The sequence below is a fragment of the Populus trichocarpa genome, chromosome 1 (genome assembly GCF_000002775.5).
Source record: "Populus trichocarpa isolate Nisqually-1 chromosome 1, P.trichocarpa_v4.1, whole genome shotgun sequence".
In the NCBI taxonomy this organism is placed as follows: Eukaryota; Viridiplantae; Streptophyta; class Magnoliopsida; order Malpighiales; family Salicaceae; genus Populus; species Populus trichocarpa.
The window spans coordinates 14,557,779-14,622,164 of record NC_037285.2 but is presented as its reverse complement, the minus strand read 5'-3'; the positions used below and the strand labels follow the sequence as shown (position 1 = coordinate 14,622,164).

At 32.3% G+C, this 64,386-nt stretch overlaps 4 protein-coding genes across 11 annotated transcripts; 1 reads left to right on the top strand and 3 right to left on the bottom strand.

The window, feature by feature from the left end:
- Nucleotides 1-5,386: 5,386 nt before the first annotated feature.
- Nucleotides 5,387-7,312, top strand: LOC7478111 (vacuolar protein sorting-associated protein 2 homolog 1). Its single transcript, XM_002299559.4, has 5 exons — nucleotides 5,387-5,556; nucleotides 5,664-5,794; nucleotides 5,903-6,007; nucleotides 6,508-6,768; nucleotides 6,926-7,312. The coding sequence occupies exons 1-5, from the start codon at nucleotides 5,520-5,522 to the stop codon at nucleotides 7,070-7,072; spliced, it is 681 nt and encodes a 226-aa protein (XP_002299595.1). The 5' UTR covers nucleotides 5,387-5,519; the 3' UTR covers nucleotides 7,073-7,312.
- A 10,849-nt stretch (nucleotides 7,313-18,161) lies between these two features.
- Nucleotides 18,162-23,435, bottom strand: LOC7478110 (developmentally-regulated G-protein 2). Of its 4 annotated transcripts, none has more exons than XM_024596889.2 (12): nucleotides 23,279-23,435; nucleotides 22,978-23,083; nucleotides 22,830-22,897; nucleotides 22,474-22,550; nucleotides 22,040-22,220; nucleotides 21,746-21,802; nucleotides 21,548-21,622; nucleotides 21,079-21,198; nucleotides 19,579-19,749; nucleotides 19,084-19,197; nucleotides 18,800-18,970; nucleotides 18,162-18,490 (listed from the first exon to the last, which is right to left on the bottom strand). In XM_024596889.2, exons 2-12 carry the CDS (start codon nucleotides 23,045-23,047, stop codon nucleotides 18,395-18,397), a joined length of 1,200 nt encoding a protein of 399 aa, XP_024452657.1. In that variant the 5' UTR covers nucleotides 23,048-23,083; nucleotides 23,279-23,435; the 3' UTR covers nucleotides 18,162-18,394. The 4 variants fall into 4 exon arrangements, with proteins under 4 accessions (XP_024452657.1, XP_024452661.1, XP_024452667.1 ...); XM_024596893.2 differs by having other exon boundaries at nucleotides 22,978-23,112; nucleotides 23,279-23,418; XM_024596899.2 differs by having other exon boundaries at nucleotides 22,978-23,128; nucleotides 23,279-23,393.
- A 1,080-nt stretch (nucleotides 23,436-24,515) lies between these two features.
- Nucleotides 24,516-31,830, bottom strand: LOC7478109 (uncharacterized). 3 transcript variants are annotated; one of them, XM_002298064.4, is made up of 9 exons: nucleotides 31,664-31,830; nucleotides 31,014-31,176; nucleotides 29,614-29,788; nucleotides 28,627-28,685; nucleotides 26,825-27,796; nucleotides 26,149-26,286; nucleotides 25,335-25,622; nucleotides 25,142-25,198; nucleotides 24,516-24,958 (listed from the first exon to the last, which is right to left on the bottom strand). In XM_002298064.4, exons 2-9 carry the CDS (start codon nucleotides 31,140-31,142, stop codon nucleotides 24,791-24,793), a joined length of 1,986 nt encoding a protein of 661 aa, XP_002298100.2. In that variant the 5' UTR covers nucleotides 31,143-31,176; nucleotides 31,664-31,830; the 3' UTR covers nucleotides 24,516-24,790. The 3 variants fall into 3 exon arrangements, with proteins under 3 accessions (XP_002298100.2, XP_052312313.1, XP_052312314.1); XM_052456353.1 differs by having other exon boundaries at nucleotides 26,825-27,628; XM_052456354.1 differs by having other exon boundaries at nucleotides 31,014-31,132.
- A 14,461-nt stretch (nucleotides 31,831-46,291) lies between these two features.
- Nucleotides 46,292-49,071, bottom strand: LOC7490950 (protein ELF4-LIKE 4). 3 transcript variants are annotated; one of them, XM_024595587.2, is made up of 2 exons: nucleotides 48,286-49,071; nucleotides 46,292-46,932 (listed from the first exon to the last, which is right to left on the bottom strand). In XM_024595587.2, exon 2 carries the CDS (start codon nucleotides 46,891-46,893, stop codon nucleotides 46,549-46,551), a length of 345 nt encoding a protein of 114 aa, XP_024451355.1. In that variant the 5' UTR covers nucleotides 46,894-46,932; nucleotides 48,286-49,071; the 3' UTR covers nucleotides 46,292-46,548. The 3 variants fall into 3 exon arrangements, with proteins under 3 accessions (XP_024451355.1, XP_002298099.1, XP_052306020.1); XM_002298063.4 differs by lacking the exon at nucleotides 48,286-49,071 and adding an exon at nucleotides 47,927-48,266; XM_052450060.1 differs by lacking the exon at nucleotides 48,286-49,071 and adding an exon at nucleotides 47,199-47,218.
- Nucleotides 49,072-64,386: the final 15,315 nt, after the last annotated feature.

The window sequence follows — 64,386 nt, the reverse complement described above, 5'->3', positions numbered from 1 at the left end:
CTACGGGTAATCGGCTTCGCTTCCAAACTCTTGCCAATGCGTGCATGAAGTGGCAGTAGAAGAATCCGCCGCCTGTGTCTTTAAGTGGAGCTAGAGCGATTTCTCTCCTTTTAAACTATTATTATTGGGATCTTCTACGTTGTCTCTAAAAGTAATAAGAAAAAATAATTAATGAATGTTAATTCCAAGATTTAAAGTAAAAAAACTAAAATGAAAAAAAGAATTAACTACTAGATCATCGTTTTGAGATTTTATTTCTTCCATTATATTTTATTTTAACCGAAGAAACTAAAGTAATTGAGACACTTGATCTATTTCCAACCTATTCAAAATCGATTCAAAATCTGCCCAGTGCTCTTTTAGAAACTTTCGATCAACATCATCTATGTGAATTGGTCATGGCGAAATGAGAATAGTAAGTAGTACTAGACTAGGGCTGGCCTCCAGGTTTCTCTTCCTTGACCATCAAAGAAAACGTCATTTAGAAAATTGCATGTCCATATTGCTTCGCAAGCTTTTTAGAGAGGGGTGATTTTGGTGGGAATAAGTTTGAGATTATTTGCTTTCTTTTCAACGCCTCCAAGCACTTTTCACACCACGTTTCTCACGTATGGATCAAGATTGGCTGGCATATTGGCTACCATCAGATGATATATAATGATTGCATTCATGGATTAATTAATATAATGAAACACCAAAAGCCTTACGATTAGGTTCGTTAATCAATTCCAAACTCACTTGAGATATGCATCCCATCGGCCTATTTCTCTGGCTAGCGATCGTTTCCACATGCGCTTTATCTTTTCTGTTAAGAACAAGATAAAATAAAAGGTGAGAGACCATGCCATGCTTTGGAGAGTGCAAAAGGGTTCATTTCTAGAGGTAAATTAATTATAGGTGAGGGTTTCACATGGATATCCAGACAAGAAAACTCCTCATCACCACTATTTTGTTCAAAATATCTGTAGCACAACAATGTTGAATGAGGGCCGGAGTTTTCATGGGATGTTAAATCATGACCTATATTATTAAGAGTGGCAAAACTGTTTTACCTCCTGCTACAACCATAATGGAGAAAAGGACGTATCGCAGAATTTGACAATACGTCCCTTAGTTTTCAGTGAAAACCATCAGTCGTCTTATGGGGTGGCTAGTAATGATAGTGACTGAACTAGCTAGTTGTTGAACGCTCTAAGAAAATGCAACAACGGCATCTATGGATCCTCTCTCTCGCCCACCATATACATTGCATCAATCTCCTCCGGCCCTTTCAGACTCTCTTCTTTCTTTCTTTTTTATTGGGTCATAAAGTTACATTAATGTTGATGTGAGAAACTGTAGCCGGTGGAGAAAGGCAGATTTTTCTTATGAAAGGAAACGTGTTCGGTGGCCGAAGAAGTTGCTAGGATAATGACCTACGTACAGAGATCAATCTTAACAAATGCATCTTATAGCTGTATTGGCGTTATCTTAAGCCTAGCACCGATCTCTTGTCTTCATCGATAACTCGCAAAAACACCATCACACTAGCTGCCCGTGCTTAATTCACATGAACCTGAGAGAATGATAGCCACACTAAGTCATAATCGTTTCTGATTATTTTGGAATTACCCATGAAAATATTTGTGGGAGTGATATTTATTACTTTGCAGTGTATCAATAGGGTGGTGATACTGCTTCACGTACGTATTCGTTATTTAATTTAATTTATTTAGGGTAATACGAAAAGGTTTGTAAGTGGCAAAAAACTGTTGCCAACAAAATCACATTGCATGGGGCTAAATATTGGCATAATTTACCAACTTATTTGCTGCTTAATTAGGGCATATGGAAAAAAAACTAAAACTTACATTGAAAATTCGGCATGGGAATTTGTCGGCAAGAATTTTGACATTTATGGAGGAAAAAAAATAAATGGAAACGAACATGCTTGAAACTCTTTTACAAAATGAATATATATATATATATAAAGAAGCAAGAATGAGATTATTGGTTGAGCGTGGACGACAAGCACCTAAAAAATTTGTAGGTGAAATGTTCTTTGTACTGATGCAAGAAAAAGCAGAAGAGATTTGTTGTCGAAATTATTAACGACACTACCTCCACCTCCACCTCCCCTCCCCCGGCGAGGTCTTGATGGGGATAGACTAGAACTAGCATTGATTGAACGCCTGTGTGACTTGTATTTTTGACAAATTCTGAAAAGGACAAAATAAATATTATGCAAAAATGTGCTTCCAATAGTAACGGCGACGTTTAGTATATCAATTTCATTATCTTGGAGGGAATTAAATTAGGTACGAGTCCTTATCGCATGGAGTGCTTTATATATGTAATCAAATTTGGTTTCTTGCTTACTCATGGTGACATGGTCGGTGATTGCTTAAACTACAGTTAATAAATTAATACTGTAGTTTATAAAAAGAAAATGCTGTCCTGAGATTAAACTAAATCCCAAAAACTGAAATGGAGCCGGTGAGACAGAGATGTTTATTATTATTTTATCCAAATTAAATGCCAGAGGTATTTAACTGGTCAGATTTTGAGTTTGCTTTCCAATAATCACGAGTTCAAGTTCCCTCAAAACTATTGAAAGCTTACATGATCGTTAATTCCAGAACCCGTGAAATTAATTAAAGTACATACAAACTGATCCGGAGATATATATATAGTTCATTTACCCTAATTTAGTTATTAGTCCTTTAATTTTTTTTTTTTAGTTTAATATGGATGTCCGGGTCAGTTTGCGCGTACCTCGACTAATCTCACGGGCCCTGAAATTAACGACCATATAAGCCTCCAGTGGCCATCATATAAGTAACCACAAAGCTCAAACCTGAAAACACAAAAAAAATAAATATCTTAGTTTTAAATTTTTATCACTGGATGATGACCTAAATGGTTAATCTCGTGTAATTAGGCAGTGAAGATGAAAAGTGGCAACATTAATTAGCCATTGAATAGTAATCTTTATATCCTTTTCAATTGAGATATGAAGTGATTGAGACCACCGGAACTGGTGTTGATTGGACACCGTTCAACGTCTATAGGACTTGTATTTTTGGACCCAGTCCGAATATGACAAAAAAAAAAAATGTGCTTAAAATATGAATATTGCGGCAGCTAAAATAAACTATAAAGATTGCAATTTTCATATCAAAAGTTGATGGCATTAAATGAAATAAAATTAATATGGACGAAATTAGGTGACAAATGAATGGGAACACCATCTTAATGGTTGCAGACTTTGCTGCTTTGATCAACGTAGAAATTTAACATTACAATTAACAAAATGTATTTGTACTTGAAAAATTATTGTAGCTAGAAATCTATTGACATGTTAACAGTATAATAAGTATAATAGTATTTTTATCTCTTCATTAAAAAAGCTTTGAATTGGTTTTTAAAAGCAATGAAGTTTTTTTATATAATTTTTTAATTATTTTTAAATTTATTAGAGATAAATAAGTATTTTTTTTATATTGATTATACAATGAAACGACTATAACTTTTTTGAAAGTAAACAATTTAAATATGACGTCAAAGAGTATTTTTATATTTTCATAATGTTTTTTTTTTGTTACCATTTAAGCAAAGTGGCAATTTGATATTTGTCCAAATATAAAAAATAATAAATAGTTAAAATACATGGTAAAATGACAAAAACACCCTTAAAATAAAATAAAAAATCAAGCCTAAGGCTAAGAGGTGTTTTTGATTTTTCACAATGATTTTTTTTTTGTAATTAGAAAATCAACTTAGAAACACTTTTGTATTTATTAAAATATTAAAAAAAGGACGTGCACATGTAGCACACCCAGGGCACGTGCAACACGTCCTGGTGTCTAAGAATGCCCTTTTATCGTGTCATTGAAAGAACCTCTATATGCTCTTCGTGTTGGTGCTACGTGTTTCTCCGATGGTAGTCTAATTTGTTATCAATTGATCTTTTTTTTACTTTTTTTTCTTTCTTCTCCCTTGAAAATTACAACTTGACTCTTAGTTGCTATTTCAACTTCAATTCTTATTCTTTTTATTTTTTATTTTGGTCTTGACCTTTTTATAGAATTTTTATTTATTTCAATTTCATTCTTGAATCCTAATTTTTCAAATATTATATTTTTCAATTTAATTCTTATTTTTTGGATTTTTAATTTTTTTTCCTTAGCCCTTTATTAAAAGTTTTATTGGTTTTCAATTTAATCCTGCAATTCAAATTGATTGTATTATGTTTTTCAAGTTGGTCCTCATTTTTTTATTTTTAATTTTATTATTGGCTCTTTTGTAAAATTTATTATTCTTTTTAATTTCACCATTTAATTACAACATTATTTTTATTTTTTATGTCAATTTTGATCCTCATTTCTTTTTATTTTTTTCCCTTTAATAAATTGATTTTTTTTCAATTTCATCCTTAAATTAAATATAAAATTTATTTTGTATTTTAATTTTGTTCTCATTCTTTAATTTTTATTTATTAAAATTCTTTTATATAATTAAATTTCTTATTTCAATTTCATCCTTCAATATAAAATTGATTGAAATTGATCTTCATGATTTTTTTTCAGATTTAATGTTTTGAGTCTAATGACTCGTGTTAAGAGTTTGAAAAGTTAATATAAATTATTATTTTTATAGAAAAAAGGTAATGTTGATTGTTATACAACTAGCAAATTCGAGCAAGAGGTTCAGGATCTAAGAAACTTAGCCTCTGTTTATTTTTATTTTTTTTATACTTCAACTACAAATTTAGAGTATTTAATTAATCAATATACATATAGTTTTACATGAATTTCATTGAAAATTATTTCTTGAAACCTTAATTAAAAAAAACTACAATTTATAGTTTTTCTTAAATTTACTTTTTTAAACTACAATTGCAAAATTTATTTTTGTGGTTGGAAAGTATTTTTGCAAAAATTTAAAAATTTTTTGCTTTAAATTAATTTTCTTTTGTGTTTTTATATTATTTTCATATGCTAATGTTAAAAATTAAATTTTTTAAAAAATATTATTTTTACATATTTTTAAATAAAAATATTTTTAAAAATAATTATTACCGAAATATTAAACCAGCTCTTGTAGCCGGCCGAAATCTGTCTGTGTTCGCCAAGTCAGTCTAAGCGGGTCGTCCCTTGTTGGGCTGCTAAATACCAACTTCGCAGGCTTTGTAATTGGGCTAGATGCAGGGCCTGTTGGAGGCCTATTTCAGGTTTTGAGATGTCTCCACTTAATCCATTAACGACAAAACATGGTGGTCCTTTTGCTTTGTAGTAGGCTTTAACCAGTGCTTGGACTGCTCGGCCCAGCCCAAATGAACGGAGTGGATGATATAGGCTATGATGGTCCAGGAATATAGGCCCTGATCAGTTGACTTTTCCTTTCACCAATACATACAATTGGACAGACAACTGAACAACATCAATCCTCAATCTTCAATCTTAAGCAAAAGCTGAAGGAAGCAGAGAAAGAGAGCATCCGATATTTGCGCATTAGAACGATACAGACAGAGAGACACCATGAGTTTTCTTTTCGGCAAAAGAAAAACCCCATCTGGTAAGTACCTCTTCTTTCTTTACTCCCAATTTTCCCCTCAAGTAGTATTTACTTTGTTGAAATTCATGATCAATTGATTAATTAATCATGAATTGTGAATTGTGAAGAACTGTTGAGGGAAAACAAGAGGATGATGGATAAATCAATAAGAGAAATAGAGAGGGAAAGACAAGGACTGCAAACTCAAGAGAAGAAGCTCATTGTCGAGATCAAGAAAAATGCTAAACAAGGTCAAATGGTATTGTTCTTTTACTTGAGATATTGTGGGTTTGTCGGCAGAGAAAAAGATTTTCTTTTTCATTTATTCCATCTATTAATTGGGTTTTGTGGTCTACTTGTTTGAAAGGGGGCTGTGAGAGTAATGGCAAAAGATCTGATTCGAACGCGGCATCAGATTGAAAAATTCTATAAGCTTAAATCGCAACTCCAGGGTGTAGCCTTAAGAATTCAGGTAATGTTTTTCTCTATTATCTATCCATGTTGCTCATCATTGCAGATCCCAACTTTTGAACATCATACTATTTAGGTAGAGGATCATGTTTTACAATTCAAGTTGGGGCATTTCTAGTCTATGTTTGAAGCTGTTTTTGTCGGTATTACTTCTTTCAAAAGATACTGATATTTCGGTGATAACTCATAAGATACCAATAAAAGCGTGTTCTTTCGCGCTTTGTTAGTGAATTCAGGTTCATGGCTTGCGTTTTTGGAGGATACTGGAAATTTAAGATTTTTCTTTACTTGCAAAAGAATGAATGTGTTACGCGTTTTAAATTCCCGAGTTATGCTCTATCTGCTGTTTGGTATGCTCACTCGATTCCTTGAGGTATAATTTTTGCCAATGTACAAGATTGGTCTATATACAACCGATAAACAGAAGCATGTGCATACTTTTGTTAATTAATATCACTTTAGGAACCATTTGACATTCATAAGTGAATGTGTTTTTGTCAGACATTGAAATCAACTCAAGCAATGGGGGAAGCCATGAAAGGTGTCACGAAGGCCATGGGTCAAATGAATAGGCAAATGAACTTGCCGTCATTGCAGAAGATAATGCAAGAGTTTGAGAGACAGAATGAGAAGATGGAAATGACATCTGAGGTGATGGGAGATGCTATTGACGATGCTTTGGAAGGGGATGAAGAAGAGGAAGAAACAGAAGAGCTTGTGAATCAAGTGCTTGATGAAATTGGAATTGGCATCAATAATGAGGTATATCCATTTCATCGATGCTCTTTTTTATGTCCTTGTAATCGATGGAATTTGGCTATTAGAGGAAAAGGATTATCTTACGGTGCAATAATGCTGTGCCATCCATGGAGCAAAGTTGATGGCAAAAAGTAACAATTTTAATATTCTTGATATGCAGCTTGTGAATGCACCGTCAGCTGCTGTCTCTGTGCCAGCTGCGAAGAACAAGGTTGCCCAAGCCGAATCCACTGGGAATCATGAAGACGGTGGGGGTGGGATAGATGATGATTTACAAGCACGATTAGATAATTTAAGAAAGATGTGATGTTGGAGAGGAAGAGCAAGAGAATGTTGGGATATATGAATGACGTGTTGGTCAATTGCATTATAGAGAACTGATATGAGTTTTTTTTTTTTTTAACTATCATGTCTTATGCTTATATATATGTATATATTTGCATTTTGTGGTTTGTCCCTTAAAATGTGCTTAACTTTCATGTCTACCAACAAGCATTCAAGTATTGATTAGTTAATGATAATTTTGATGGAAAACCTTTGGAAGAAATCTTAAATGTAGAAGAGCTAATGATTTTGTGGTGTCGAGGCACCTTTTGTAACCATGGAAGAACTAAGAACTCCCTTTTATCCTTCATGAGGTAGGAAACATTGACAATTACATACTATTTCTTATGATTCAGAAAGGAAACTAGGCGGAGGGGAAAGCTGGAGATGAGATGTGTATATCTAGCAAGCCACACCTAGAGTTTTCCTCCTCTGTTGTCAATGAATCATTGGGACTGGAGAATCCAGCCGCTGTACTGGTGTGCGACAGAGCGGACACTCAGAATGGGAGCAGAGCCGCATGTCTATACTAGAAGCGTGAAAGGAGATCCTACACACTGCGCACGTCTATACATGGCGGACAATCAGATTATGGACAGTTCTTATTTTCTGACACTGAATTTGCTCTTATTGGTCCTGTACTGAGCCGAAAAGCATTTCTAAGCCATACAGCAAACAATTTTAAACAGTATAATCGGCACGACGGTTTCGCTTACGAGAGCTTACAAAAATCGATCCATAGGCGGTTCCTATACCCAGTCATTTACTTCATGATCATTACTTTAAAAACAATGAAAATGATTTTAATATCATCATCAATATTATATACTTTTGAAAAAAATGTTACATAATTTGTATGGTCAAGTCATTTCGGCTTACAAGATTTTAGAAATGGTCAATCCAGGTGAGGCATGCAGGGCCATGGCCCGCTAAGGAAAAAAAATCGTGCCCCTGTCCTTTCAAAATATAATAGATATCATTGACTTTCATTACCATATTAAATTAATTTTTTTATTAAAAAAAAACAAAAACAAAACTAAAGGGCTGATATTTCACCAGATTTGCACAGTGAAATGTTTTTTTTTTTGTCCTTGAGATTTTTTTTTCCGGTTGCTCCCTCAATTTGTTTTTCTTTTAATGTAATCTTTTAATTTTGCGTTGATTTGAGATTGGTCTTGGTAATTTGTTTTTAAACTTGTGTATGGGAACATTGCATTGTTTTGGGATTAGTCTGGATGATATGTTTTTATGCCTATGTATAGGGATCTTGCAGTATCAGAAGATTTTTTAGTTGCTTGGTTAATACTTGGTTTGGTAAAATAAAATTCAATTTTATTTATTTTTTAAAAAATAGAGCTTTGTGGACTGAATTTGAAGTTTTAATAAATGTTGAGTCCTTTTTGTTTGCTAGCATCAATAACTTATTTGTACGATCAAGTGAAGGTTTTTTTCAATTACTTAACTTTTTTTTTCTAATTTAATCATTTTATATTGACTTTATTGATATTTGACTTGATGGTTTGTTTTGGTTGCCTATATATGAGGTTCTCGCAATATCAAGGAACAATTTCAATGCTTGGTTGATGCCTGGTTTTGCAAAATAAAAAAATCATGTTGATGTAAAACAATTAAGTGTTGAGTAACCAAAATCAAAACTGAAACAACTATGGTGGGCTAGGATAAACGGGCAGGGAAACTTGAGTGGCATGTGTGGAGGATGGTTTCTACGCTTTTGTGGTGCGTGTGATTGCCTTCGATGGTGTAACATCACCATTCGAAGTTGCGCTAGATACATCGCAATAAGCTTTTCACAATAATGTGGAACGTGTTACTGTTAGAAGCGTATGGCGACCCCTTTTTCTTTTCCTTCTCTCTCTTTTCTCCCTTTTCTTCTTGGAACTCACACTTTTCTTCCCAAAAAATGGTGTCCTTCCATTTTGTTTCAAATTTGGTCATCATTCTTTCTATTGTTATCTTTTTCTTTAGATCATTTTTTAGAATTGATATTTTTTCAATTTCATCATTCGATATTGAGTTAGTTAGGAATACGGCTTCATAATGTTTTTTGATATGGTGCATTTGGTCTCATAACCCGAATCACATGTTTGAAATGTTAACCTAGATTGACAACAATATTTTTTAGATCTTGTTATGACACTGATTTTCTTTTTCAATTTTATCTTTCAACATTGTGTTTATTGTAAATTGAGCTTTATGATTTTTTTTCATTTTCTTTTCCAGGGGATCATCACAGTCTCATGATCCATGTCGCAGGTTTAGTGGGTAAGCTCAGCCAACATGAGTCTTTTTCGAGTTATTATTTTATGTTGAATATTTTTTTTGTTACGTCTTTCAACATTGGATTGGTTTAAGAATTCAACTTCACATGATCCGGCTCACAAGATTTGGCGACCTTACTTGGGTTTCTTGTTTTTTTTTCCTTGGGTTTCTTGTTTTTTTTCTTTTTTTTTAATTATTTTTTCAATTTCATCCTTCTAAATTTGGATTGTTAAGAATTAGACGTCATAATATTTTTTAGTTGCTTTCTATGAGGTTATCTTTACATAACAACCTAGGTCGCAGGTTTGGCATGTTAACTTGGGTTGCTTATTTTTTATTGTTTTCCATTTGTTTTTAACTTTATCATTTCTCGCTCAGCCTCCTATCACCTAGCAACTAACATCTATAATTAAAAAGACTATGAAAAGTCATACAACAAAATACCAAATACGAACATAAAGTATAAAAAGGTAAATAGAAACCATGACATGATTTAACACCAATAATACTTATATGGAAAGACATCTTTGTGATAACCCTCAAATGATCAAAAAGGTTATTCATGTGTCCTAGCTACTTTAAGTCTTCTGGGAACTGTGACATCCACGCAAATATGTCCATAATATTTGGGTTACTTACTCCAATCACACAATGGTTATCTTTAAGCAAGACCTTAATGGCATCTCTCTCTTCTCCCATACATGAGAGGTCAGTAGGAATCACGCACCCGAATTGTAAACCCCTGCATAAATATAGGACCAAATGTAGTATGATCTCAAGGAGTAATGGAGAGGATGACCTCCATAAATAAATATTAAAGGCATTATTGAAGTTGAAATGGGGATTTTAAATTTTAATTTAAAATTTGTAAGGTAGGTGGAACCGAAAAGGTTGTCAATTCCGTTTCGGTTGGCATTTTATTTTTTCAATTGGAACGATATGTTTCAATATGTATGTATGTTTGTATATGTGTGTGTGTGTGTGCGTGTGTGCGTGTGTGTGTAATTCAAAATATTAATTCAACAAACATAATTTCAATTCAAATTCAAAGATAAACAACTTAAAATTATGCAATTCAAATTTCAAACATAACTAAAATAGTGGGAGTTGAATCGATGTGACCAGATTGACTCGATGAGTCCAAAGACAACCTGAATGACTCGTAAAAATATTGTTTGACTAAAAAAAATTTAAGACAACATCTTTTTTTAAAAAATATATTAAGATGACAAGATATTAGATCGACCCAGGTCAACCTGGGTTAACTTTCCAAATCTGTGACCCATGTTATGAGACCATGATAACCCCAAATAATGCAAATCAAAATAAATATGAAGCTCAATTACCAATAAATTCATTATTGAATGATAAAATTAGGAAAAATTCAATCTAAAAGGACACAATAAAATATTCTGAACAAAATTACAAAAATTTCATCGTCAGTCTTGTTAGGCTTTTCTAAACTCTGATTGCCCTAAAATTCTAACTTATGATAATAGTCGGATTGAGAGATATAATTGATATCGTAAAACCAGATAATATATTTTTTTTAAAAAAAACTATTTGGCCAAAACGAAACAACCGAAATGTTCCTGCCAAAATTTGGGTAGAATTTCTGGAATAGTCTGAAATTTTGAGCGAGATGAAATCTGTTCCAATTTGTTCTAGTTTTTTTTAACTTAAACGAGATATACCATCTATTCTAAATGAAATGGAACAAAATTAATAACCTTGGAACTAGTAATGGATTTTGATGAATAGAATAACTAGGAAAACTTAAAATAAATGTGTTTAGAGAAAGAGAAAATAATTTGGAGAAATGATAAGGAAAATGAGGAATAAAAGTTAAGAAGAAAAGTATATGAAAAAGTGTTGGTGCAAACCTCGATTAAAAATCGGTGATGTTATTATGAAATAATAATAAATTCGTAGAGGAAATAAATGATGAAAAATAAAAATAAAAATAAAATGATCCCGTCTTTGCCAAAAATTGGTCCTATTATAAGGTCAAAAACTGAAGAGGATCAAATAAGAAGTTAATGGGATAAGTTCAGAGGTTCGGGTTAAAAATGGTCAAATCTGTCATATAGGATCTTTGGCTACTATTCAACCGATATCTTGAGCTTCAAAGTGAGTTTTATTTCGATTCTAGATGGGTTGGTAAGTAGACATCTTTACCTTTGTAATAATATATAGCAAGCTCGCTAATTCAACTAAACAAGAGAGAATGACATGTTGGAAGTTGGGCCTGAAATCATATTCGAGCTGTAATTTCATTATTGTCTAGCTTTATAATATTAAGAATAATTCTTAATCCAACCATTGGACCTGACTGAAATTTTACATGGAGCCACTTGACATATTGTTATACCTCAGGTTAAAATTTCAAGGCAAACAGAGTTTCGAAAAGCCTTACATAAATGTTGAAAGTTGGATTGAAATAAAAGAAAATAAAAGATGGGCAAAGTAAAGGGGTAAAATAGACTTTACTAAAAAATCCAGCCCCTCTTCCTTTTTATCTTATGGCATAAGCTACTGAAAAAAGGGAAAAAAAAAAAGAAAAGAAAAGGAGAAAAGCTAAGTTAAACACTAGAGTCCTTGAAAGGAAGTATGAAATTGACATGGAAAATGAGGGAATAATGGATTAACTGCTACGGTGGTTAAATCCACGGTCATTCTATTTTCTAACAAGTTACTGTTATAACATGATCTAACACAAAATCTAAAGAGAAAGAAACTCCCGGCCAAAGTGGAAGGAAAGAGAAGGGTGGAAATTTTTTAACTTGTTATGATTCGAAGCTCATTTTATCACCAGGTAAGGAGTTCTAGACTTGATTATACAAGTTTAAGTGGATACAAATGGAATTGATGTTTAATTTCATGAATCTGAGTTCGGGTTTTCGAATGAAAATTAAGGAAAATGTGAAATTGTGTTATATTATGGTAATTGGGATGAAATAAGATGATAATAGCTTGGATTAATGAACAATTGAAGAAGAAAATTGGGTGTTCTTTCATGGGTTAGACTCGACTATTAAAAGGAAACTTAAGGAGGTTTGGAAAGTAATTTTCTTGAGTTATTAGATGTAGTATTGAATACTTGAGAATTGTTTATATTGTGCTTGAGTTATGATTTGATGTTGGGAAGGTTTAAGTATAATTAAAATTTATATGAAAGGGTAATTGTTTTTCAGTACCCTTTAGGTATTTGATGAAATGAGTGTAAGTGATTGAAGATGAAGATGTGTATGTGTGTTGTTGTATCTAAGATGTTGGCGAAATTAAGGACCAGGGAGTCATGAGTTTTGAGTAGACTTCTAGGAGCATGTTGTGAAAATTTAATAACAAGGGGGAAAGGATGTTATGACAGCCCTATATGAATGGAAAATGGCTATTACAGTAGCCTTATATGTGAAAAACTAAAGGCTGAGTTGACAGCCTAAGATGTGAGAAAACAAGGGTTGTTTAGGCGGCCTATAAATATAGAAATTAGAACTTGAAAAAAAATAAAATTTAAAGTAAGATTCTTCATAAAAGTTATAGGTACAAATGTTAGCTTTCAAATGAAACTAGTCTTAATCAATTCGAAACTATACAACTCCAGATATAAGCTAAAAACAAAGTAAGGATCTAAACTGACATAAATCTGGACAAATTTAGGATGCTACTATAATTGTTGGTTTTGCACTTTAATACGATGGAATTTTGAGTAAGTTGCTTCATAAAAGTTGTAGGAACAGATGTTAGCTTTCAAATGAAACTGGTCTTACTCAATTTGGAGCTATACAACCCCTAACATGAGCTAAAGACTGAGGAAAGGTCCAAACCGACATGGTGTTTGACAAATTTCCTTGTGTTATGGTAATGGATGATTTTGGGCTTATAAATAGCCAAACTGGTTGTTTTATTCATGAAAATTATAATTATATGTCTTATCTTTTCAAAAAGACAATCAATTTCTAAAACTAAGTTCTACAACTCTAGTTGTACCGAACAATGTTCTAGGTTGATTAGACTAAATCAACTAGGATTTACAAATTTCTAATGCTTGCTTGGAAGTGTTATTAATTGAGGATCTTAATAATTGAAACTATTAAAATAAGTATGAACATGAAAAAAAAATGTGTACATGTGTATTGAATTTTAGGAGTATAAGAGGAAAAATAAAAATGTAGTGACATGATTGATGGATTAATTGACATCCATGTGGGATGACCAAATTGTTGGCAACCGTAAGGGTTCGTCGGGTTAATTGGCATCCTTTTGGAGTGGCTGAATTGTTGGCAACTGTAAGGGTTCGCTAGATTAATTGGCATCCATGTGAAATGATTGGATTGTTGGCAACCATAAGGATTAGTTGCTAGAGTTATTGGTAACCGTGAGAGTTAGCCAAGGTAATTGGTTTCTATAATGGATGATTAGGGAAATATTTGACTTTCATGAATGAATGGTTAGGAATACATAGATATTGTTGTTAATATTCATAATTGATTTAGTTATTCAACCTTAAGTGAAAGGTTAAATCTCTTTAGAAATATAATTAAGAAGGATATAAAGCAAGCATTGTTAAGGGCATGAGTTATTTGGAATGCTTGTACATGGACTAATGTTCACTTTATTAAAGTCTATTACAAGTGTGAGGAATGTCATCAAGAAAAGATTGTAATGATAGTTACACGGTTAAGAATTTGATTTGGGGATTATGGTTGTACAAAATGGTATAAGAGTGAGTTAGATCTATAAATTCATAAAGTATAATGCTGGAGTATAAGATGTAGAAAAAATAGTAATATTTGTATATTCCATGCATGATGTGAATGATAACGATTTAGTAGATTAAGAAATGAATGAGTTTGACACATCAATAATATTATGTTTGATAGATGGTTGAAAGAATCAGATTGGAGCATAATAAAGGTTATCCTAAATAGCCTAAAGGTAGTTATTACAACAGTCACATGGAAAAAAAAAAAGATGTTAAAGCATGAAGATAGTGCATGTCCAAACTATTCCAGATAGGGAATGTAGACATAATTGAAGGTTATTAAGATAATTTGAATATAACAAGATAAAGATATATAAAATAACCTAAAAGTGGAAATTAATGGATTGTTAAAATGATCCTAGATGGTGATAAATAAGGGGATAGGATGACAGCCTAATTCAATCAGAAAATAGGATTCAAGATAGAAAAGAAAAAAAAATAATGATTAAAGGTGGAGAAAGAGTGTTTAAGGTATGATTAATTGCATGAATTGTTATTAAAAAAGGAATGACTAATATAATTTTAGTATGGATCAAAATAGCTTAGGAAACAAACCACCTGGTTAATGAGTATGGTCAGATAATTAGAGCATTGGCTAAAGTCGTATGGAAACGAAGAGAATAGGGATTTCTAAAAAAAGGACTTGACTTTATCTCCGTATGTTATGAATAAAGAATAATGATATAGAATAGGACAATACAAGTAAGAAACTTTCTAGTAAGGTTTAAGGGATTACACTTCTATTGTGACTTTTTTATAAGGTATGTTTTGGAGTATGGATGTCCATGAAGGATGGTCTAAAATGAAAATGAATTCAACCTCAAAAATGATGATCTTGTAGATTACTTATTATGTTGAAGTATTTTATGGACTGATTTATAAAAAAAAAGATTAAGAAATTATATTGGTAGTATGTTATATGTCCTTGATGTTGTGTTAATATTTGAAAGCATTGTGATGTTAATTGTTTATCTCAGGTACATCTCAGACATGCCAGAAGCAGTAACTTGTTATTATGACTAGATAGTGATTATGAATACTATGATATCTTAGGTCTTTTAGATTGTAAATAATAGAATTTATATTTTTATGGAATGTAATCTAAATGTTTCTTTTACTACATATGTAAAAGTTAACTTAAGTTTTATTAATTGTTGATGCTTATAATTTTTAAGATGTAGAAGTCATTTTTCTTATTTCATTTGCAAATGTCTTTAGTTCTAAAAGAACATTTATGCTTGAAAGATGATGAAAATTATGGTTAAGATGAAGTTTTGTTGATAAGATATAATTTAGGATAGTTGGATTAAGAATTGATTATTATTGTGTGTATATGATTGTAAATGTCAACATTTGGGAATGTTCTATTTTAAGGGAGACTCTGTTAAAATTTTGATAAATATTTAAATAATCTTAATGGAGTATAAACATATTATTATAGATTATGAAATTTGAATCAAACTAGAAAAAAAAATTACCCTGATTTTTACATGATTATTAGAAATAAGGATAAAGCTTATAAAAATCCGGGTCATTACACTAATAGTTAAGCTTAAGGCTGAGAACCGGAACTAACTGCAAATCTTGAGGGGTGAGATTCCTATAATGATGGAGAGGTTACACTCTTATGCCTCTAAGAAGTGTCAATCATAATGGTCTCATTTAAAGAAAAGGGTATCATGAGATAATGTTGGACTCTAGACCTACATCTCTTCTTATGAGCAGCTAACCTAGCACTATCAAACTCATATATGTCTCCATTTCTTTAAAAGACTCCTCATCTTCCTAAATCTCCTTTTATTCTATCTTCTATTTAGCCTTTTTTTGTGCTAGTGTTTCTCAAATGATGGAGAATTTTTCTTGTTTGTCTTATAGAACCAGGACTACTTGTGATTTGCAAATCATAAAGTATCAAACATAAGTGCAACAATGAAAAGCCAAGATTAAAAAAAAAAGAGTAAAATTACATGCATGCCCTATTTACTATCTTTCAATGAATATCTCTTTATCAGGAGTATAATATTATACTAGTTAGGGCTCCAACATAGCTAATTACATAATAGCCTATTAGCACTAGTAAAGCATGGTACAACGTTGTACTGCTCTTAGGTGACTCTCAAAGATGTAGGACTTCCCCATGCCTCTCGTGGGATGGAAAGGAAAGCCTCTCGTGGGATAGAAAAGGAAAATGGTTCGTGTGTATTTACCAACAACTCATTCTCCCCTTCAATTCTTAATAGAATCTCATTTTCCCTTAAAAACTCTCTTTAAAGGATTGTTAGTAGCTTATAGAAAATATAGATTCATATCATCCCTCGAGATCCCTCAGCACACCTCGTTAACTTATAGAAATTGGCAAATACGTTAAAGGGATGGATCCTCTCTAAAGTGTTTCATAGATTTCTCAAACATGCAACCATTTAGATGTAATTGGCTCAAACATAAGCCATAAGTGAAAATACATCATGATTAAAATCATTAAGGGATATTCCATATCCATGTTTGAATAGACTAAGGGAAATATGTATCTCTAACTCCGCATCAATGGCATCCTAATTTTACGTACTAATCCTCTCAGGAGGGAAAGGAAGTCTTGCCGAGTACCCCGCCAATAACTTACTATTTACATCAACAATATCAAACTTAGTCACAATACTCATGTGCAAGCTGTTTAATTGGTTCAAGGACTGTTGTCTAAAATGACTATTTTCTTCGACGACCCCTTCTCCTAATATGAGAAGCACTAATTCTATCCTATTAGGCATCTCCGACATCATCTGGCCGGAAGCGTTGACCACAAGATGAGGAACCGCTCTTATCAAAAGTTTTTTTAAAACCACCTAGATGTTATAAAATAAAATAGCACAATAATAAGTAAAAGTGGAAGATTTCTAACATAGAAACATCAATATCTTGTAGTAATCCCTCATCGTCCAACCTGTACGAGTCATTTAACCTCCCTCTCCACGCTATTGAAGTATAAGATACCAAGTAATTAAAGATTAGATGATGATGTATAAGAGTGAGGAATGAAGGCAAGGAAGACAGGTTTTTACAGTGGTGAATTGAACTCCTCTGAATGTTCAAGTATCGAGACACTTGTCAAATGCGTGTTGTTGTTGCCATGGAAACTCAACTCTTCCATGCATGCTGCAATGATAACTGAAGTCTTTATATGCACACAACCATAAAAATCCAATCACGAGAACTATTTCACTATAATAATTGTGCAATGGTTCATGATAAAGAAGAAGTTCACCATTACTACCCCTATGAGTAGGTTTGCAACCATACTTTCCACGACAGTATGACGAGTTCAAGATAAAACAACAATGACAAGTATAAATATCAAAGATCAGCAGGTAAGAGTTACAATAGAATCATATGCAAAAAAAAAAAAAAAAAAAACTACATGATTATCCTTTTTCATGCATTCATTCACATACGTCAAGTTATTACCTAGACTTGTTTTACAAAAACAACATACATTACAGCCTAAGCTCAGAAGCACACCAAAACAGCCTGTGAAAAGGGTCCGATTCATTTGAAGTTTTGATCTACGACTGTCAGATAAATTATTACAACAGCCACGATACTTGCCCCACTCTTATTATGGATTTTGTAGTTGTCCCAAATTTTGCCCAACGAACTTGTCTAATTCAATCACCTCTAAGAATGCCGATGCACTTTTTTGAAATCTTTGCCACATGTTTCATCTTCGCCACAGTTGGCATTATTTGAAACTCCATGGTCACTTGCATCCCTGCATTTTTTTTACGACCGTCTATTGAAGAGTTGATGAGCTGGTAGTAGTCCAAACTCTAAACATACTCCCATCTACATGCTTGTTCCTAACTTAGCTTACAAGAATCATGATATCAACGTCAGCCTCCATTGATCAATAGAAATACAAGCCTAGGCTAAATTAAGCTTAAAGTTAGAACAATGATAGAGAACTCAAATTGAAAAGAATGAAGAAGAAAAAAATTAGACATGCAGTAGCAAGGAAAAAAAAAGAGGAAGAATATGACCAAAGAGAAAGGACAAGTACTAAATTTACAAACTTAATAGGGGTAGCCGAAGAACATCCAAGATTTTTTATTTAAGGAGCGAGGAAAGACAAAACTCAAGCCATGGGAGCAAGGGAATGCTCCTACCTAGGAGGAGAGCAAGTTACAAATGCATTATATAAGTTAGGGTACACAATTAAAAATATCCTGTATATTTTAATACCGTACTCCGGTTACACCTCTGATGTTCTTATGTCTTCAATGGAGCTTTCTTCTCTCTGTCAGATATGCGAGCAGGATCTGTTGAATGTGATTTGAACCGACCCCTTCCTCCCTCTTCCTTTTCCTGGATAACAAAATACACAACTTTCAATTCTCTAAACATACAACTTTTGGTCATAAGACAAGAAAAGAGAAAATCCTGATGAAAAAAGCATTAAGCAGATATCTTAAAGTCCTGATAAAAAAAAAAAAAACTATGAATTCAATGTATAAAAATGGAATCGTGCAGCAGGGGCATTAGATTTAAGGTGAATTCTTGGAGTGTGAAAGTTCCTGATCATAAAGGTTATTGACAGAGTAGTATCCGACAGGCATATAGAATCATGCAGTGAACATATTTATGACCAAGATACCAATTCGAGGTTTGCCTCACCTTTCTCTTAACAATCTGGACCATATCCTCGTCATGGAGAGAATGACCAAGGCCACAGTGCTGTGGGTGGTGCCTTGCACTTGTACCCCACACTAGCACGTACTTCACATCCTTGATTAAATTTCTGTGTATGTGATTGCAGAAGTCTTCAACCATGCACCCGCCTCTATCCTGTCATTCACAATGAGAACTAAATTAAGCAACATGAAGTTAGTGACTACAAATATAAAGCATAGATTACACGTGAGATGAATAGAAAAAAAAATGATCAATTTGTCACATACAGTTGAAAGAACTACAGGATCAGTAAAATCAGGTTGCTGGCCTTGTGGTTTTGTGTAGACTCTCACGAGCCCCATTTCTTCCCACATTTTTGCAAGTAGTCTGTCAAAGTTGAGCTGTTCAGGAAACAAGAAATAAAGCATATGATGCTTATCAAGCCACTCACAGATTGGAAACTAGCACATGATATTTTATTCATATCACCTTAGCCTTGGAATTGTTTTTGGATGCACATAGATGCCATGATAATGTGCTTTTGCAAAATGGTTGCAAGAAAAACATGCATCATATGCATGAAGTAAGATGCATTAGACAACAAAACTCATGACATTCAGCATCTTGTAGCAAAAAAGTGGAATTACGATGAGTTGGGTTACTTTCTGCTGTTTGCCACAAGTTGTTTACAAAAAACAAGACCTTTATCCTCCCTCACACCCCCAAAGAAGAGAGAAAGGGAGAACCATATTTCTCTGAAGATCAAAAAATAGAGAACCTGCCTTTAAATTGCAGCTAATGACCACAGAGTTTGGCTGGCGAGCTAACTTGTCCACATCATCAATACCTATAACATCTATCTTGTTATAGACATATATGCACTTCATGTATTTACGATTACCCTCGATCACATCTATAAGATCATCCACTGTTGCATCCTCACGAAATAGGACCTACAAACAAATTCATCAGTAATAAGTGTCCTGGTTTTGGGGGGCTAGTGAAAGATAGAGCAGATATACTGTGATTGCCATATTAAAAAAGAGAGCAGATATACTGTGATTGCCATATTAAAAATTGCACAAGTGCAAACCATGCTGAGAAGGAAAGTATCACAACATGGTTCTTCCCCATAAGTAATCGAATTCCAGCCACCTAATCCCCCCCCAAAAAAAAAAAAAAAAAAAGAAAAAAAAAGGAAAACAAGTGATGACTAAGCATGAGGAAGCAAGTCTATGAGCCTGTTTGGCCTCCGCTGTGTTGTGCTGTAAAATTAAGCACATTAAACTATTTGATAATGAAATGATGGGTTGTGTTGTGCGTAAAATCACTCAACTGTATTGTAATCTGTTATTGTTTTAACTAAAATTACTATTAAGTACATAATTTTAAGTTTTTATCAAAGAAATTAAAATAAATTATTTAAAAACATGAAAATACTTTCTTTGTTAAAATCAAGTCTGAGTAATATGAGTAAAAAAACAAGAAACAAAAGATCGTATAATATTTTTTAAACACTAGTATAAGAATTATATATTAAGGTAAAATATACAACATTGGTATTTTTTATTTTAAAGCTTCTTTAATGTTATTTTTGTCTTTTAAATAAAATAAACAACCTTCTATCTCAAAAAGCATCACTTCACGTATCTTTTGAAGTAAAAACTAACATACTTTTAAACCTGTTTTAATAAAAATCACCTTCCACCCTCAAAAGTTAAACAACAGAATTTTAAAATCCTTACCAAACATTTTGTTTTTTGGTACTTTTAATTGCTTCGTATTAAAATAAAGCAATAAAATCTAGAAAAGTAGAAGGCCAAACAGGCTCTAAAGCATACCACCAGAAAACACCAAAGTCAAAGATTAAACATAAACAGGCAGCAAAGAAAAACATTCAGCTCAAGAGGAAATCATTTTTTAAGTTTTCATTATCATTTATAGCGTTAAAGAAACAATCATTCTGTATTGTAGGCAATTGAAGTCATTAATTCCTTTATTATCAAAAGTGGTTAACACGAGTGTTTGTCACATATAAGGAAAGCACTAATTTGTGGTTAACACACGCAGAAAAAGTAAAGGAATGGCAATTGAGCAAAATAGCAACTCCCAGTCGCCCATTTAAGTCTCTTTACTTCCACTATTCTTATCAGTAAAAGCTGTTCTGTACCAAACAATTGCTTAGTCTAATCAACTATCAAACCAAAAACATGCATCCTATGACTTTGTTAACTGTGGGGCGAGAAAAACTATAAATGTCATATGCAAAATGTAGAAAGTACCTCTGCATTGTGAATTTTGTATTCGTGTAGAATCTGATAACAAAGCTTCTCGTCTACATGTGTTAGAGGCAAAGTGCTGTTGAAAGAGATGCCCCCTGTTTTTTTCTTCTTGAAATAAATCTGGCAGAGAAAAAGAAATGCAAAGCCAAAATTAAACAAATCAAGATCCATAAATCCTAAGAGCTACTGAAAGAAAATAAGCACCTGTTTGACCTCTGCCACACAAAATCATAACTAACTCGAAATATAGTTTGACATAATACAAAGTTTGACCAAGAGGAGGTTTCCTAATTATGCCAAAACATGGACAAGTAAAAAACACTAGTGGAGGCACCAATGCCACTTAAGAGGAAAAGGTGTATACATCATTTTCAATATGACTTTCAAGTTACTTCATAAATTAACAAGCCAAGGTAACCATTTAGGTAGTTGTAGATAATTTAAATTAAAACTAAACATGTAAACTCACTCGAGGTGGTTTCTTGTTTAAGCGCAAACCCACCGATTCTAGTTCCTTTGTTAATATCTGTCGATGACCCTCACTCTGCACCATTTAGCAAACAGATTAAATACTCAAAAAGTGTTTTTCCAGTTAAAAGAAGTGAACAATATATATCCACTCATCAGTGGGATCAGCAGCCAAAACACTGAAAAGGCAGACAATTACTTTTGAGGCATCAAGAACCATCAACACTATGTCTGAAGACTTGGAAACAGCAATAACCTGAGAAGAAAAAAAAAGCAATCTCATCAAAGTTTTCTTATTTCAATGTACCCAAACAAGAAAAGATATAAGAGTTAAATTCAAACAAATGATCACCAAAGCACTCTATGAAGACAATCTATTTATTATTATTATTTTCTTTTTTGAACTTACATGGCATCTCACCCTCATCAACAGTCACATAGACATATGTTCGCAACCTATGAAAGGAGAAAAATAAGCAGGTCCTTCTTTTACCTGTCTCCCACGTCCCTTGCCTTCAGAAGCACCTTCAATAATCCCAGGAAGGTCAAGCAGCTGAATTTTGGTATCATTATAATGTATAATCCCAGGAATACAGGTAAGTGTTGTGAACTCATATGATGCAGCTTCTGAATGTGTGCCTGTCAACATTGTTAAAAGTGTCGACTTCCCCACACTGCAACCACAATAGGACAACTTCACTTTCTGGCATTGTCATATGTAACATGTAAACATGTCTAGGTTATACTTAAGTGCAAATGTGCAAACCTACATACATACATTGCACACATAGCAGCTTTGAGTTTGCTTACAAGCATGCATATGGAAATGAGAGTGGGCAGCAGATTAAAGGACACAACAGAACAGTTTTCTCTTTAATTCTTTCGGCATATGTGCACATGTTTGAAAATAATAAAAAGGCAGCAGACCTTGGAAATCCAATAAGTGCAACACGTCCATGGCCAAATTTTGTAACTTCAAAACCATCTCCAGCTCCACTAGAACCCTGATTCAGAAACCATTAGAACGAAGCCCTGGACAGATGTAAAACAGTGGTCAACAAAGATGAAAAAGGACAGTGAAAATACAAACCAAATATCGATTCAAAGTCTAGTAACAGCAAGAGAACAATAAGTTGAAAACAATTTGCTCACATTTTCACCTTTTTGGCCCAAACAATACCATACAAGTTTCAAGAAAATTCAATCCATCAAAATAGCAAGCAATTCGGTACGAAGACATCCAGGATTTATCAATCCCGATATTAAAAAAAAAGTTGAATTACTTTAGGAGGCTCCAATAATTGTGTCCTTAGCTTTGCTATCTTTGCCTTGAGCTGACCAAGATGATACTCTGTAATATGTATTACTCAAATCAAATACCAATAAGAGCCCCATGAGATTTTTTTAGAATGAAATAAATATAAACAAAACCTGTGGCTTTATTTTTCTGGGTACGAGCCATCTCTGCTTCGATTTCTTTAATCCTCTCTATGATCCCCATTTTTGCTTAGTTGCCACCCACTTTATAGATTGAGAACTACCACAAAAGTTTCAAGCTTTTTTCAGCTTTCACAAACTCCCAGTTAATCAATAATAATAATAATCAATGCAAAAAAAGAAACCAATTAGTACAGAAAGAATAGAATAAAAGGAGAAGATCTTTTATTTGCAAATATAACTGCGTGAGCTACAGAGAGAGTGAGAGGTATGACTCCGTCGATGGGTGACTCACCGGAACAGGGTGGAGGAGAAGATACGAGTGCCTAGATGGAAGTGGTGGAGATATTTGGAGAAAGAAGGTCGCCAAGCGAAGAAGAAAAAACAAATAGGGCTTTATAGGATGACAAAGCGAGAGCTTTCCAGCCCTTGATGGCTGTTTGTGAGCATGCCATTGTTTTTTAAAATAATTTATATTTAAAAAATTTATTAAAATAATATTTTTTTATTTTTTAAAATTTATATTTCATATTATAATATTAAAATAATCTAATAATACATAAAAATAATAATTTAAAACTAAAGAAAAAATAAGAAATTTTAAAAGATCTTAATTCAAAACCCACACAAATTCACCATTCCTTTTTTTTTATTATTGTTTCACTTTTTATAAACCAAAGTTTTTAAACCCGGTCCGATAATCGATCCAGTTCAAGGTTCGGGTTTCGAGTTTTGACCGAATTACTCGGGTTAATTCTAATTTTTTTTAAATCAAAATGACATTGTTTTAATAAAACAAAAAATAAAAATCAACAGGTTATAAGCAAATTTTTAACTAGATTATCAAGTGACTCCAGGTTTTAACTTTTTATATATTTTTTTTAAACTCAAATCAGTCTGCTGGGCTATCAAGCCGGGCTAGATTTCAAAACTATGCTGCAAACAAAAATTTTTTTTTTTTTTTTACCTGCTTTCGCACGTCTAATTGAAATAATACATTCACGTAGATAATTTGTAAAGACTTCTTTAAACTTCCAACCCAACCCCACCTGGATTTTTGGCGCTGTTGTTTTCTACTAGGCGTTTGCAACTAATTTTCTTTCACAAGTGCCATTCAATAATATATGGCTTTGTTTTTAAGAATATTTTTTATTTAAAAACACATTAACATATCAAAACAATTTAAAAATATTAATTTTAAACCAAAAAAAATTAAGATTTTCAGGAAACAGTCTTACATTCCACCCTGAAAACTTCTGAAAACTTCGATATCCGATAAGCGAGTGACCTATATATTTCAAACATGTTAAAATGTGATGAAGCTGCTGGGTTTTACCCATCCCCTTTCCCATTTGCTAACTTACAAACACAAGTAGAAATATTCCAACGCAATGGAGATTAACAGGCAACGACACGACACAAGTCAACGCATCAAAAGCAGCTTTCCATGTACCAACGTATAATAAAGTTTCCGATGAATTTGCGTTCTGCCGATGAGAAGATTCCACGCTTTTGTTGTAAACAGGACGTCCTGAAAAAAACTTCCCAGTGTTTATTTCTGCTCACAAGATAACATTTCTCCCTAGTTACAGAGACCAAAGATGACACGATTAACTATTTTTCTTTTTTTTAACTAATTCACTCTGTTTTTGGGGTCTATAATCGAAGGTATTTCTAAATCCTGACTGTAGTAGTTAGTAGCTACTCAAACCCCACCAATATAAGACACAGTAGAAGAAGTCCAGTGGTGTCCCAACTGGCATGGGTTATCTGAATTTATACAGCTGAAATCTAGCAGATATAGTGCCTACAAGAACCCTGTTTGTTTTTCATGTACAATTTTCCTAGCACTCCCGGCCACCTTGGTCAAGCTAAGATTTGGCGGAACCTGTGCTTGCATCTCTGCGAGCTCTCTCACTTTTAACAAAATTGGTGTGGGAATGGGCATTGCACCGGTATTTTTCCGGGAATTCATCTGTATTGTTAACCACAGAAAACCATAAGGGTTAGAGTCCATAGAAACGCGATCAATAACACCGTCATTCTTTTTCAAAGATGAAGTCAATAATCATGATTCTCAAGAGGATGGGAGGAGCAGATCAACAAGCAACGAGTCCTATAGGTGAAGAGAGAATAAAAAATAAGGGAAATTACTTACCCCAGTATCTGGAGGTGTCTGTGCAAAGCTCGCTTTCAGCAGATTCCTCCACTTGTCCTGAAAATTATATCCTTTCAGTCAAAAACATAGAATGCATCTAAATAAAACACTAGATGCAAGGCAACTAGAACTCTTGGTGGAGATGCAATTGTATGGAAATACAGAAACATGGACCAAATAACTACAGAGATACCTTGAGATCAACAGAGGTGCGGTATGAATAAGATGCAAAGGCGAGTCGTTTGATCTCGGACCACCTTCCAGCTCCATACCTGGAGACCCCCTCAACTAGCTTCATCACCTCAGAGAGAGTCCAAGCTCGATGATGTTTCCTTCTAATTCCACCTTTGGATGTAGGAACAGTAACTACATTGTCATCTGAATCCTCATTTGAATTCATGCATTTCAGATCCGTGTTATTTCCCAAGCCAACCACACTCATCACTGAGAACTGCTTGTCTTTCTCTGGCACTCCTACAAACTGGGTAATAAAACACAGATCAATCAGCAATATAATCTTACAATGGAATGAGTCCACAAACATAAAAATTATTACATAATCTTTCTCTTGCGATGAAGAAAACCAGTATGGATTTCAGCTGTCGTGTATGAAAGAAAATCACTAGAACGACAGCAGATTAAACAACAAACAATCCAGCAGAATATCACTCATTTGACTGACCACATTCGTCCATCTAAAATATTGACATAGCACCAAGAGAACAGCATTCCAAGATTATTATGTTTCATGCTAGTTCCAATTCAGTTAGCAAAACCTGAAATTAATCCCCGAGACAAGATCCACACCTTTTTCATGCCCACTCACCTCTCAAGTCCGGAAGGCAGTAATAGGCATCTCCCCATTGACAAAAGCAACAGGCCTTAAAGAGCATTATAAAACCCCTTCATCCCTTTTATCATTATATATCACCAATGGATACCACTCCTACCTTATGTTACACTTGATTATTAATAAAATTAACAAGACAGAATTTAATTGGTCTTACCTGGTGATGAACATGTTCAGGGGTAGAGCTGGCTTTCAAGACTCTGTTCTCATTCCCATCATCTGGTGGAAAACCATGATCATCAAGGGCTTTCTCTACCAATGCAGCTGCCATGCCCATGCTACTTGGATTGAATTTCTACAGAATGTCATTCATATTAAACCACGGTTGCATTCATGTTATAAAAATAAATAAATAAATAAATAAAACCTACAGACAAATAAAATTAGTGAAAACAGAGGTAACAGCAGATTGACAAGTAACAACAGTATCAACCCAAAAATCATGCACACACTTGTGAGTGTGCACAGAGATTCACATTGACACCATGCTCGACACCGATCCCATAAACTTGCTCCGCTTAGAAGCTGTCACCAACAGTCAAATCAAAACTGCTTTGCTAAGTCAAAAATTGTTTTTGACACCCCAATCCAACAAAAGAAAGGAAAGCAGAGGAAAGAAATTACAACTCCAGCTCCACAGATATAAGCTTTGATTGCAGGCAAACCCACATAATACTTCAAATAAAATGCAGCAAGTGGTTCAAGCAGGAAGCAAAGAAAATCAAGAACAATCATCTATTGGAGACAGTATCCAGAAAACGAAAAACAATTTTTTTAAAAAAATAAGTATATATTCACATGCATGTTGATCAGGAACAATAGGTAATACATACCAGAAGAGCCATGAAATTTTTCCTTGGACGGCTTCTTCGGACCCGAGAAACACATGGAACCTGAATCCCAGATCCTCCAAGGGAATCCAGCCGTGTGATAACAGTTCTTCCTCCTGAAGAAACATGTCTAACAAGCCTAACATGAGATTTTGGGGATATCAGTCCATCATGTCCAGAATTTTTAGCCAAATTCAATAACCTTTCGTTGGACTCTTTGGACTCCACTTCTGAAAGTTCTTCAATATATCGCTTTGTGGGCTTCCGTACTCTTTTAGCAGCTCTCTGTTCTTTTTGATGATCATCACTTCCAGAATTGTCATCTAAGTTGTGATTTTCCAATCTTCTTTCAGGAACAACTTTATGATAATCCAGTTGGCCAACATGGCAAGTTGGTAAGCCTTTCTGGTTGACAATTGGTGGATCCTTAGCAAAGGAACCATAAATACCATTACAGCCTTCTTCATTCCCTTTCTTAACAAATTTATTACCTTTAATTATAAAAGAAGTTGTTGAAACATCACAAGAATTTGTCAACCCCATGGAAATCCTCCTCTTAAGCCATTGCTTATCTTTGACAGTAGTTTCTCGCCCAAATGTTGCTTTAAAAGTTTCATGAAGTTCTTTTATTGACAGATTGTCTAGGCATATTTCCCCCTTCAATCTGGAAAAATCAGGTTTTGTAGTAATAGACGAAGGTGACCCACCAGCTACCAGTTCATCTGGAGGATGAGAGCACTCCCCAACACTCCCAGATTGATTCAAATGGCTTTCACTCAAACTTGGTGCCAGTAAAGGAACAGGTTCCTGCAAGGGAATTTCACATTGGAGTTTCTCATCAATATGGAGCAATTTATCATGCGGATCAGAACACTGGCTGTCTACAATCACATAAGCAGAAGAACAATCAGGAGATCCACATGCTATGTAGAGCCTCTCTTCCTCTTTCACCTTTTGCAACATCTCCTCAATGTACTACAAGAGATTTTGAAGGTCGAGACGGTCCAAGACATCAATGGTCCAAATTAATGTAGCAAAAAATTGTACAAGCAGAAAACAGCCAACAAAGGAAAAAAGAGGACAGGGAAGAAGCACCTGATATACAAGAGTAATAATAAATAAAGAAAAACAAAGAGAAGGATGGAAGCTAACTGCTGAAAGAGTTTATATAAATTGTACACAAATGGACACCTGATTTACAATATCACTATCTTGCCTAAAAGTATGCAGTGCATTCCAAACTCTGTAACCTAATGCAGACTTTCTTATCAAGACTATTTATTAGAGAGTGAATTTTACTATCTAAGTAGATCCTTGTGATTTACATCTTTGGACAAACTCTTATAAATCTAACATAGATACAAGGGTTGTAACATTGTGATTTAGAGTTAACATAGAACCATGTGACAGCAATTGAACAGTAAAGATTGCAATGCAGTCTTGCAACCTGCACTGATAGAATGGTGACCTCAACTTAAAAAACACGTCACAAATGACATGAAAACAAGCGAAAAGATGATAGGGCAAGACACTAGAAAAAGAAAGCCTTAAACTTATGCACAAGTAATCCCCTGACAAGTAAAAGTTTCCTCCTACATTACTAATAATGAACATATCTTTAAGAGCTGAATACAAAAATGATGACTAGACTAATTTCAAAAATTGAGAGTCAACATTACATAATATTACAGCACAGTTCCACCAATTATCAGGTAACTGAGAGAAAAATGGATTCAGTGCCACAAGCAGTAGCATTAGGAGAAGTGGAAGTACTAACAGGTATATGTAAAGGAGGCAGACAATACCTCAAGCCTTCCATTCAATTTATCTGGATCAACTTTTTTGTTCTCGGGTTGTGACCAACCTGGCATATATTGTTCATTCACATATAGGAGGAGAAGAAGAAACATACAAAAACTAAAAATTAAACAGAACAAAAATTAAGGTAAAAAAAATGATTTGATCAGCCAGATGATGACACAGAACAAACTGAAAGGGATACCAGATCTTGATTGAAATGCCATGCAACAATGTACACTATTAGAGAGCAAAATTAAGTTAAAAAATCTGGCAAATGAAGTTCATTCAGATACAAAGAGAAGAATAAGAAACAGACAGAAAGTAAAATTAAACATCACCTAAATTCAAGGAAGAAAAATGATATGATCACCCAAGATGATGACACAGAACAAACTGAAAGGGATAAAACATCTTGAATCTTTTTTTTTTTATCAAAATGTAAGAATATATTAAAGATCAAAAGTAACAAAGCCGGGTGACCAGCATGTCAAGAATACAAACATGTATAACCTAATGGGAACAGACTCTCAAGAAAAACTAAATAAACAAACATATACAGATTATAATCAAATGAGGACATAGGGAACAAGTTCCCTAGACAAGAAAGGAATGTAAAAGAGGCCATGCAACAATGTACTCTATTAGAGAACAAAAATTAAGTTCAAAATCTTTTCCTACAGGTAATAGAAATAATAGTTGATTCTGAAAACTTGATGAGTCTAGAAAGAAGGTTTGTGGTTAAAGAGATTTAAAAGGGTTGGCTCAGGGTATGTGGACAGATAAAGAAGATAACACAACCAAAACGAGAAAACCAAGGAAAAAAGGCTTTTGACAAAAGAAGGGTATGAAAACAGAGACACCCAAAAACATTAGCCCATTTATGACAGAGTATGGCCTCTGGTAAGGCTACATGCAATTTTTTGTTGGACCTTAAGTTTGAAAATGGAAATATAATACAAACTACAAAGTAGCAGTAGTAACAAAAAAAAAACCTTCCAGTCTTTTTAACTGGGCCATCCCAGAGGAAGATCCTTCATTGGAAATGCACCCTACAGTCTGCCCAGGGTCTGCAACAACATGCTTTCCACATCTGTCATCTATAAGCAGACTCTCAACCTCCATTAATTCATCATCTGTTGCAGGCACTAATCTCCCATCTCCTTCCACCTGCAAATTTGATAGACTTATCCATCACAAGGTCAAGATAATGACCCCAATAAAGAAAGCAACTTGAGACATAAATAATTAAAAACAAAGTTTGAGACCAAAACACATATATGATCAGCAATCATCATAGGTTTGACTTCCAGGAATAAAAGTTAATGGATATCACTTCTAGTTAATTTCATTACTGATTACTAAAAGAAGAAATCACAAAATCCTCCTAAATGATATAGCAGGAGAGCTACTGTGACAGAGATCAATCACACAACTTAGTAAGTTCTTTTCATCCACATCAACTAACATGTAATCAAGTCCTTGATACAATAACCACAGTTTCAAAATAACATCAACAGAAATGAAAAAGAAAGGACAAGGTTCACAATAAGCTGTACAGGCAAATTAGGAAACCATCCAGAACACAAAAAAAGTTTAAATCATCAAATTATGAGCAGAAGGATTGACAGTTGAAAATAGAAGGCTAAAAGCACACGATGCTGCTCAACAAACAGTCTGGAAACCTGAGCAATGCTCAATGCCATTCAATTCTACCAATGCAAAGATTAATTCTTGATTGTTCAGGTAAACAAGTGGGAGAGACAGATGGATATGAATCCCCAGAAGTAGCTTAGATATGGTGGCCAGCCATAACTACTAAACTAACCAAAACACCATTTATAGAATTATTAATCATCAAATTGGAGCTTCTACAAGCTTAAGGGCAATGGGATTTACACAAGGCAGCCTGCATAGCCATTGTCTTCAAGCAAATCATCACTATAAAATGTTTAAGAGTTACATCTACTTGCCAATATTGTGTGGTTGAAACTCTTGCAAAGGACATTCAAGAATGCACTGAGTGGTTACAAAATTCAGCTAATTAATGACCAAGCGATCCAAGGAGCACCAGGGTTTCAAAATCATGAGTTTACACAGTGCAGCTTATTTTTCTCATAAAGATTAATAACGCTGAAAAGCTTCTTTCAATTTTTTACTGTTCATTACTAATTTGAATCAGAATTACCATCACAAGCAACCATGATTCCATGTTTATGCCCAAAAATAGTTCAATTGTGCCTGCTTAATTTTACTATAACATTGAAGCCTCATCAATATTCTTCACTTCACATCAACAAAAAAAACCCAATAGTTAAAAACTATAAAACCCATAACTATAAGTCTACAACATAAACTGAAAACAAGAATCCAATATAGAAATTAAAGAAATTACCCGAACAAGCTTGTATACAACTGGGTCGGAAATCTGTTTGGGAGAAGACAAGGAAGAGGAACTTTTCCGAATCCCACACTCCTTATGCTTAGCTTCATCATTCCCCTCAACTCCAACCTCTGTTTCCATGGAAAATCCAGCACATGCAACTCAAATACAATAACTGAAAACCCCAAACAAGAAAACAATAAACAAAAAAGACACAATAGATAGTTAATTATTTTCCTCTCCAAATTTTAAACTTTATCCATCAAAACATAACTGAAACATAAAAACTAAACTAATTAAGCTTCCAAAAAAGATATCATCAAAATTCAATTAGTCCCTAAATTCCACATGTGATCAATCAAAACCAATTTACTTCATGGTTTAGCAACCCTAATCAGAAAAAAAAAAAATGGCCCTCTGCAGCTTAATCGAGTGTAAATAAAGCTAAATTCAGAAAAGAAAAAAATTATGTTTTCTTTAATTATGTGCAAGAAAATGCAACTGCAATGCGAAAATTTTGGATTTCCAAGCTCAATTGGAAATCACTTAAAACCAAGCATAATTTGGGAAACAAATTTGCATCTCCTGAGGCTGGGCCTCAGGAGAAAATATTATATAAAATTAATGAAAAAAAAAAGGGAAATAGCGAGTTGGAAACTCACCATAGGAAGGACAGAGAAGCTAATTTCCGAGTTGACTCAGGCACTGAGTTGTTGGGAAAACGAGTTTTGAGTGGAGATTGAGAGATGGTTTGGGCTCTCGTTTTTGGCTCGCTTTTACAGGACGCTGTGTACTCGGGGATACGCTTCCGGATCCCAAAATCTCTTATCCATTAGAATTTATTCAACACTTGGAGTCCCATAACGTTTTTCCTTTGTTTTCTATTTTTTTAATTTATTTATTTATTCATTTGACGTCACACCCTAACGTGAGTTTTGATGATGTCATTGTTTTATATAGAAATCACATAAATAATAAAGATAAAAATATATTTTTAAAAAAGATAAGAACAAAAAATATAAAAATAAAATTATCTCTAAAATAATTTTGAAATAAATTTTTATATTTTTAAAATAAAATATATATAGAGTTCATGTATTCAGAGACAATATTTTATTATTTTGTATTCATAAAATATTCTTATAAAAAACTCACAATTCCAAAATTATTTATCTGAGACATGTAAAGATAAAATTAATTATTATCATGATTTAAAAACTCAACTCAGAAGTCGATACGAGACAAAGCATAAGTCACTAGTCAGGTTTATCTGAGTCAACATAAAAATAAAAGTGATTATTATCATGATTTTAAATTCGTTTCAAGGGTGACACGAGGCAAAGATCGGGTCACGAGTGGTGTTGATAGTTGATATGAGTCAATGTAAGGACAAAAATAATTATTTTCATAGTTTTAAAGCCCGACTTGGGGGTCAACCCAGAATAAGACCTGGGTCATATGTCAGGAAAATTAATATAAAATAAAAGTTGTTATCATCAAAGTTTTAAAACTTGATTCAGGGATCAACTTGGGGCAAGGCTCGGGTCATGGATTAAGAGTGTCAACCTAGGTTGACTCGGGTCAATGTAAGGATAAAAGTTGTTATTATAATAGGTTTAAAACTCAACTCGAGGGTCGACCAAGGTAAGGCCCAGGTCACGGGTTGAGAATGTCAAAACAGGATGACCCGAGTCAATATATGGATAAAAGTTGTTATTATCATAATTTTAAAACTTGAATCAAGTGTCGATCCAAGGCGAAGTTCAGGTCACTGGTCAGGAGGGTCAACCCAACTGGCCCAAAAAAAATTAAAAATAATCAAAGCAACCTTATTTTCATAAAACAAAAAAAATCATGAAAGTCAACGGGTTTTTAACTCTTGTTTTATCCCAGGTTGACCAAGGTTTTTGACAGAGTCAAGTCGAGTCAATATTTCCTCTATTTTTTCTTAAACTATGACCAGTTCATGCCTCGGGTGAACCAGTCAAGTCAATTCTAATTTTATAATTAGGGTTATTATAATATTATTAATTTTAACACTTAATATAAACTAAAGTAAAAAAAATATCTAATTATTTTTTAAAATATATAAGTTTGACAACAATAAATATTAAGGGTAAAATAAATTTTTTCATATTTTATTATTTTTTATCCACCGTGACCAGATAGGATACAAAGACAATAATTTGTCTTGTACATCACTATCAAACACAATTTTATATATGTCTTCTTTTATATCTTGTCTCCTGTCTCCATTGTCTCTGTCTATTATATCCCAAGACAATAACCAAATACTATCTAAGGGACTATACGATCATTAATTATATTATAAATAGAAAGGTGACTAACGCTATGTCATGGGCTAACCCAATTGTTTTTATATAGTAAAGGAAAGTCAATGCGATGAAAGTGTTCTTAAAGAAGAAGAGAAAATTGATACTCAGGTCATTGACTTAACCCGAGTCAATAAGCCCGTATAATATCGATAATATGAAATGAAAAATGAAAAAATATGCAAAGAAAAAAAGGTTAAAAAAACAACCTGAATCCATCCAGGTTAGCATGCAAAATTTATGACTTGACCGTGACACCGGAGTAACCCTGTCAAAAGAAAATTGAAAACTTAATTATCAAACAATCCAATGTTGGAGGGCAAAACTAAAAATTTTAAAAAAACTATGAAAAAACAAATGATCCTAGTAAAATTAGGCTAGCATGTTAACCTCATGATCATAAGCATAGAATTGAGATAATCCTATAGAAAGGAAAGTGGAAAAAAAAACATGAAGATCAATTGCTAATAAATCAAATATAGAAGGATGAGGCTGGAAAAAAAAGAAGACAAATTCAATAAAAAAAACCTAAAAAAAGATTGAGGTTAATCTGTATTAATATTCAAAACTTGTAATCTTAGTCATGAACTCGGGACTAAACCCATTGAAAGTAAACCCCAAAAAATAATGAAGTAAAATTCTCAATCACAAAACACCAAGGTATGAAATTAGAGAGAAAAAAAGCAGTCAAAAAAGGAACCAAAACAAAGTAAAAGGCAATAAAAAGAAAGCAAATAAAATTTAACACAAAAATAAATCAAATCAAATGTTGAGTATGGATTATAATGATTAATTGTGTGTCAGATTTCTTAATATTTATACTATATTTGCTACCTAACAGATAAGAAATTTATATATTCAAAAACTATCAATCAGATTTTGGGTATTCATATGGGTATTAATCATCTGACTATTATTTATTATCCAATAAAAATTAAAATAATATATATATATATTTGAAGTGTGTGTGCATGTATTAAATTATAATTTTATGTCAATAGATATGTAAATGCATATTGCATTAAAAAATGAAAATATTTAACAAATATATCTATATAATATAAATATACATTTCATGTTAATTTTGTGCAGGTTTCGGGTCAATTATGATAATATATATACCCTATCCATTACCTATTGGGTAAGGTAACCATAACAAAAATATTGACTCGTTCAAGCCTGTATTCATCGAGTTAGATTAAATTATAATATCTAATATTGAGGGACTAAATTATTTATCTACATGGATATTTATTATCTCGTAATTATTTATTATTAAATAAAAAATAAATTAACTAATATATAAATCCAGTGTGTGTGTGTGTGTGTGAAAGTATTAATCTATAAAATAATAAATAGTATGCACATATATGTGTTTTATATCAATATCAATATATGTATTTATCACATTGTATTTAAAAAATCTAAATGTTAAACAAATATATTTGTATAATATAAATATACAATTTGGGTTATGTTCGTGCGGGTTTCGGGTATGTTTAGATAATATTCATACCTTATTCATTACTCATCGAAAAAGGTTTATTCAAAAAACACCAATCCATTCGGAGTGAGACAAATTGGGTCGAGGCAGCAACCATCGAATTTATATTGAATTGCAATCCTTAGTATTGAGAAATGAAATTGAAAATAAAATTGAATTAGGAAAAGAATAATAATAAAATAAACAACAATGAAAAAAATGAGGACCAAATCTGAAATAAAAAAATAAATTAAATCAAATGATAGGAAAGAAATTGAAAAAAAAACTTGCAAGAGAAAAAAAAAACAAAATAGATGGAAATCAAAAGAATTATGATCACATTGTATAAAAAAACAAATGAAAGGAAGCTTATGTACTTTGCCAAAGATAAGAGAGGGAAAATAGGGAGGAGGGCAAAAAAGCCCATTAGAGCCACACCATTCATCCACCACCATGCACGCCATCACTAGAAAGCTCTCAGTTAGGGGTGATCATTTTCGGTTCGGTTTGATTTTTATCAAAAAAAAGTAACACCGAATTTTTTTTTAAAACAAAAAAAACTGAAACCGAACCGAAACCGGTTCAAACCAACCGGTTTCAGTTCGGTTCGGTTTTTTAGGACAAAACAGGTTCAAACCGGTTTGGCTCGGTTTTTTCAGGGTTTTTTTTATTTGGGTTTGGCTCGGTTCTGTTTTTTCGTTTTCAGGTTTATAAAACCAAAACCAAACCGAACCGATCGGTTTTTTTAAAATCTTAATCGGTTTTTTTTCACGGTTCGGTTTTTTCGGTTATTGTTTTTTCGGTTTTCTTGGTTTAATCGGTTTTTCAGTTTTTTTGCTCACCCCTACTCTCAGTGCTTTAACGCCGTCGTGGAAGGTAGTGTTTGACAGTCGGAGGAGCTCATACACGCCTTCTAAAAGGCACGAGCTTCTCCCACTCAACGACGCATGCAACTTTTTCTTTTAAAATATATTTTATATATATTAAAAGACTTAATTGCCCCTAACTCTAATTGACTATTACATAAAAGCCAAGGTGAAATGATAAAAACACCCTCGGACCCCAATTTAAGAAAAACAAAAATGCAAGGGTCGATAAGTAATTACATTATTCAACAAAAATTAAAAATAAAAAATGCCTCTTACCTATAGGTTATAATTTTTGTTTTTAAAGGGTAGATTAGTAATTCCATTGTTAATTAAAAATATGAAGAGACCGATCTATCCGCAGACAAATTGGTAATGCCATTTGAATCTTATAAAAATATCATTTTGCCCTAAAAAACTCAGCCCTTTCCTTGTAATTATGAAGAGAAAAATCATCAATGCACTGTAACAATCCATAATGCACTAAGACTTCCTCCACGTGAAAGGCTAAGCAGACTTAGTTTTTTTTTTAACTACATTACATTAAAAAAATTAAATGATTTTTTTTATTTGAACATGAATTTCTTTCCAAATCATTCTTCAGTGATTTGTATTTTTTTTATTGGAATTTAAATTTTTTAGCCATTTTTTCAATTGAGTCCTTGCAAATTGAGTTCAATAGGATTTCAGGCTTATAACTTATTTTAAATAGCTTTTTATAAAGTTCTTAAGATGTCAAAAAGATATTCTGACATTAAATTAATGTTTGATTTGGCAATGTAGGATTTAGTTTTGTTGGTTAACAAAAACTAAATATTTGGAGATCAAATTTGACAATAAAAGAATATGCATCCTTTTTTTTTGTTATGTTGTCATCGCCTTTTCTCAAAATTTTGTCTTAAGATTTTTTATAATTTTTTTTGGCACCTTTAGTTTTCCCATTATATGTTTTAATTGAAAACTTCATTTTCTTTATATAGTAGTCTTTGAGTTTGAGAAAGAGAAAATGTGATTTGATGTGATGTGATAAATCTTTGCAAATGAATAAAAACACAACATTTAGTAATGTTTTTGTGAAGAAAAAAGTGTCAAGTAGGATTAATCATGTTATTGAGTATTGAGATTTATCACATTAATTACTATTTAAAAATAAAACCAAAACTTTATAGAATTGACCATCTAATTTAAACTAAACTGTTTGACAAAAGTAAATTAAAAAAAAAACAAAGAATAAAACTTAAGGTTGTATAGATAATAAAAATAAATGTAGAGCTTTTGATTTCACCTAGTTAATCTCACATAATTTATTATTCCTTATTAAAAAAATTCCAAATCTTCATGTTGATAGTTAAAATATCTCTTAATTATTCAATGTTTTCTCTCTAAAAACATTAAAAAAATCTCCATCTAATAATTCAAAATATTTCTATGTAAATTAAATTAATTGAAGATTCATTAAGTTTTTTGAATTGTTTTAATCTAAAATCACACTAATCATGATAAAGTATCTGTATCTTTCACTCAACTAATGGTGTTTAATCCTGAAAGCTTCTAATAAAAATTATCTCTCAGTTTCATTATGATTCAATAGATCAAAAATATCCAGCAAGAAATAAGATCAAAGATAAACACTCATCACGAAAAAATTAGAAATAAAATAACTTAAAATTTAAATTGTGTAATAAAAACTAGATTACATCAAAGCCCTATAAAAATAAAATTTAGGTGAATATCATAACTCAATTTCGGGTTCCCTCTAAAATTGTCTTTTCTTTTTTTAAAAAAAAAACTAGCAACTTGGCATGAATAGGTTGAAAAGGGTATCAAATGCTTGGAGGAACCAAGTCTAATAGTACCATATTATACCAAAGATTGAAAAATAATAAAAATTTAAGATTAAATTAAATGATTATCAGATAAATTTGCATAAAAATTAAATTCGAGAACTTAATTAGACTTTTAATAGGCAAATTTGATTTAATCATAGACCTAATTAAAGGTTTAATTAAATTCTAAAATTAATTGGGATCAAATTAAAAGAATTAATCAAGTGCTTCGACTTAATTAGGCTTTTAATGGGTCAAATTAATTTTATTAGGGATGTAATTGGTGAAAAATTAAGTATGGAAGCTTAATTTGACCTTAATTGAGAAGTTTGAAATTTTAGAGAATGTGATTTAATTTTTCCAAACTCAACTGGGTGAAATCAATGACAAAATTATAAGAAAATGAAAGTGTTGAGGTCGATTATGGGCCAAATCAAAGAAATTAAAGACCATGGACCTTTTTGTAAAAGACACGTGAATTCAGGGACCTAATTAAGTGTAATTAGGGATGAAATTGAAGAAATTAGAAGTTTGAAGGTCAATCAGAGACAAAATTGAAAATATTTAAGGCCAAGGACCAAGTTGATAAAAACATTAAACTTAGAGGGTCATTTTAAGAGTTGGTAGGGGTGATATTGAATTGATTATTATAATCAAAATTCAATTATGGACTTAGTTGAATAAATTGAAAGGTTGAGGGCTGAAATGGAAAGAAGTTGATTTTTTGCCTTCATTTATGTGGAAGCTCTTGACATAGTCCCACAAGTAGGATTTACATTTGATATTTTTCTGGTTTTTTTTCTTTTGTTTTTGCATAAAATGCAAGTGGAACTCTTTTCTTTTTTAATCTTCAATTAAGTTAAAAGAGTTGGGCCGGTTGATTTTGGGTGATAGCAGTTCCTTTGTTATCTCATGTGCAGTACTCCTCTATAATAGTGCAACATGCTTCTTTACAACTTTTCTATTCTATGTCAAATGAAATTAAATTCGGGTCATTGCATTTTGATTCCTGTGCATGTTCTTGATCATATGATGATTTTGTCCTTTGTCAGTCATTGCAGCCATTCTTGTTTGTTTCCTATCATATTAGGTGGTAAAAGTATGTAAAACCCAATAATTCAAGTTATTCAACTGAAATATTATTCCATATTAATTGGGGTGGCTACATGGATTTGTCTCCTCCATTCTATTTTATTAGGATATTGATTTTTGTGTAGTTGCTGTAATATCGTATCTAACTAAAATATATTTTTTGCTTGAAAATAAATCAAAATTATGAACAAGAGTTATGGTTGATAAGGTCCTAAAATATTCAAATAGCTTAGGATAAGCCGATAAGGTTTATATATTAGATAATTGATTTATCCCTTAGTTTAAGAAATTTGATCCGTTTTTCCTAGCCAAAATGTCTGCTGGCTTGATATGAATAGCTTAATTGGCCAGTAGTTAGCAGCTGGTTATGTCTTATAAGCCAAGGTGACTGGTATTTGGTCATAGCTGATGAGGTTCTAAAATATTCAAATAGTTTAGGGTAAGCCAATAAAGTTTATATGTTGAATAACTGATTTATCCTCTAGTTTAAGAAATTTGATTCATTTTTCCTAGCCAAGATGTCTTCTGGCTTGATATGAAAAGCTTAATTGACTAGTAGCTAGCAGCTGGTTATGTCTTATAAGTCAATGTGTCTGGTAGTCGGTACCTGGTACCTCCAAAAGATCTTTTTTAATGGATGTGAGGACTCTCTGATGTTTAAATCAGTAACTTTATAGATAGAGAAAATACAATGATATTTTAGAGAGATAGACTCTGAAAATATATATGCTGAAAATGTTAAGAATAAAGAGATTGTAAACCTTGAGTTTGAAGGAGTCATAGTGTATTTATAGCTCATTAGTCTCTTTTTTTTTTTTTGTGGAGATGAGAGGTTAAAGTGTAATTTTACCCTTTTAATATTTTAAGTTGTATTCTACTTAAAATAATACGTATTGGATCAATATAAAATATCGAGACACCCGCGTAGGATCCTGAATTTTTTTTTCAAGGAAGTGTTGGGCTTGAGCAAGTTATTTGAGCCTATTAGAGATGAAAAATAGACCTAGACACACTGTCTAGACTCAAACATGTTGGGCTCGGGCTGCCGCGCCCAAACCCGTGGGGGTTCCAGGATGCATGCCCAGCAGCAGCTGAGCATGATAGCATGTTGGGCTCGGGCATGACAGCCCAAGCCTGTAAAGTTGCTAGGGTGCATGCCTAGCACCAATAGTGGTGGGCAACACACTTAGCACCAGCTAGGCATGTGCCTAACATGGTCTTGGGCTCCTATGCCTGAGCCCATGCACCTTGGTAGTAGTTGGGCTCGAGCGTGGTAGCTTGAGCCTATAAGGATGTTTTTAGGGGTTTTTTCCTCACATTAATTTTAGATTTATCAATGACATATCTGTTTTTTTCCTTTTATACAGTCTTCTAAACAAGCCATGAACATTATTAATTATTATTAATATATGCTAAAAGACATTGTCATTTCAATATAGCAATGAACAATGAAATGTTTTGGACTTTTTCAATTTGGTCTTCAAGTATTTTTTTCAATTTTATTTTCCAACATTGGATTTGATAGGTATTGAACTTCATAATTTTTTTGTTATACTTTCTATAGATTTATCCTAGTCTCATGATCCAGGTTTGGTAGATTAACTTGAGTTTGCTCAAATTATTTTTTAGGGCTTTTTTTAATTGATTTTTTTTCTCAAATTCATCCTTCAATGTTAGTTTGATTGAGAAATGAGCTTCATATTTTTTTTTATTTTCTTTTCGTGATTTATTTATGATCTGATGACCCGAGACGCGAGTTTTATAGACTAGCCAGGCCAACTTGAGTTTTTTTTGTCCTTTTTTTAATTGAATTTTTTTTCAATTTTATCCTTGAATATTGGGTTGATTGAGAATTTAACTTCATAATTTCTTTTAATTTTCTTTCTATAGAGTTATTCCGATCTCATGACCCGAGTTTGACAGGTTCAACAAGGTTAACTTGAGATATTTTTTATTAATTGATTTTTTCTCAATTTAATCATTCAATATTAGGTTGAGTGAGAATTGAGTTTCACAATTTTTTTTATTTGCTTTCTACAAGTTTATCACGGTTTCATGACTCGAGTCATGAGTTAGCCTAGTTACCTAAGTTTTTTTTTAATTTCATCATTCAATATTGGGTTGATTGGGAATTAAGCTTCACAATTTGTTTCGGTTTCTTTTCTATAAGGTTATCTTGGTCTTAAAACTCAGGTCAAGGGTTTAATCGATTAACTTGGGTGATTTATTTACTATTACCAAATATACTATAAGAACTAGAACAAGAAACAATGCCCTGAACATTGTTTCTAATGACTTAATGCCACTATTCATTGCAGGGTTTGTATGAATACTTTTATGATTTTTTCATTTAAATCATCAATTTTTTTTTATTTGCAATTTCATCATACCAAGTTACATTAGCATGATTTTACATATTGCTTTCTTTCAATTTACATTCTCTCACATATACAAAATGTTGAAGAATATTAATGTCAATTTTGTAAAATAAAACTTTTTTGGTATTTAAAAAATGAATTAAAATAAGAAAGGATAAAATTTAACAAAAACAAATAAAAAAGACCCAATTTGCATATTGTCACATAAAAATCTAATTTGCTCCCTAAAGTTTTAGCTTATCTATTTTTTGGTCTTTGTTGTTTTGGAATTTCACTTTCATACCTAAACTTCATATTTTTACATATCAGTTCCTAAATATTAAGAGAGGAAAGAAAGTCATCAAAAAATATCGAGGAGAGATAAAGTGAATGGATGGCGACGTTTCAGCCACTAAAAAAAAGTTGATTTGGTGTCTATGTTTGTCTTTTCCAAAGAGTTCAATAGAGATAATGTTTTCCTTTAAACATGCTGGAAAAATAGATAAGAGTCTTAAAACTTTTTTTTTATTCATTTAACTTTTTTTTTAGAGAGTTTAAACGTTGTTTTTAGAATTGAAAATGGATTTTAAAAGGTTTCCATTGTGTTTTTCTGGTGTGTCTAGGTGAAAACAAGTTGAAAATAGAGTTTAAAGTTCTTAAAACTCCAACCCAAATTTTTTGGTCGTCAAAGATGATCAGAAACTGGAGCGAAGACATGTCTTCCATTTGAAAAACAAATGATTTGGAAGACATGTCTAAAATTTTTTCAGTGCTCGAGAAGCATACCAAGTCATTTTCTAATCAACTTTTTTGGTATGCTTCTCGAGCACTGATTTGGAACTAGAAAATAAAACCCAATAATTTTAAATTATCAAATTAATCATAGTTAAATAGGTCTTTTTACCGTTTTAGCTTAGTGAAAAACCTTAATTACTCTAAAAAAAAAAACCTAAGAGGCATTATTGTTATACCGTGTATGAAGATTTATTGCACTGTAAATTATTATAATATAATAATTTTTTTGCCCTCTATAATACAAGTCAAGGAAAAGCAAATTAGGGATTAGCCTAGCATAGTTAAATAGGTTTATTTGAAATTATTAAATTAACCATAGTTAAATAGGTTTTTTTACCGTTTTAACTCAGTAAAAAACCTTAATTACTCTAAAAAAACAAAAAAAGAATTAGCCTAGCATCCATGAGCTTCTTGATCCTTTTGTATTTTGTCTTCAAAAAAATCAAATAACTAAATTATTCTTAAAAACAAGAAAAATATATATTAAACATATTGTTAGGGACTCTTTTATCTTTTTATTATTTTCATTTTCATTATTATCCATTACCGCCTATTCAGTATACACAAGAAGCTCCTGAGATATGTAGTAAAGAAATGTGAAATAAAATGGAATAATTTATTGCCCAGGAAACATCCAATTTTTTTTAAAAAAATTCCGAGCATGCCATCATCTTCGATCTTGTTTTATTTTACATTAGCAACTACATTATAAACAATTGTCTGCTTTATTTTATAACTGAGAAGAGAAGGTTTCTTCAGATTGGAAAGAGTGTTTAAGCAGATTGATGGAGAAAGCAGAGCAGTAGCATGGGTGACCTCTGTTGCCATGAACAACTATTTATGATGGCTACTGTGATCTAGTCACTATGTGATTCAATAATAAAAATTTAAAATTAAAAGATTTGCTTTTCCTGTGATCTCAGATTCGAGTCATATAATTGCTAATATGACGACTATTGAAAACTTACATGATTGTTAACTTCAGAACCTGTAAGATTAGTCGATATATGTGTAAATTAGCCCGAACACCCACGTTAATCTAAAAAAAAACTATTTATCACTCGTCACTGTTTTTATGTCATCTCGTTCATATAATCTACTCTTAAATATGATTATTTTTCTTGAAGTAACTAGTGTTGTTTTTAGTAATATAAAATTATTTTTCTTATTTTTCCTTTTTTTTCAATAAAAAAATTAAAAATGCGTTCATTTTTTTTTAAAAAAACCAAGATTTCAATTGTATTATTTTTTTTTTATAAAAAATCAAAACCATAATTTAAAATAATCATCTTAATATTTTTTATCTGTGACAATCTAATTAGAAAATATTATTTTTTTAATTTAAAAATTAACATGAAGAAGTTATATTATTAACTAATTTTTTTTTATATTTATAATAAAAATTAAATTTGCAACACCAACTAAAAATGAAAATATAAAAAAACTGTATTGTTTATATTTTTTTTATTGAAAAACCGTGCAAAACTTGTATTGGAAATCTATAAAAAAAAATCCCTAAAAAGTATCTTGACTTTCCTAGTCAAATAGGCTATTACCAGAATTTTCTGCTGAACGAAAATAAAAAACAATTATTTGTACTAGTAATTGTTAATTTTGTTAAAATGGCTAAGCTAATAAATAACTCCTTAAAAAACAGTTTTGCTAGCAAAATCAAAGCTACCATACGCATAAAAAAACAGTTTTGCTAAAATACGCCAAGAGAAAACCTGATGTGCATGCGTGAGAAGCTCATTAGCTTAGGTAGGGTGAGGCATATTTAGCAACGCGGTTAAAGCTGTATTTATTAAAAATTTAATTTTTTATATTTTTATATGATAATATTAAAAATATTTTTTTAAAATAAAAAATATTATTTTAATATATTTTTATGTTTATCCTCTTAAAACAATAGATAAGGATAGAGGCGGCAGCCATTGCGGCGGCCAGCCAGCCTAATCAAGAAAACAACAAAAATCGTTACAAGCATGATATTAAGTTATTAGTGGTGTCAATTATTTAATTTGTGTTTTGTTAACGTATTATGGTCTCATTGGGTATCAATTTCAGTGAAAGCAAGATATAATCTTCTTGAAAAGGACAAAGTGAAAAAGGCGACCGAAATGAATATGAGAAATTAATAAAAAGAAAAAAAAGAAATTGTTTCCCAGAAATAAGTGTTCATTATGCTATTGAAATTGTTTCCTAGAAATTGTGCACTTTTTTTTTTTATAATTTGGGGTGTTCGGGCCAGCATATACGCACCATGACTAATCCCTGAACCCACTGAACACCTTGCAAGCCCAGTAGGCAAGTAAAACACTGCAAGAGTGACAGACATGCAGATTAAGGCTTGAACCTAAAATGCAGAAACAGGAAAACCCTATCAAAACCGTTGGGTCAGAAGCCTCAGTACACGATGCACTTTTTATGTGCGCAGGATTTAGCCATATTTAATTGTTCAAGAAAAGAAAAAAAAGGGTAAACTTGTAGGTAGATCTTCAATGACAAATAATTATCGTTTTGTTTGTTTATATCAAAAATAAAAAAAAAATTAAAAAATAATTAAATCACTATATACTTTATTCAGTGGCCTGACGTGGATCAGAATTCAGATGTTGTCACTTAGAATTTGCAGTGTGTTCGAGCCTAGGAGATAAGAGGGTACATGCACCAGCGGTCAGCATCTCATTCTCATCCTCTTCTTTTTCAGCAAGGATCCAGCATAGGACATTTATCATATCAACATGCAGCAGCCTACACAAACAAAGAAACGAAGGAAACATTTGAGTGCAGACAAAAAAATCTCTCTTTATTGTCTGATTCCCTTCATCCTTCAACCCCACTTCCCATGGAGGGCATGTCAAAGTTGTTGTTCGTTTTTTTTTTTCTTTTCATAATTTTTAAAACCAAAATCTTCTCCTCCGTCCTTTTCCACAACACCTTGGAGATTCTCCATGTCTTTGCACTCACTACTTCGAATATACGAGGACCAAACCCCCCAAAACTCTTTCATTTCCATCACAAAAATGCACCTCTGCCACTCTGAAGCCCTCTTGTATATACAGTTTGATTAGAACAACCGTAATAGATCCATCCCATATGCGAGCATCCTTCGTTCATGGATTTAAACTCTGTACACTTTCATTTTTTGCTCGAGAAGCAGCCAGGGACGATACAACAACTCAAAAGATGCTCAGAGGAGCACTTAAACCATGGTATAAAAGCAGTGGTTAGCTAATTCATTATGTATAATTGGTTTTACCCGAGCTGCATCAATAATTGGGGAAATGACTGTACCAAAAGCGACAAAATCAAACCCAAAAAACCAGCCATTTGCAGCAATCATCCTCATGTCCATTCCAATCAAGAAAACTAATGAATGATTCCACGAATAACATACAGAAATGCAATGGTTAATGGGTCCACAAGATAAGCACTTCTTCAATCAAATTGTCTGTTTCAGTCATTGTTTGTGGAAGAGTCATCAAGGTAAAAGGGACTGTAATGTAATGCAATGACATCATTAGTATGCAATGCGAAACTCTATTTACAAAATCAGAACTTTGAAAGAGATGGGAAGAGAATATCTGTAAGAAAGAAGCAAAGAACCTATGTAAAAGATAAGCAAAGTTTCAACTGGTTCCACTGCTGTGGGATTCACTGGGCCCTTCAACTCTTGTTTATCTTTCTTTCTCTTAAAGTACTCGTGTCTTCTTTTAAGCAACCTAAGGTAGCAACTTCCATTATCTTAATTAATCTTTACGAAAACTGAAACAATCAAGAGATTACTGTTAACGGGGACAAATTAGTGGTCAAAAGGATGTTCACCCAGAACATCAGATTCTAAACTTGAGGTGCTTGATGCAAAACCAGATAGCTATTAAAAAAAGTTGCTTTCTCCAATTGTCTCAAAGAAACTACAAACCAAAAGGCCAATAATGCTCAAGGTCACAACAGAAGTTCCTGTTCCCACTCCCCCCCCCACAAAGTCAAAAAGGCTGGAAATAATTTTCAGGACAAGAGCTTCAAAAAAATTGAAGACTTACTACCTTGGGGGTTTTTAAAAGTTCTAAGCAGTATACAACACATCAAACCTTCACTGCAATGCCCCCCGGACATCATGAGGAATCTTTTGACAAACACCGGAAAGAATAAAGCGGGTAGGTGAAAGTTCCCATCAAAAGCAGATCGGTAGATATGATCAGAAAATGGTGATTATCATCATCAATATTAACAGACAAATCAGATTTAGGCAGCTCTAGAGAGCTGAGTGACCTTTGAATGTCACACATTATCTCTTAAATTACAGAGAGTGATAAGGGTATGGTCAACTAAGCAATTTATTAAAATCGGAAAAAAGTACAGATGAGGAATCCTATATACAGCACATCAACAAAGAAAGAACAAAGTAATAAATTTATTAGAGAATAAATATAACAAATCAAGATCAAGCATTGTCAAATTAAAATTTCTATCCAGATTTTTTTTTTCTTAAGAACAAAACGAGACAAAATTAGAAAGACCTGGAAAATACAATATGCAATAAAGATGCATAATTGAGATTGATCAACAAGATGATACAATTACACATAACTTTATGTAAATTTGTTAAATTGTTATTACAATGGATTTGCTTAAAATTAAACTGAAGCTAAAAGCCTCAAGATCACATATCACTAACAAGGAAGAGACACATAACCTCATCAAGTTCTTTTTCCTCCAATATCAAAATGCTCTTCTTATTTTTTACCATGAAATAAAGTGGAGAATCTCTATGAAAGCTCAGTTGAATTGATTACCCGGATCTAATTCTCTTCGAATTGGCCTTTCCATTAGACTTCAATATCCCACTTGATTCACCTTCTGATGAAGGTTCCATTGACCTGGTGAAATTGTTCGAAAGATCAGCATAAAGGTCAACCACCCTTCTAATGTTGTTGTTTAGCTCCTTAATCAAACCAACATTTCGAGTCAAGTTGTCAGGGATCTTCGATTCATGGTTTTGGTTTATCTCATTAATTAGCAACCTGTTTTGATCTAGAATATCCTGAACTTGCACAAAACTCTTCTGGAATGTTTGCAAGACCTTGCCATCTACTTGGTTTCCATTGCTTAAGCCTGAAAATAAATCACCTTCCATTTCAATCTCCCTTCAATTGATCAAAACCAGTCCTTTTTCCTGCATAAAAAATAACTGAATCAAAAACCAACAGAGGGAAAAAAAAAATAGAAGACAGAACCGAAAGGTTAGTTTTACTAAATGGAAAGCTCTCTAAATTGAATTATTTTATCTGATCCCTCTGTACTTTTACAATAAAAATCACAGGGAATAAGAAAAAAGCCATGGAATGATATTTAGCCTATGTTCGGTTAATGAGGAAATACAGTAAAAGAAAATAAACAAAGCCAGATGCAATAATTGGGCTTGGTTTGAAGTGACTATACACAATTCTTCGCTTTTTCTGCATTTTCTCAAAAACCAAACAGATCACCAAGACAATGTAAAGAGCAGAGATAAAAAAACAAAAATGAAACAGGCATATATGTGTAAGTATTGATCACTTCATTACATTAAAAAGAAAAGCAGACTGCTTTTTTTCCACAAAAGGAACCTTTCTCTAAAAACCCAATCCCAAGTTAAAAGACCATGAGTGGAGGATAACTCTAAACTATGAAAGACCCCAACAAACCAGTCAATGCCAGATTAATACCCATAAAGAAAAAAAAGTACTCTCACAAGAAAACAAGAAAGACATCAAAATGAGTTCACATAATCTTTGAGAGAAACAATAATACAAGACCAGATTAGCTGGGAGAGAAAGAAAGAGAGATCTATATTTCTTGAAGTGGAAAAACAAAAAGCAAAAGCTTTTGACTAGCACGTGAATTCTAGGAAACAACCAAGCAAAATTGTATTTACAAAACAAGTGAGAACACTTGTTTTAAGAGAAAAAAATCCCAATAACTAATTTCAAAAGGAAGAAACTTTCACGTTTTACACTTTAGTCCATAGCTTATATTTTACAAGATAGACTCACATAAAGAAACCGTGAAGGCGTAAATTATCTTTCAAAAAACTTCCTAATCTTGACACAGAAACACTATGAAAGCAGAAAAAGAAAGGAGAGAGAAAAAATCGAATCCTGACAGTCGTTGTCGTCGACTCAACTTACCTTGAACAGAAGCAGAAACATTTTAGTGGGATTGAGGTAACGAAAGGAAAAGTCAATTTTCTCAAGAAAACACTGGATTTTCTCGAGAAAGATTGTATGAAGACGAATGGAACTTTTGTGGGATTTCAAAGAAAGGCCCAGAAATCATGAAAAACCAAAACAAACAGAAACAAAAGAAAGGAAGGGAGACAAGGATAGAGAGAGAGAGGAGTATAGAAGAAAGATTTGATTGACAGAGAAATAAGAAAGAATTATTTAGAGAGAGAGAGAGAGAGAGAGAGAGAGAGAGAGAAACACAGATACAAAGAAATAACGTTTTGTTTTGTCTGATAGATTCTTTCTTTCTCTCTACCGCTTACCTCGTTAGCTTCACCAGCAGTACTCTCGTTTTTTTTTTTATTATTATTTTTGTTCATGACTGAAGCTTTTATACCCTGCAACGCTACCCAGCTTTTTTTTACAACGTTTTGAATCCTAGCCGTCCATTTAAGCCTTAACTGCAACGGCGTCGAATAGAGTCCCCAACTTAAACATCCTAAGAACGACGCCGCATCGAGTCTCCAACTATATACGCGTGCGCTCTCTTTTTCGCGCCCGCCAGTGCTCATTTTCCGAGAAAAACCACAGAAAAATCCTCAAAATTTTCACAAACCAAACACAGGTCCTACTCAATCATCACATGCCTCCATGGGCACTCTCATCTCTTCAGCGCTCGAAGAAATTTGTTACCATGGTCCCGCTGGAGTGTCTCTCTCCTCTCTGTTCGACACTAGCTCTAACTCCTCCTTCAATCAAAGCCTCTCTATGGACAAACCTGCTATCAATATCTTCTCTTCAATTCACTGTTCCTGGGAACGACATGCCGTTTAGCCCCGATGATGACAAAATCAAGCGTTTTGAAGACGCCGAGAAGCTCTACTTGAAAATTGTAGCCAAAGAGCACCTTAGGGATTCCTTTGTCGGTCTTTACGACACTACGTCTACTGGAATCTCTTCCAATCAACGCAGTGCTCTTAAACGACTTGCCGTTGCTAGCTTTTTTCTTCTCCCTTCCAAATTTACAAAAAATAAAAATTCCTGCTAATAATTGAGTTGAGAATTGCATAAAATTTGGTCGATTAAGGGTGTTTGATTGTGAGACAACCTGCGGTTGTGAAGATGAAAGATGTGAGTATCACGACCAATTTGTTGTATTTATACGGTCACGCAAAGCATTTGGGCATTGAACCATAGTTATTAAACCCGGTCCGGGGTTGACCTGACAAGGGGTCGGGTCCCGGGTTTCATGAGTCAACTCGGGTCAACCCGGATGAACCTGGAAAAATTAAAAAAAATTAAAATTTTAATATTTCATATGAAAAAATCTATGTAAATATAGATTATACATATTATGAAGTTTAAAATAATATTTAAAAAAAACATTTATCCCACATTAAAAATAAAGTATGTTAAGCTTTTAAATTAAAGTATTTAAACTAAAAAAGTTTTTTATCCCATATTGAAAAAACATAACTTTTTCTTTAGAAACATAGAGTATATATACTAATGGATTTCAAATCCCACATTGAAAAAACATAATTTTTTTCATTGGAACATAGAATATATATATGAAAGGGTTTCAAATCTCACATTGAAAAGATAATATGTTATCCTTTTAAGTTGAAGTATTTAAACCAAAAAGTTTTTTATCCCACATTAAAAAAACATGATTTTTTTCTTGGGAATATAGAGTATATATATTAATGGGTTTCAAATTCCATATTGAAAAAACATAACTTTTTTCATGGGAACATAGATTATATATATGAAAGGGCTTCAAATCCCACATTGAAAAGATACTATGTTATCCTTTTAAGTTGAAGTATTTAAACCAAAAGGCTTTTTATCCCACATTGAAAAAACATGGTTTTTTTCATGGGAACATAGAGTATATATATGAAAGGGCTTCAAATCCCATATTGAAAATATACTATGTTATCTTTTTAAGTTGAAGTATTTAAACCAAAAGGTTTTTTATTCCACATTGAAAAAACATGACTTTTTTCTTGGAAACATAGAGTATATATATTAATGGGTTTCTAATCCCACATTTGAAAAAAAAAAAAAAAACCGGGTCTCGTCCGGATTTGCCTGGGTCGCCCGGGTTTGGCCGGGCTGTTGCCATAGCCGGTCTTTTATTAAACCCGGACCGGTCCAGCCACCAGGTCCCGGGTCGACCCACCAGGCCGGGCCGGGTTTAATAACAGTGCATTGAACAGAGGTTTGAGGAAAGTGTGGAAGAAAGTGGTGTCTATAGGTATGGTTTTGATGGGGATTCCTCTTGCAAAGACAATGTGGTCGTGAGGGATTATCATCCAGCTATGAAACCCAATAGCCATATAACCGTATTTTGTTTCGAGTTATAAATTTTTTTAAAATAAAATATATTTATTAATAATAACTAAAAAATTTAAAAAAATTAAGAGAAGATTCTAATTAAGATCATCAATTATATAAAATAAGATATTTATTTAATTATATTTACTGAACTTATTTATTTAAATCAATAAAAAATAAATTAAACTCATGACTTAAAAAGTAAATATAAATAAAACTGATTGAATAAACTCACATCATAAAAAATGTTACATAAGGTCAAACACATCGACAATATTATTTAAAAATAAATATTTTTATTTTTAAAAATAAATTTTATTTGTATAAAAACAATTATAAATGAATTATAATAATATCTTAAAAAATCAAACAAAAATAGAACAACTAACAAAAACTTATATTAAAAAAGGCATGCAAAACTCGTGACTTAAGTCACGAGACCGTGATAAACCCATAGAAAAAACTTGAAGATAATCACAAAACCAATATTAAAAAAAAATAATGCAGAACGATAAAATCATACAAAGCCGAATCCCAACAAATTAAATATCGAAAGATGAAACCATAAAAAAATCAATCACACAAAATATCTAAAAAAAATAAGGGTGAAAAAAAAACATTAATTAGAGGGGTATAAATTTTCAATTGGAAGGTTAAATTGAATTGAAAAATAGCTTTAATAAAATAAAACAAATCAAAAGAATGAGAGTCAAATTGAAAAAAATAAATCAACAAAAAAATTGATTAAAGGATAAAATTGAAAGCCAAAACAAATTCAACAAAAGTGGCAAGGAAATTTTTTTTTAAAAAAATGAGGACCGAAATGAAAAACAAAACATATGAGAAATTATAATTGAAGGACAAAATTGAAAAAAAAACACTTTTATAAAAGGAATAAGAACAAAATAAGAAATTAAAAGAATGAGGACTGAAATTAAAAAATATATATATGAGAAATTGTAATTGAAGGACTAAATTGAAAAGAGAAAAACTTCTATTAATGGAAAAAATGAAATAAGAAATTAAAAGAATGAGGATTGAAATTGAAAAGTAAGAAACAAAAAGGACAATGTTACATATTACTTGTTGTGAGAGAGAAAAGAAGGGCGAAAAAAATCAAACGATTATCGGTGACAATCCAACTACCGTAAACTACCACGTGCCATTTTACAGTTTACATAGAAGAGGACATAAACTACCACGTGCCATTTTACAGTTTACATAGAAGAGGACACAGTGGTACATCTAAGTAGATGGTGAAAAGCCAATTTTGGCCACTGAGCGGTGTCATACATGCCACCTGAATGGCGCGGACGTCACCCACTCACTAGCGCATGTTAAAAAATACCCCAAAATACAAAGCTTATTTCAAAACAATGTGAAAATACCAAAATATCCCCCACGACCCTAGCAATTATACAAAATACCTGGTGAAAGTACAAAAATACCTCCAAATACAAAGCTTATTTCTTATTCTTTTTAAGGTTAAAACGGTATTTTCACTATACATGGATAATTGAAAACCTCAAAAACCCTTTACCCAGCAGCCCAACAATTTTTTGACATTGGAGGCAAATAAGTATTTTTACTATTAAGAAACTTATGAAAAGTCAAGAAAGTTCTTGGTTAACATTTCTAGATTTTGTTGACTTTTTGGGTAAAAAAGTTATTTTACTGTACTAAGAAATTTAAAAAGACATAAACACCCTCGCATAATGACCAATGGGCTAGTGAAAAGGATTAAAACACCTTTACCCTCAAGGTTTCATCTTTTTCCACTTAAGGTCAACATGATAATTTCACTGTAGCAATTCATAATAGTTTATTTCTTGAGCTACAGTGAAACTCCCATAGGTTTTAGAGTTAAATTCCTCTCATGATCCTGGTAATTACACAAAATACCGGTGTGAAAGTGCAAAAATACCCCTAAATACAAAGCTTTTTTTTTTGTATTTTTCAAAGTTAAAAAGATGTACTTTCATTGTACATGGATATTTGAAAACCCAAAAAAACCCTTATCCAGCAGCCTAACAATTTATTTTACCCCGGAGGTAAATAAATATTTTTATTGTTAAGAAACTTGTGAAAAGTTAAGAAAACTCTTGATCAACAATTCTAAATTTTGTTGACTTTGGGGGTAAAAGATTATTTTTACTGTGTTGAAAAATTTAAAAAGACATAAACACCCCCGTATAATCTTTTAATGACCAATGTGTTAGTGAAAAAGTCCAAAACACCCCTACCCTTAAGGCTTCATCCTTTTCCACTCAAGGGCAACATGATAATTTTATTGTAGCAATCCACAGTAATCTATAGAGCCCATTTGGTATTGTGGTAGCGGTTACTTTTCAAAGTACTTTCACTTTGAAATAATTTTTTTATTTTTTAAATTTTATTTTTGACATTAGCACATCAAAACGATCTAAAAACACAAAAATTTAAACAAAGAAAAAAAACATTTTTTTTTCAAAAGTACTTTTGAAATATGAAAACAAACAAGCTCAATTTCTTAAGCTACATTGAAATTTCCACGGGTTTTAGAGTTTTGTTAATTTGTGACAAACTTAAAAAAGCCAATGACAGGGTAAATGCTTTATGTCTCTTATATGTTTTGTTCTTTTAAGTGTTTCCGATTTTGCCAGTTACGATACTGAATTATGCTAATTTTTCTGTTATTAAAGGTCCTTGTCATTTCAGATATCAAACGAGGTCTTGGTTACAGTGGAACTAAAGGACACAAAGCTTGGAGAAATGTAAGGTTTACAAGTTATTCATCTATACTACACACTTGAACTTGGTTATATTTCTTGGTTATTTCTTATTGTTTTTATTGTAATATTCACTTTTCCATGTACTTTTAGATATTGTGTAGGTTGAAAGATGCTTGTGTGGTTGAGGAGTTTGAAGCTAAAGAGAGTTTGTTTAAAAAACCTCTCTTCGAGGAATGTTCTATCTAGTTAAGCACAAAAGTTTTTGAGTTTAGATCATCACTTCTCTAGCTTCTGTTTTAAGCAGTTGAGTGTTGCCTAAGTTTGTTACACAAGTTTTCCACAGAGAATCTTGAGTCCAAAGCTCATGGATGTGGCGAAGATTGTGACAATAAAGTGCAGTTAGCGAAGTCCAAGGTGACGTAGATCTGGCATGTGTGTAAAACCCAAGTTCAAGGTGATGTAATTTTTTTTTCTCTAGTTTGGATTTTTCTTTAAAACACTCTTTGTACTTACAAGGAATATTCATATGTTTAAATTCATAAATGTTGAAAGAGAAAATAATATAAGAAAGAGAAAACAAAATGAAATGATTGGGAATGGGAATGGGAATTGGGAGAAACTTCATGTAAGACCGTTTCTCTTTCTTGAAATTTGTGTATGGAGTCTAGGACTTGATTTTATACACCCATTCCTTGAATTTCATGGAAAAGGACAATATTTTTCTAGGAAATTAAATTATCAGATGTTAGGTCATGCTTACCATTGGTAGATATATTGGTGGTAACATTTTCTTAGAAAGTTGAGGGTTGTGCCATGCGTTCTGTTGGTAGAGACGCTGGCTAATTACACTACTAAAGAATAACCATTGGCTTTATACTCACATAATACATTCTGATGTTTAAGTTCATAAATGTAGGAAGAGAAAACAAAATGAAGTTGTTGAGAATAAGGAGAAATTTCATGTGTAAGACTGTTTTTGTCTCTTGAAGTTTGTGTATGGAGTCTAGGACTTATGCATTCTTATTTGTGACTGAGGTATTTATAAACCAATTCCTTGAACCTATTTTATGGAGAAGGGCAATATTTTCATACAACATTGAATTATTGGATGTTGGGCCATACTTTTCATTAATGGAGACACTTATGGTAATATTTTCTTAAAAAGTTGAGGGTTATGCCATGCGTGTTATTGGTGGAGATGTTGGCTAGTTACATTACCAGAAAATAACCATTGGCTAAAAAAGTGGTGCTTCCACTACATAGAAAAAGTAATGTGTGCAAGAAAAAATTATATGCATGGAAAGTTTGTGTGTGCAACTCTTGGAAACTTGAAAAATAATGCATAAAGTTATGCTTCGGGGCAATATTAAACAAACTAATATGAGTCGAGATTGATTTGAGGTCTGAAATGCCAATTTTCTAGCTGTTTAGGCCATACTTAAATGAATAAAATGTTGGCATGCACGTGACAATGTGTGGGCTAGTCACCGCTTTCAGGTAGCTCGTGTGACCTACTAGAGCCTTCCATGGTGACCTTTCAAGTGTCAATAAATTCATCTTATCGATATCTTTTTGATAGTACTAAGGGTGTCAACATCGGAGCTTAAGTGTGACCTCAGCATCCTATTTTTTTTTTCTTTCCTTTTCTTTTCTCTCTCCTTCCTTATCTTTTTATGCCATTTTATTTCTTTTTCTAGCCATTAGCTAACCATTGGATTGTTTTTGTTTTTTTTTTTCCATGATCATTGTATTTTTATAATGATATAGGTTGACTTTTGTTTATTATTTGGTAGAATTGCACATTTTACATGGTTAGAGAAGAGAAGCTAAATGCATGAGACATGTATTAAGGGCCATCTCTATTCATTTGAGGCCTAAATGGTTGGAAAAGTTTCTTTAAAAAATTGTTTGTACTATCATTTGCCCTTTTAAGTCTTTTAAACAAATATGTTTGAAAGATTTACCTAGCATATGTAAAGGGCAAGAAAGCTTACTTATTTTACAAAAATAATGTTTTCTTTTTATGTATTATGAATGTGTCTGCATGAGAGATAAGTATTTGCATATAAGAAACCTTGTGTGCGTGACTCCTTAAAACATGAAAAAAATACATAGAGTTGTGAGTCAAGACAAGATTGGACAAACTAATGTGAGTTGAGATTGAGTCAGGGTTTGAAATGCTAAGTTTCTAGTTATTAGGGCCACACAAAAATGGATGGAATATTGGCGCGTGCAGTGAATATGCCAGCGAATGTTCCACTCGCTGTCTTCAAACAATGTGTGTGGCTTACTCTAGCCTTCAATGGTTGCCTTTCAAGGTGTCCAAGAATTTATCTTGTCGAGTTCTCTTTGATGGTTCTAGGGGTCTCATCATCGGAGATTGGGTGTGACCTTGACATCCTATTCCTTCTTTTTTTTTTCCTTTTTTCTTTTATCTCTCCTCCTTTGTTTTTTGTGCCATTTTATTTCTTTTTCTAGCCAATGGATAACCATTGGATTGTTTTTTGTTTTTTCTATGACCATTGGATTTTTATAACAATTTGAGTTGACTTTTGTTAATTATTTAGGAGAAATTACACATTTTGCATGGCTAGAGAAGATAAACTAAATGTATGAGACATACATTAAGGGGCATCTCTAAACTATTTTGAGGCTTGAATGGTTGGAAGAGTTTTTCTTTTAATTTTTTTTACCATTATTTTCCCCTTTATGTATTTTAAATAGATATGTTTAAAAGACTTACCTAGAATATGTAGAGGGAAAGAAAACCTACTTGTTTTACAAAGGTGATATTACCCTTTTATATTTTATAAATGTGTCTATATAAGAGACGAGAATAAACATGAAAGAGAGATGAGTATTCACATACAAGAGAGATGATGGTTTGATTAGTTTGTTTGTTCTTATCATAATAGAGTATATTATTATTATCTTAATAAAAAAATTAAGAATGTTTTGTGATAGTGAAAATAGTGTTAAAACATTGTGTAAGAAAGTGTTGAATAAAAATGTAGAGATTTCACTAGAGCTCTTGTGTTGAGATTTTTGTTGGAGACACGTGTGAGGATTTTATTGAAGACATGAGAATTAATGTTAGAGACACGTTTGGAGATATGGAGAGTTCATTTGGAGACCTGGAGAAATTGATAGAGATTTCACTAGAGACATGAAGAAATAAAAAAAAACATTATTGCTTTTATTAAAAATTTCAAAGATGAAGATAAATTTTAAAAAATTATTTGATTTTAGGTAGTATAATATGAGGATTTTTTTATGTTTGTTCAAGTTACCTATTCTTCATAAATTGTTAGAGGTATTCCATGAATATCAATGGTCATCATTATGGTAAAAGTGATAGAAGTTTTTAGGGTTCCTTATGTCTGTGCCATTTTTCATCGGAGGTAAGTATTATACAAAATTCCTTTTTCAAAATGGAAGCAAACACCTCAACATATGTAGTGGTAAACAAGGTTGTCAAAAACGCTTTTATGACATGGCATGAAATATATAATATGAACTCGAATCGTAAACTCGAATCGTAAAATTATAAAATCGCAAGTAAAATATTTTAACTAATTATATATTGACAATTCCAGTCAAGTAGTAAATAATAATATAACACAATTAAAATAAAAATAAAAATGAAAATGAAATAAACAATATAAATGTCCAACTGCATCCATTTTGAACACCAACTAGTTATCTAATGAATCATCTTAAGTCAAACTAATCAATCGGCTGAGAAATTTACAAACTAAGCAGAGGGGAGAAAGTGTAACTCAGCACTGAAAAATGATATCTATGCAAACCTGCAGTAAGACATAATGCTGGTTGACATAATGCAGTATAAGATATGCAAGTAATTATTCAAAATCTATTGGTAATATCAAACAACAAATGCGTGAAATCCATGTTATTTGCATCAATTGCAAAGGTAAGTGACACGACCAAAGAGTTGATGTCTTCTCCCAAGTGCAGGAGTGTTGAAGTAATAAATAACCCGGCAAGACCGGGGTCGAACCACATAGAGGTTAACTACATAAATTATAAATAATAATAATAATAATAATAATGAGGACTTTGAGATGTAAGATTGATTTAAGGATTAAACAGTGATAAAAATAATTGTCAAGGTTAGAGGATCCACTAATGATATTTCAAACAAGTATAGTACAAACTCTTATTACTCAACTGGAAACCATACACAAAGGAGGTTCCAATCGGATTATAAATTGTTAATATGATTACATTAGCTATCTTATTCGAAAAATGTTAATACTTGTAAATGTTGTCAGGTATTCATGATTATAACTTATGTTAACATCAAATTAAGTTCCTTTCATAGCACAAGTGTCGGTTATACCATACGGTTTGGGCTGTGAAAGTGCAAAGTATTTGTTGTACCAAGGGTTATATAACATAAATCTAGATTAACCATTTAACAAGCAATCTTATGCATTACAAAAATATAAAGAAAGAGAGCAAGAGCATGATCTTTATCTGAAAAACCAAGATGCTTAAATACATGGCAAATGCCTCTTTTTATAGGCGAAAATTCAGAACTATTGATTTGATGACTAATTGTTGAGTGGGTGGCTGCATTTTGACTTGGTGACAATCTTTATCTTCTTGTCTGAATAAAACATTATTGATAATGTCAGAATTTGAACAGACTTAAATCATGAAAGTTCTAGGAAATTGTCTCAGATTTCCAACGAAAAAAGAATCAGTGCATTTAGACTTCTAAAACTCGAGATATGGGCTGAACACTGAACAATGTCTGAGCTACAAGATAAGTTTGAACTTCTTCGTTGTTGCTACAATTTGGACTTCCAAACAGCAGAATTGAGTTTTGGACTCCCATGAATGTTTTAGGCCTATGTCTTAGCTTTCTAGCCATATAAACCAAATTGAAATCCAAGATCTACAGCTCCAGATATGACCCAATGACTGAACAATGTTCCAGTTTGGACTGAACCAACATCTCTTTTCTAAGCTTAACCCTCTCTTTGTCTTCTCAATTTCAGTAGTTGAACTCATAAATCAATCCTTTGATTTCTGTGATAGGCCTGCATTTAAAATGAGCATTTACTATAAATTAAAGTTATTTTATAGTATCAGACTTGTTATTATAAAACATGCTTTAGTTAAGGAGTTATTGATACTTCAAGTGCAAAATGATGATATAAAACCTTGATAAAAATACATTTTTAAGTACTAATCAGTAAGCCTACTCATGCATGCCTAAAAGAGTCTCAAGGGATTTTATAAAAATGACATTAGACATGAAACAAAATTTCTGCCAAAAGGGGAGAAAAGATTGGAGATCGATATGTAAGCAATAAAATTACTGCTTGTTAACAAAATTTGGTATTAATAGCCTACTTCAATCAGGGATACATAAAACTTATTAGTGCAGAAACATCTACTAACCTTAGCTTTGTATTTCTCTTCTTGAGTGACTATAGTAGACAGAAGTTCTCTTCTAGGCCTGGTCACTACATAAGTAACCACCTGCAAGTAAGGGTAAAACCAAATCGTGAGGCCTTAAAATGAATGGGACATACTACCTCAACCATATCAAGTGTTCTCAATAATTTAAAAGGAAAGTGTATTCACCCAAATAATACTCTAGATAATTGGATACATAAGCATTATTATAATAAAATAGAATAACTGGGAAATGAAGAAAGAAAGAAATACAACCCATAATGTTGTTTTACTACAGGCAAGGGACTAATGGTGACAAACCTTCCGTACAGTCTCATAGATGACAACTGCTGCCTAAGTTGGCCAAATAGCAACAACAACCAAATTTGAGAAGGCAGCAATCGGGGCAGAGCATATTGTTGCAGTAACCCCAGCTAAAGTAAGGAATTAAGGATGTGTCCATGTTCATAGATTAATTGAACTCTCCCTGCTTGGAATAATCTATGAAAGTCCATTAAATTGGATTATGGAGAGTGGAGAGTCTGGAGACAATCAGAATATCAGATCTGAAGAAAACAAAGTAAGGGAAAAAATAGTTGTTTTGAGATAGAGAAAGTGGAAGCTGCGCTGCTGGTGTTAGCCTTACTAAGATTGAGACTTGAGACTTGAGAATTTGAGATCAAAACGAAACTTGAGAATAAATTATTACTTTCTTCTCGCTAAGAACGTTCCGAATCTCGATAGCAAGCAAAACCAGCTGAGAGAGTAGAGAGTGAAAAGTGAAGAGTGGAGACAATTAGATTCAGATCAGAGGCGCTGCTGATAAGTGGAGAGTGGAACCAGCTGTAATGCTAGGTTTAATCTGTTAGGGTTAGACCGATTTCTTAATCTGCTGGCGATTTGGGGAAAGGGGAAGGGGGTGGGTGGAGTGTTGGGCGGGGGAGTGGGGACTTATGGGGAAAGGAGAGTGCTGATTCAGCACTCAACAATTTATTTAATTTTTACGATGAAATCGTGAAATCGGTTTGATTTTGAGCGAGTCTGATCAGGTTTGATCATTTTACTGGTTTCGAGTTTTTAACCTGATTTTACATGTTTTATATGTTTTGACTCGTAAAATCATACGATTTTACGAGTCAAAAAGCTTTTTTGATAACATTGGTGGTAAGAAAAGAGGTTGGGAGCTTAGGGAATGTTAGACAATCCCAAATAGACCATTTGATGCTCTTTTTAGATGTCCTAGTAAGAGATTAATGATAATGTAAAGATTCTGATCTTTGAAAACAAGTGTGTCCTTGTCTGATGACATTTGCTTCTTCTACTCTAATATGGTTCTACATTGTATCTTTTATGTTGAGGAGAGTTTTTTTAAGGAGAGTATATAGGTGTTCATATCAAAAGCAATTATAAACTTTACTAATTAGAACTTTAATGACAATGAGTTCAACTATGTTGTTTTAGATTTGTGAGAACAACTTCACATTCTTTTAGTCTATCAACAAGAAATACTTGAATGAGAAAGACAAAAAAAAGTCTGGATTATTAACTTTTATGATCTATGTGTTCAACTTATTTCTCATTTCAACACTAGTATTCCAGCTAAAAAGAATATTACTGAACTCTTTTCCATCACCTAACGAGAATATAAAAGAATTAGAGCATAGATTTACTTGAAGTATAGAAGATCTAAAAGAGCTATAGTTTTTGTGGTAGAGAGATAAATTATTCTTCCTTGTCCTAGAGTTTTATTAGTCATTGAAAGAACTTTGGGTGATGAGTGAAAAAGAATGAACTAACTTCTGGATATAGGTTTCATGACTGCAACTTGGGTTGATAGTTGGTCTTGAATGTATGTTTTTATCTTTGGCCTGAGTTGTTCTTAAAAAACAAGTCTTTTGTGGGTACAAGAAACACTATGATGCATAAGCTAGTAAATGTAGAAAAATAAAATAAAATAAAATGGTAGGGAGTGAGGAAAAAAAATCCTCATGTGAAACTATTTTTGTCTCTCAGAGTCTATGTAAGAAGTTTGTATATAGAGCCTCGTACTTTTGTATCTTGCCTATGACTGGGTATCTATACACTTAGTTCTTGAACTTATCTTCATGCACGAGGATAATATTTTCCTAGAAAATTAAGTAATCACATGATGAGTTATACTTGTTATTGGTGGAGATGTTGGTGACAATATTTTCCTAGAAAATCAAGGGTTGTCATGCTATGCACACCATTTATGAAGGTGCTAGCTAGTTACAATACTATGAAAATAATCATTGGCTAGAAAAGTGAAGCTTCCACTACATAGAAAAACATAGAAAATAATGAATGCATAGAAAGTTTGTGTTTGTGACTCCTGAAAACTTAAAAAATACACAACGATATGTGTCGTGGCTAGATTAGATAAACCAAGGTAAGTTAAGATCGATATGGGACCTGGAATGCCATGTTTCTAACTGTTTGGGCTAGGCCTAAATGGCCAGCGAGTGAGTCACTCGTCACTCGTCACCTTTGGGTTTCTTGTGTTAACCACTCTAGCATTCAATGGTGGCCTTCTAAGATGTCTAAAAATTGATCTTGTCAAGATTTTTTTTATGGTATTGGGGGTGTTGTTATCAAAGCTCGAGTGTGACCTCAATATCCTATTCTTTCTTTATTTTATTTTATTTTCTCTTTTCTCTCATTCCTTGTTTTATATGCCATGTCATTTATTTTTTTAGCCATTGAATTGTTTTTGTTTTTTTCAATAACCATTAGATTTTCATAATAATTTGGGTTGAGTTTTATTCATTATTTATAAGGAATACATATTTTACATGGTCAGATAAAAAAAGCTAAATACATAGGACACGTATTAAGGACATGTCTTAGTCGTTTGGGACCCAAACAACCAGAAAATGTTTTTTTTTTTTTTTGCACCATCAATAACATATAAGCATTAATAGTTGTGTTACAAGGTTTTGGCTCAAATGCATAACAATTGCATAACATATTATATGTTTATAAGCAAAGTGATTAATGTCAAGGCCATGCATATAAAAGTTTGAAATATTGTATAAAGAAGAATAAAAAAATTCAAAGAAGTTTGCTTAATGATTAAAAATGCGAACTTTTTTTTTTATTTTTTTAGTTCAAATATTAAAGAATTTATTAAATTTTTTAAATGCATTAAACATTATTAAAAAAAATTAATTTTGGATGATTGATCCAAGAACCCAAAAAAAAACATGAGAGAAGGTTTAAAGGAAGGTAGTGCACAAATCTCCAATGACCCAAAATCAAACAATTCCTTATAGTTTGATTGTTTTTTTTTTCACTTTAACTCTGTGTTATAAGAAATTACACTTTACATACTAAACTTTAATGATTTTATAGCACTTTACATCCCATATCAGATTATTTATAGAATTATCATTATATTTCATTTAATGACTAAAAATTATTTATAATATTAATATTACAGCTTTGCTATTGATAAAAAAAAAAATCCTTAGCCATAGTGGTTCATTTCTTCTTCTTCTTTTTCAATTTTCAATCTCTAACAATGAATGGACATCATTGTTAATAAACCCGGCCCGATCTGGCCCAGCGGGTCGACCTGGTGGCAGGACCGGTCCGGGTTTAATAAAAGACCGGATGAGGCAATAGCCTGACCAAACCCGGGCGAACCCGGATGAGACCTGGTTTTTTTTTAATGCAAATGTGAGATTTAAAACCCATTAGTATATATATTCTATGTTCCCAATAAAAAAGTTATGTTTTTTCAATGTGGGATAAAAAAAATTTTAGTCTAAATACCTCAACTTAAAAGCTTAACATAATATCTTTTTAATGTGGGATAAATTTTTTTAAAAAATATTCTTTTAAACTTCATTGTTTACAATATGTATAACCTATATTTACATGGATTTTTTCATATGAAATATTAAAACTTTTAATTTTGTTTTAATTTTTCCGGGTTGACCCATAAAACCCCGGACCTGGCCTCTTAGCCGGGTCAACTCCCGGGCCGGGTTTAACAACTATGATGGGCATTATCAACATTTCTCTATACACAACCACCATCTTCTGTTTATTCACCATCATCAACAAATTTATTAAGAAAATAAATAAAACAAGATAGTCTTTGACACTAAATATGATACTTTTCATTCTTCTTTTGAAAATTTAGCTAAGAATTCAAGTTAATCTCATCTTCCATATGAAAATTATTGATGCTATATATAAATCCCTTTTCTTGTTTAAAGCCATTAAAGGTTGGAAATTTCTTATTATTTAAGTAGTTGGTATCTTCCTTGAATTGATTTATTTCTCTAATCCTAATCTAATTGTTAAAGGAAGCTTCTTAACAATCACTCTAATTATTGATTATTGATAGATTGAAAGGCTTTTTCCTTATCTGCTCCAAAAATCTTCCTCTTAGCAAACAAAAGCTTTCTTGGTGGTTGATATACTTTTAATTAGGTATTCCCTACTAGGCGTGCTTCCTCTTTTTATTTTAATAGAGTCTCTGGGAATGTGGTACAAACCACGTTTCAAAAATTTTAATTTTTTTTATTTAAAATAAATTTTTATTTGTATTTTCAGATCATTTTTATGTATTAGTGTCAAAAATAATTTTTAAAAAATAAAAATAATTTTATTTTAATATATTTTTGATAAATTTATTTTTTTATATTATTTTAATTTTGAGTTGGTCAATAATTTTAAATATAATTTTTTAAAATAAAGAGAAAAAAAAATCAAATTTTAGAACGCTGAATATAATTTTTATTTTTTTCTTTTTAAGTACTCCTGTGCAGAGAGTACTTGTTAGCCATTAGAAGGTGGCGCTTACCACTCACTCTTCTTTCTTCGGTTAAAAAAAAAGGTTTAGCACTCACTCCTAAGAAATACAATGCACTTACTGGTTACTGCCATATTAGGTTAAACAAGGAGCAAATTAGGGGTGAGAAAAAAATTAAAAAACTAAAAAAATTGGAAAAAAAAATAACCGAAAAAACCAAACCGTGAAAAAAAAACCGATTAAACTGATTAAAATTTTAAAAAAACCGATTGGTTCGATTCAGTTTTATAAGCCTGAAACTGAAAAACCCAAACTGAACCCAAACCGGAAAAAACCAGAAAAAAACCGAACCAAGTCGGAAAAAAATCGAGCCAAACCTAAAAAACCGAGCCAAATCGAAAAAACCGAGCCAAAACGGTTTGAACCGGTTTTTGTCCTAAAAAACCGAACCAAAACCTGTCGGTTTGAACCGGTTTCGGTTTGGTTTGGTTTTTTTTGAGAAAAACTTAATCGAACCGAAAATGATCACCCCTAGAGCAAATGTATGGGTCTTTTGTAATTCTAACACAATTTAACAAAATTTTTGAGAAAATAATACTTGTTAGAAAAGTATTTGAAAAATAATACAGCTTAAATACAACCACTATTAAAAATAGTAGTTGTTCTAAAAGTTATTTTTAAACTCAATTAATTAACAGCTATAAAAGCCAATTCAAATTTTCATGAAGATTTAATGGCCAATAAATAAAATTAAAGATCTAATGCTGCAAGAAAGAATGGGTCACCAAGGATACACCGAAACTCAATTTTCAATATACCCAGTACCGTTATAAAGATCTCGTAAGACGATTCTAATTACACATTGATAAACCATCAAATGTAGTCCTAATTTTTTAAGGGTTTTGTTCGGGGTTAATTTAAAGTTTATTACGACCTCCTTTAGTGATTTTCTAAGATGTAGTTAAAATCATTTTATCGATATCTTTCTAACTATATTGAGTGTGCCAAAAAGGGATCCCTGGTATGTCAGGGATGATCTATTTTTTCTTTTTATCTTTTTTCCCTCATTTCTCTTTCCTGCAACATTACTTTATCTTTTTAGTTATTGGATCTTGAATCTTATCTTTTAGTCATTGAATTTTTATAAAATTTTGAGTTAG

Coding starts and splice junctions, on each gene's coding strand:
- LOC7478111 (XM_002299559.4), top strand. CDS start 5,520: ATGAGTTTTCTTTTCGGCAAAAGAAAAACCCCATCTG. Junction 5,557..5,663: donor CAAAAGAAAAACCCCATCTG/GTAAGTACCTCT, acceptor TGAATTGTGAAG/AACTGTTGAGGGAAAACAAG. Junction 6,769..6,925: donor GAATTGGCATCAATAATGAG/GTATATCCATTT, acceptor CTTGATATGCAG/CTTGTGAATGCACCGTCAGC.
- LOC7490950 (XM_024595587.2), bottom strand. CDS start 46,893: ATGGAAGGTGATTTATTTTCAGGCTTAAGCAATGGAAACCAAGTAGAT.
- LOC7478109 (XM_002298064.4), bottom strand. CDS start 31,142: ATGGAAACAGAGGTTGGAGTTGAGGGGAATGATGAAGCTAAGCATAAG. Junction 25,623..26,148: donor CTGAACATGTTCATCACCAG/GTAAGACCAATT, acceptor TTTATTACCCAG/TTTGTAGGAGTGCCAGAGAA. Junction 24,959..25,141: donor AGACACCTCCAGATACTGGG/GTAAGTAATTTC, acceptor TTAACAATACAG/ATGAATTCCCGGAAAAATAC.
- LOC7478110 (XM_024596889.2), bottom strand. CDS start 23,047: ATGGGGATCATAGAGAGGATTAAAGAAATCGAAGCAGAGATGGCTCGT. Junction 22,551..22,829: donor AATTATTGGAGCCTCCTAAA/GTAATTCAACTT, acceptor TTTCTGAATCAG/GGTTCTAGTGGAGCTGGAGA. Junction 21,623..21,745: donor TGGTTCTTGATGCCTCAAAA/GTAATTGTCTGC, acceptor TAAATGGTGCAG/AGTGAGGGTCATCGACAGAT.